General features: G+C 42.3%; 2 protein-coding genes across 2 annotated transcripts in view; one reads left to right on the top strand and one right to left on the bottom strand.

The window, feature by feature from the left end:
• Positions 1-23,619: 23,619 nt before the first annotated feature.
• Positions 23,620-57,975, bottom strand: PFKFB2 (6-phosphofructo-2-kinase/fructose-2,6-biphosphatase 2). Its single transcript, XM_075264164.1, has 17 exons — positions 57,926-57,975; positions 56,630-56,780; positions 56,222-56,347; positions 52,364-52,460; positions 48,516-48,582; positions 44,521-44,595; positions 44,294-44,350; positions 43,773-43,897; positions 40,215-40,422; positions 39,856-40,002; positions 35,953-36,057; positions 34,602-34,731; positions 34,213-34,275; positions 34,007-34,071; positions 32,513-32,692; positions 28,212-28,234; positions 23,620-26,926 (listed from the first exon to the last, which is right to left on the bottom strand). The coding sequence occupies exons 2-17, from the start codon at positions 56,712-56,714 to the stop codon at positions 26,869-26,871; spliced, it is 1,611 nt and encodes a 536-aa protein (XP_075120265.1). The 5' UTR covers positions 56,715-56,780; positions 57,926-57,975; the 3' UTR covers positions 23,620-26,868.
• Positions 57,976-68,785: 10,810 nt separating this feature from the next.
• Positions 68,786-72,089, top strand: part of YOD1 (YOD1 deubiquitinase) — a 4,266-nt gene continuing 962 nt past the window's right edge. The window contains exons 1-2 of the mRNA XM_075262685.1: positions 68,786-69,020; positions 71,294-72,089. The exon at positions 71,294-72,089 is cut by the window's right edge and continues 962 nt beyond it. Coding sequence (XP_075118786.1) covers positions 68,813-69,020; positions 71,294-71,988 — 903 coding nt within the window. The 5' untranslated portion in view covers positions 68,786-68,812 and the 3' untranslated portion in view covers positions 71,989-72,089. The remainder of the gene's footprint in view (positions 69,021-71,293) is intronic.

Below are 72,089 nucleotides of genomic sequence, written 5' to 3'. Positions count from 1 at the left end.
GTGTGGAACTGTGTGTAGACGCGTGTATCTAATCCTACAGCACGTGGTACTGTGTGCAGACACGCGTATCTAATCCTATGGCATGTGGTACTGTGTGTAGACGCGCGTATCTAATCCTACGGCATGTGAGACTGTGTGCAGACGCGTGTATCTAATCCTCTGGAGTGTGGAACTGTGTGTAGACGCATGTATCTAATCCTACGGCATGTGGTACTCTGTGCAGACGTGTGTATCTAATCCTATGGCGTGTACAAATGTGTGCAGACGCGCGTATCTAATCCTCTGGAGTGTGGAACTGTGTGTAGATGCACGTATCTAATCCTACGGCATGTGGTACTGTGTGCAGACACACGTATCTAATCCTACGGCATATGGTACTGTGTGTAGACGCGCGTATCTAATCCTACGGCATGTGGTACTATGTGCAGACGCGTGTATCTAATCCTATGGCATGTACAACTGTGTGAAGACACGTGTATCTAATCCTCCCCTGTGTGGTATTGTGTGAAGAGGCGCGTATCTAATCCTATGGTGTGTGGAACTATGTGTAGACACGCGTATCTAATCCTATGGCATGTGGTACTGTGTGCAGACGCGCGTATCTAATCCTCCCCTGTGTGATACTGTGTGCGGAGACGCGTATCTAATTCTCTGGTTTGTGGTACTGTGTGCAGAGTCATGTATCTAATCCTCCAAAGTGTGGTACTGTGTGCACACACACGTATCTAATCCTCCCCTGTGTGGTATTGTGTGAAGAGGCGTGTATCTAATCCTTCGGCGTGTGGAACTATGTGTAGATGTGCGTATCTAATCCTACTGCATGTGGTACTGTGTGCAGACACGTTTATCTAATCCTATGGCATGTACAACTGTGTGCAGATGCGCGTATCTAATCCTCTGGAGTGTGGAACTGTGTGTAGACGCCTGTATCTAATCCTTCGGCATGTGGTACTCTGTACAGACGCACGTATCAAATCCTTCAGTGTGTGGAACTGTGTGCAGAAGTGCGTATTTAATCCTCTGGTGTGTGGGACTGTGTGCAGACCCGTGTATCTAATCCTGTGGCGTGTGATACTGTGTGCTGATCTGTGTATCTAATCCTCTGATGCGTGTATCTCAGTTTGGATTTCAGTGTTGTATTGTGCATGTGGAGTAACCGTGTGTATTGCAGTTGGAATATGAGTGAAAGTCTTGCAGGTTTGTATTGGCTACGGGGGGGGGGGGGGGGGGGGCACTGTGTTTGGAATGCTGTATCTCAGCAATGGTACGTCTGAGCGAGTTGGAGTCTCATCTTAAACCTTCCCAGATATCTGAAGTATCTCTGTACCAAACTTGGTGAAGATCGGTCCAGTCGTTTGGTTCGCATTAGAGAACAGACAGACAGACAGACAGACAGACAGACGGACAGACAAGAATTCATTTTTATAAGATACTAGAGGGAGGACCCGGCTTCGCACAGGTATATTACATTTTATGTTTGTGTAGTGGCCCCATAAGAATTGTCCAATTTTGCTCTGGTGTATTTTGCATGTTGTTTGTGTGTATGTCCATAAGCGTCATGTGATTATGTGTATCTCATTTTGGATGTCAGTGAAAAACCTGTGATCAGTTGTTATGGATACCTGGAGTAAAGCTGTATTTAATCCTTCCCCGTGTAGGACTGTGTTTAGATGCACGTGTCTAATTCTTGTTGGTGTGGTACTTTGTGCAGATGCACATATCTAATCCTCCCCATGTGATATTGTGTGAAGAGGCGTGTATCTAATCCTCCAGTAAGTGAAACTGTGTGCAGACGCGCGTATCTAATGACTCTGGCGTGTGGTACTGTGTGCAGATGCGCGTATCTAATCCTCCCCCATGTGGAACTGTGTGCTGAGACGCGTATCTAATTCTCTGGCATGTGGTACTGTATGCTAATCCTCCCCTGTGTGGTATTGTGTGAAGAGGCGCATATCTAATCCTCCCCCGTGTGATACTGTGTGCTGAGACGCGTATCTAATTCTCTGGCTTGTGGTACTGTGTGCAGAGGCATGTATCTAATCCTCCAAAGTGTGATACTGTGTGCACACACGTATCTAATCCTCCCCTGTGTGGTACTGTGTGAAGAGTCACGTATCTAATCCTACTGCATGTGGTACTGTGTGCAGACGCGTGTATCTAATTCTATGGCGTGTACAACTGTGTGCAGACGCGCGTATCTAATCCTCTGGAGTGTGGAACTGTGTGTAGACGTGTGTATCTAATCCTACGGCATGTGGTACTCTGTGCAGACGTGTGTATCTAATCCTATGGCGTGTACAACTGTGTGAAGACACGTGTATCTAATCCTCCCCTGTGTGGTATTATGTGAAGAGGTGCGTATCTAATCCTACAGTGTGTGGAACTGTGTGTAGAAGCATGTATCCAATCCCCCGGCATGTGGTACTGTGTGCAGACGTGCGTATATAATCCTATGGCATGTAGTACTGTGTGTAGATGAGCGTATCTAATCCTCCCCCGTGTGATACTGTGTGCTGAGACGCGTATCTAATTCTCTGGCTTGTGGTACTGTGTGCAGAGGCATGTATCTAATCCTCCAAAGTGTGGTACTGTGTGCACACACACATATCTAATCCTCCCCTGTGTGGTATTGTGTGAAGAGGCGCGTATCTAATCCTTCGGCGTGTGGAACTGTGTGTAGACGCACGTATCTAATCCTACTGCATGTGGTACTGTGTGAAGACGCGTGTATCTAATCCTATGGCGTGTACAACTGTGTGCAGACGTGCATATCTAATCCTCTGGTGTGTGGAACTGTGTGAAGACGCGTGTATCTAATCCTATGGCGTGTACAAATGTGTGCAGACGCGCGTATCTAATCCTCTGGAGTGTGGAACTGTGTGTAGACGCGTGTATCAAATCCTTCAGTGTGTGGAACTGTGTGCAGAAGTGCGTATTTAATTCTCTGGTTTGTGGGACTGTGTGCAGACCCGTGTATCTAATCCTCTGGTGTGTGATACTGTGTGCTGATCTGTGTATCTAATCCTCTGATGCGTGTATCTCAGTTTGGATATCAGTGTTGTATTGTGCATGTGGAGTGACCGTGTGTATTGCAGTTGGAATATGAGTGAAAGTCTTGCAGGTTTGTATTGGCTAAGGGGGGGGGCACTGTGTTTGAAATGCTGTATCTCAGCAACGGTACGTCCGAGCGAGTTGGAGTCTCGTCTTAAACCTTCCCGGATATCTGAAGTATCTCTGTACCAAATTTGGTGAAGATCGGTCCAGTCGTTTGGTTTGCATTAGAGCACAGACAGACAGACAGACAGACAGAAATTCATTTTTATAATATAGGGAGACTAGAGGGAGGACCCGGCTTCGCACGGGTATATTACATTTTATGTTTGTGTAGTGGCCCCATAAGAATTGTCCCATTTTGCACTGGTGTATTTTGTATGTGGTTTGTATGTATGTCCATAAGCGTCATGTGATTATGTGTATCTCATTTTGGATGTCAGTGAAAAACCTGTGATCAGTTGTTATGGATACCTGGAGTAAAGCTGTATCTAATCCTTCCCCGTGTAGTACTGTGTTTAGATGCAAGTATCCAATCCTTGTTGGTGTGGTACTGTGTGCAGATGCACATATCTAATACTCCCCGTGTGGTATTGTGTGAAGAGGCGCGTATCTAATCCTCCAGTAAGTGAAACTGTGTGCAGACACGCATATCTAATGACTCTGGCGTGCGGTACTGTGTGCAGATGCGCGTATCTAATACTCTGGCATGTGGTACTGTGTGCAGATGCACGTATCTAATCCTCCCCTGTGTGGTATTGTGTGAATAGGCGCGTATCTAATCCTACGGCATGTGGAACTGTGTGTAGACGTGGGTATCTAATCCTACGGCATGTGGTACTGTGTGCAGACGTGCGTATCTACTCCTACGGAATTTGGTACTGTATGCAGACGCGCTTATCTTATCCTCTGGCGTGTGGTACTGTGTGCAGACGCACGTATTTAATCCTCCCCTGTGTGGTATTGTGTGAAGAGGCGCGTATCTAATCCTACGGCGTGTGGAACTGTGTGTAGAGACAACTTTTTGTATGCTTCCCCTGAACAACTATGTTGAACAATCTTTGTTTTCAGATCATTTGAGAGTTGTTTTGAGTAGCCCATGATGCCACTCTTCAGAGGAGATTCAAATAGGAGAACAACTTGTAATTGGCCACCTTAAATACCTTTTCTTATGATTGGATACATCTGGTTATGAAGGTCAAAGCTCACTGAGGTTACAAAACCAATTTTGTGCTTCAGTAAGTCAGTAAAAAGTAGTTAGGGGAATTCAAATCAATAAAATGATAAGGGTGCCCATACTTTTGCACCGGTCAAATTTTGGTTTAATGCATATTGCACATTTTCTGTTAGTACAATAAACCTCATTTCAATCCTGAAATATTACTGTGTCCATCAGTTATTAGATATATCAAACTGAAATGGCTGTTGCAAACACCAAAATATTTAGAACAAAAAATGATTAAGATTAATAGGGGTGCCCAAACTTTTTCATAGGACTGTATCTAATCCTCCAAAGTGTGGTACTGTGTGAAGAGGCGCGTATCTAATCCTACAGCGTGTGGAACTGTGTGTAGACACGCGTATCTAATCCTACAGCATGTGGTACTGTATGCAGACGCGTGTATCTAAACCTATAGCGTGTACAACTGTGTGAAGACGTACATAGCTCATCGTCTGGCATGTGGAACTGTAAGCAGACGCGTGTATCTAATCCTACGGCATGTAGTACTGAGTGCAGACGTGCTTATCTAATCCTCTGGTGTGTGGAACTGTGTGCAGATGTGCGTATCTAATCCTCCCTTGTGTGGTATTGTGTGAAAAGGCGCGTATCTAACCCTACGGCGTGTGTAACTGTGTGTAGACGCGTGTATCTAATCCTACGGCATGTGGTACTGTGTGCAGATGCGCGTATCTAATCCTCTGGCGTGTGGTACTGAGTGCTGAGACGCGTATCTAATTCTCCCCGTGTTGTACTGTGTGCTTAGACACGTATCTAATTCTCTGGCTTGTGGTACTGTGTGCAGACACACGTATCTAATCCTCACCTGTGTGGTATTGTGTTAAGAGGCACGTATCTAATCCTGCGGCGTGTGGAACTGTGTGTAGACGCGCATATCTAATCCTACGGCATGTGTTACTGTGTGCAGACGCGTATATCTAATCCTCTGGCGTGGGGTACTGTGTGCAGACGCACGTATCTAATCCTCCCTGTGTGGTACTGTGTGCTGAGACGCGTATCTAATTCTCTGGCTTGTGGTACTGTGTGCAGAGGCATGTATCTAATCCTCCAAAGTGTGGTAGTGTATTCAGGCACACGTATCTAATCCTCCCCTGTGTGGTATTGTGTGAAGAGGCGCGTATCTAATCCTACGGCGTGGGGAACTGTGTGTAGACACACATATCTAATCCTGCGGCATGTGGTACTGTGTGCAGATGTGCATATCTTATGCTCTGGTGTGTGGAACTGTGTGTAGACACGTGTATCTAATCCTATGGCGTGTACAACTGTCTGCAGACGCGCGTATCTAATCCTCTGGAGTGTGGAACTGTGTGTAGACGCGCGTATCTAATCCGACGACATGTGGTACTGTGTGCAGACGTGCATATCTTATGCTCTGGTGTGTGGAACTGTGTGCAGATGCATGTATCCAATCCCCAGGGGTGTGGTACTTTGTGCAGACGCGTGTATCTAATCCTTCGGCATGTGGAACTGTGTGCAGACGCACGTATCAAATCCTTCAGTGTGTGGAACTGTGTGCAGAAGTGCGTATTTAATCCTCTGGTTTGTGGGACTGTGTGCAGACGCGTGTATCTAATCTTCTGGAGTGTGACACTGTGTGCTGATCTGTGTATCTAATCCTCTGATGCGTGTATCTCAGTTTGGATATCAGTGTTGTATTGTGCATGTGGAGTGACCATGTGTATTGCAGTTGGAATATAAGTGAAAGACTTGCAGGTTTGTATTGGCTAAGGGGGGGGGGCACTGTGTTTGGAATGCTGTATCTCAGCAACGGTACGTCCGAGTGAGTTGGAGTCTCGTCTTAAACCTTCCCGGATACCTGAAGTATCTCTGTACCAAATTTGGTGAAGATCGGTCCAGCCGTTTGGTTCGCATTAGAGCACAGACAGACAGACAGAAATTCATTTTTATAATATAGGGAGATATATATATATATATATATATATATATATATATATATATATATATATATATATATACACATACTGTGTGTATATATATATATATATATATATATATATATATAGACGCTCTTACAGTCCTATGAAAAAGTTTGGGCACCCCTATTAATCTTAATCATTTTTAGTTCTAAATATTTTGGTATTTGCAACAGCCATTTCAGTTTGATATATCTAATAACTGATGGACACAGTAATATTTCAGGATTGAAATGAGGTTTATTGTACTAACAGAAAATGTGCAATATGCATTAGACCAAAATTTGACCGGTGCAAAAGTATGGGCACCTCAACAGAAAAGTGACATTAATATTTAGTAGATCCTCCTTTTGCAAAGATAACAGCCTCTAGTCGCTTCCTGTAGCTTTTAATCAGTTCCTGGATCCTGGATAAAGGTATTTTGGACAAACAATTCAAGTTCAGTTAAGTTAGATGGTCGCCGAGCATGGACAGCCCGCTTCAAATCATCCCACAGATGTTCAATGATATTCAGGTCTGGGGACTGGGATGGCCATTCCAGAACATTGTAATTGTTCCTCTGCATGAATGCCTGAGTCGATTTGGAGCGGTGTTTTGGATCATTGTCTTGCTGAAATATCCATCCCCGGCGTAACTTCAACTTCGTCACTGATTCTTGAACATTATTCTCAAGAATCTGCTGATACTGAGTGGAATCCATGCGACTCTCAACTTTAACAAGATTCCCGATGCCGGCATTGGCCACACAGCCCCAAAGCATGATGGAACCTCCACCAAATTTTACAGTGGGTAGCAAGTGTTTTTCTTGGAATGCTGTTTCTTTTTGGACGCCATGCATAACGCCTTTTTTTTTTTTTTTATAACCAAACAACTCAATTTTTGTTTCCAAAATGAAGCTGCCTTGTCCAAATGTGCTTTTTCATACCTCAGGCAACTCTATTTGTGGCGTACGTGCAGAAACGGCTTCTTTCTCATCACTCTCCCATACAGCTTCTCCTTGTGCAAAGTGCGCTGTATAGTTGACCGATGCACAGTGACACCATCTGCAGCAAGATGATGCTACAGCTCTTTGGAGGTCATCTGTGGATTGTCCTTGACTGTTCTCACCATTCTTCTTCTCTGCCTTTCTGATATTTTTCTTGGCCTGCCACTTCTGGGCTTAACAAGAACTGTCCCTGTGATCTTCCATTTCCTTACTATGTTCCTCACAGTGGAAACTGACAGGTTAAATCTCTGAGACAACGTTTTGTATCCTTCCCCTGAACAACTATGTTGAACAATCTTTGTTTTCAGATCATTTGAGAGCGGGCTGTCCATGTTCGGCGACCATCAAACTTAACTGAACTTGAATTGTTTTGTAGAAAGAAATGGTCCAAAATACCTTCATCCAGGATCCAGGAACTGATTAAAAGCTACAGGAAGCGACTAGAGGATGTTATCTTTGCAAAAGGAGGATGTACTAAATATTAATGTCACTTTTCTGTTGAGGTGCCCATATTTTTGCACCGGTCAAATTTTGGTTTAATGCATATTGCGCATTTTCTGTTAGTACAATAAACCTCATTTCAATCCTGAAATATTACTGTGTCCATCAGTTATTAGATATATCAAACTGAAATGGCTGTTGCAAACACCAAAATATTTAGAACTAAAAATGATTAAGATTAATAGGGGTGCCCAAACTTTTTCATAGGACTGTATATCTCTACCTCTTGATCGATCCACCCCAGGCTTTGGCTCTAAAAAATTCAAAAAAATCTGCAACAAAAAGCTGTGTTTCTGCAACATGGGGCTTTAGCCTAAAAAAAGAACAAATAAACCCCCAGAGGAAGCGAACAAGCCCCTGGTCATCAGGGTCCCTGGTGACTGACTTTGTTTTGTATACCCATTATGATGTTAGTACTATTTTCTAAAACATCGGATATAAAATATTGGTAGTAATCCAGAGAATAAAGTGAATGATATATAGTATGGGTAACAATAAAGGTATGCCATTTTTACTGCAAGGTGCATGTTGTAGAAGCAAAAGCCCAAAACAATGGCAGTTTTTCATTTTTTTCCCAATCCACCTCACAAACACTTTTTTTTTTTACCCTTTTGCTTTAAAATGAAAAATTGGTGAATGTTGCCAATAGAAAATATAATGTATCCTAAATAATACCCTCATACAGCTTTGTTGACTGAAAGAAAAATGTTATAGATTTTGAAAAATGGGAAAACCGAAAATTACTCTTTGCTCAAGGGATTAAGAATTTCTTTTTATGAATTCATGATATTTCACCAGTCATTAGTTACAAAGCGGTTGTCTTGTCTGGGGTCTGTAATTTATTGTCTCATCAGGGGTGTGTATTTGGCATTGTTCTGGGGGCATTTATTTTAGATCTGGTCAAAGAACTGTATTAACTGGACAGGTGCCTTCATGAATTTGGCTCTTCATGTGGGTTCTGTATTAAAGGCGTTGTCCCGCCATGTAATAAAAAAAAAAAAAAAAAAAAAAAACTGCTTAGAATTTTATCAAATTATAGAAAAATACTTACCTTACTGACTCACCACCACTTTACTTACTCTCACGTTGTCTCTGGGCCTCCTGGTACCACTAAAAAAACAGACTTCTGATCACAGCAACCAGTCACTGGCTACAGCAGTGACCACATTATGTTGAAAGACTGCAGTTAAGGATTGTCCGGATTAAAGACAACCGGGACTTGAGTGGGGATTAGGTTGTCTTCTTTCATTGTCTTATAACATTCTAAACAGCTAGACATCCCCATAGCTGGACACCCCATTCATTTTGAGCTCTGATTTTATTTTAGAGTCTTGGGTTTGATTTCTACCCTGTCCTGTCTTGTTTTTTGTAAAAGTTCACGTTGCTTTGGAGCCAAGCGTTTTCTAGTTGTACCTCTGTATATGTGTCTGGGCACTTTAAATATTAGCATTATAGAGCACTTTAGGCACAGTATTGGGTTCACATGGCCAAAATTCCGAGGTGTCACCCGAATTTAATATTTTTTTTTAAAAAAACAAATATTATACTGTCATGTGTGGCTTTATTTTTTATTAGGCGTTTAATGTTTTGCTCACTTTTTATTATTTATTTATGGAACACTTATTCAGCAATTTGGACATTTTATTTTTTAACACTACAACATTCAAGATATGGGGTTAAATGTTTTGATAATTTGTGCATTTTCAGATGAAGGAGTGACTAATGTGTATATTTTTATTTTGTTTACTTATTAATTTTTACATGTAATTTAGGAAAAGGGGGTGATTTCAGATTTATATAATTTGAAATGTATTAAAGATTTTTCACTCATTACTTTCAGAGTGAATTCCCACCCATGAACCCATAAACTTAAACAGTATGCTGTTAAAAGGATTTTCAAACTAAAGAAACTCCGCCATAAGTGACTGATCAGTGGGGGTCCAACTGCTGGGAACCGCACCAATCTCGAGAACTGTGTCTTTGAGTGTGCATGCTCCATTCGCTACTATGAAAATCCTGCACCGAGAAATGGAGACAGACATGCGCATCATTCACTCTTTTCTTCCAGAATAAGAAGACCCCTTTCACCTAAACTCCATTGGATTAGTCTCCACTATAGGGACTTCTTTAGATAGCTAGAATTTTATTGTACTCAGTGTGAGACATATGGAGCTTCTATCATTATAAAAGTATTTAATGTAATGCCTCAGGTTAAACTCTTATACCTAAAATAGCGTTAAATGGTGGAAATTTATTTTAGCCTATTTTTGACTCATTTGGTAACATACTTCTATGAGAAAAGCATACAACACGTACTTACTGATATATGAAGAATCCACTGGTTGGAATTGTTCTTACCTCTGCTTACCTCTTGTGTAGCTGGAACCTGAAATGGAAGGATGTAAAAACTCTTACCTATTTAGTAGATAACAACCCCGCCTCACCAGCTGGCATGATAACATTTTATTGTTGATTCAAACACCTATAAAGTAAAAACCTGTTGCACATATATACCAGTATGACGCTAGTTCTTATTTCAACCAAACACTATTAACGCTTCACATTTCGAGTTTTACCTAATCTGCTTTGCCTTTAGTTTAGTCCAATAACCATATTTAACAGCCTTTTAACCTTGAGATTTTTGGAAAATAGACCACTATTAATATAGGGGGTAAACGGAAAAAAGGGGTAGAAAATGCTAAATTGAAACAAACAATTTTTATTAAATATACAAAACACAATAACAAGTTAAAAAGGGTGACAATACCACATCTACCAGCAGTAGGTGTGGGGGATAAATTCAGCAAAATGAGTATAAATAGGGTAATTATTGTTCCCAGTATTTGAAATAAATGGATTTGTACAAAATCAAGTTGTAAGCTTATAGTAATCGCCCAAATGTAAGGGTGATACAAACCCAGGAACCTATCAAGGTATATATGAAATTTCAACATCAATGACATTCATACATCTCTGACACAATTCACACAGTGAACTAGTAAGTGCATGTCAGTTAATACAAATGGAGACGTAATGTTACAGAGAAAGCCTATCCAGGTGAATACACTTCATGTTATAAATAGGTAGTGCACACATCAATGAGGTGGAGGTAGTAGTTATAACATGCTAGGTAAAGATGTAGACAAAAAACAATAGGTAACTGAGGTCACAAGTATAATATACCCATAGATGAATTGTAAAAATATTTGCTAGTTTAGCCCACACACCAGGCCCCAACGCACGTTTCGGCTATGAGCCTTCTTCCGGGGGAAGCCTTCTACAATACAAATGTGTTCTCTGAGCAACCCGGGCGTACATCTCTAAACAAACATGATATTGTTACTGAGCCCCATGTGAAAGTGAGGCCGTACCGGGTCCCCAAGGCTCGCCGACAAGCCATTTCAGGGGAGGTGCAGAAAATGCTGAAATTGAGAGTCATTGAGGAGTCCAAAAGTGAATGGGCCAGTCCCATTGTTCTAATTCCCAAACCAGATGGGACATTGTGTTTCTGCAATGACTACAGGAAGCTGAACAAGGTTTTTTAAGTTTGACGCCTACCCCATGCTTCGGGTAGACAAACTTATTGAGAGGCTGTGAGGGGCCCGGTACTTCTCTGCGCTTGATCTCACTAAGGGATAATGGCAGGTACCTCTGACAGATAGCGCCAAAGAAAAGACAGCCTTTATCACCCCTGAGGGACTTTTTCACTATATCGTGTTACCATTCGGGCTCCAGCTACATTCCAACGGTTAATGGACATAGTGTTGAAACCTCATAGAAAATATGCCTCAACGTATCTGGATGACATCATCATTTTCAGCAATGACTGGGAGAGTCATTTGGCCAAGGTACAAGCGGTAGTGGATTCTTTGAGAACAGCCGGCCTGACTGCCAACCCCAAAAAGTGTGCTTTGGGGATGGAGGAGACACGCTATTTGGGGTATGTGATCGGCCGTGGTATAATCAAACCCCAGGTCAACAAGGTTGACGCTATCAGGGAATGGCCTCGACCTCTGAGCACCAAACAAGTTAGGTCATTCCTGTGCATAGCCAGGCGGTTTATACCCAACTTTGCCACGGTATCTGCTCCCCTGATGGACCTTCTAAAGGGTAAAAGGTCCGTTATGGTGCAGTGGAATGACCAGGCTGAAAGTGCTTTTCAGGCGGCCCATCGTGGATCTCCTGTCCTCATTATGCCTAACTTTAGGAGGGAGTTTGTGGTCCAGACGGATGCATCAGATGTAGGGCTGGGAGCTGTCCTGTCTCAGGAGGTGAATGGAGAAGAACATCCGGTCACCTGACTGAGCAGGAAAATCACGTCAACAGAAAAGAATTACAGCATAGTGGAGAAAGAGTGCCGAGCCATAAAATCGGCATTAGAGGCCCTGAGGTACTACTTGCTGGGGAGGCAGTTCCACCTAGTGACCGACCACTCACCCCTCACTTGGATGAGCAGGACCAAGGACAAGAATGCCAGGGTAATTAGGTGGTTCTTGTCACTTCAGAATTTTAAGTTCACAGTAGAGCACAAAGCCGGGAAACTGCAAGGCAATGCGGATGCCTTGTCCCGGGCTTATTGTTTGGTGTCTGGAGTTCACCCCGAGGGGTCAGAACTGAGGGGGGTGGTATGTGAGAGAGTGAAGGGTGTGGTCTGGGAAGACAGGTATGTCCCAGCCAGGCAGCTAAAGGGTGTTTGGTAAAAGCCCACACCAGGGAGGTCAGCTGACTAATCAAGGCCTGATAATAGTCTGTGTGTAGGACTAGGAGTGTGGCACCACACTGACAGAGTTGAACTGTCCAGACTGGACCTCCAAAGCAGGTACTGTGCCACCCGTTGTTGTTGCCAAGGTAGGAGACTGGTAGCCAGTCTCCTGTATAGTCAGTGAAAAGTTTCCTTACGTTTAAGTTAGTTTCTCAGTCGAGAAAGGTTTTGTTTTGTTTATCCTGTGGCTTTGCAAAAGCAGTGTATGCATTACATGTGAATAAAGCCTGAACTCATGTGCAATGCAGTGTCTGTGTCCCTGTTTCCTGCACTGGTACAAGTAACTATCTGAGCAGTTCCCCACAATATATATATATATATATATATATATATATATATATATATATATATATATATATATATATATAGCATGAAATGGCTTGTGTATGTCTCACTGCACTTTTGTCCGCATCCGAAGCACCATATGTGGGGAAGGAACCACTCAGGTAGATGCTTGTAGCAGTGCAGGAAACAGGGACACAGACACTGGATTGCACACGAGTTCAGGCTTTATTCACATGTAGCGCATACACTGCTTTGGCAAAGCCACAGGATAAACAAAACAAAACCTTTCTCGGCTGAGAAACTAACTTAAACGTAAGGAAGCATTCCCCTGACTATACAGGAGACTGGCTACCAGTCTCCCACTTTGGCAACAACAACGGGTGGCACAGTACCTGCTTTGGAAGTCTGGTCTGGACAGTTCTACTCTGTCAGTGTGGTGCCACCCTGCTAGTCTTACATACAGATTATTATCAGGCCTTGATTAGTCAGCTGACCTCCCTGGTGTGGGCTTTTACCAAACACCCTTTAGCTGCCTGGCTGTAGCCTTTAGCTACCTATCTTCCCAGACCACACCCTTCACTCTCTCACAATATATATATATATATATATATATATATATATACACACAGTGCCTACAAGTAGTATTCAACCCCCTGCATTGTGACATTTGGACTGTAGATCAGCCTGGAAGTGTGAAATGCACTGCAGCAAAAAAGAATGTTATTTCTTTGTTTAATTTTTTTTTTTAAATTGTGAAAAGTTTATTCAGAGGGTCATTTATTATTCAACCCCTCAAACCACCAGAATTCTGTTTGGTTCCCCTAAAGTATTAAGAAGTAGTTCAGGCACAAAGAACAATGAGCTTCACATGTTTGGATTAACTATCTCTTTTTCCAGCCTTTTCTGACTATTTAAGACCCTCCCCAAACTTGTGAACAGCACTCATACATGGTCAACATGGGAAAGACAAAGGAGCATTCCAAGGCCATCAGAGACAAGATCGTGGAGGGTCACAAGGCTGGCAAGGGGTACAAAACCCTTTCCAAGGAGTTGGGCCTACCTGTCTCCACTGTTGGGAGCATCATCCGGAAGTGGAAGGCTTATGGAACTACTGTTGCCTTTTAGCCTGGACAGCCTTTGAAAGTTTCCTCCCGTGCCGAGGCCAGGCTTGTCCGAAGAGTCAAGGCTAACCAAAGGACAACAAGGAAGGAGCTCCGGGAAGATCTCATGGCAGTGGGAACATTGGTTTCAGTCAATACCATAAGTAACGTACTCCACCACAATGGTCTCCGTTCCAGACGAGCCCGTAAAGTACCTTTACTTTCAAAGCGTCATGTCAAGGCTCGTCTACAGTTTGCTCATGATCACTTGGAGGACTCTGAGACAGACTGGTTCAAGGTTCTCTGGTCTGATGAGACCAAGATCGAGATCTTTGGTGCCAACCACACACGTGACGTTTGGAGACTGGATGGCACTGCATACAACCCCAAGAATACCATCCCTACAGTCAAGCATGGTGGTGGCAGCATCATGCTGTGGGGCTGCTTCTCAGCCAAGGGGCCTGGCCATTGGTCCGCATCCATGGGAAGATGGATAGCACGGCCTACTTGGAGATTTTGGCCAAGAACCTCCGCTCCTCCATCAAGGATCTTAAGATGGGTCGTCACTTCATCTTCCAACAAGACAACGACCCAAAGCACACAGCCAAGAAAACCAAGGCCTGGTTCAAGAGGGAAAAAATCAAGGTGTTGCAGTGGCCTAGTCAGTCTCCTGACCTTAACCCAATTGAAAACTTGTGGAAGGAGCTCAAGATTAAAGTCCACATGAGACACCCAAAGAACCTAGATAACTTGGAGAAGATCTGCATGGAGGAGTGGGCCAAGATAACTCCAGAGACCTGTGCCGGCCTGATCAGGTCTTATAAAAGACGATTATTAGCTGTAATTGCAAACAAGGGTTATTCCACAAAATATTAAACCTAGGGGTTGAATAATAATTGACCCACACTTTTATGTTTAAAATTTATTAAAATTTAACTGAGCAACATAACTTTTTGGTTTGTAAGATTTATGCATCTGTTAATAAATCCTGCTCTTGTTTGAAGTTTGAAGGCTCTAACTTATTTGCATCTTATCAAACCTGCTAAATCTGCAGGGGGTTGAATACTACTTGTAGGCACTGTATATATATTTGGATATACTTTATTTTTTAGACTCCCTGGCAGTCTTGAAACCCAGGGGGTCTGATCCCTAATACAATGCATTACAGTGCTAATTACAGCCTGGCATACAAATAAATGCCAGACAAGCCTGGGAGCCTTCAATAGGCCCATGGCTGTCATGGCAATGGAACAATTGCCCCGGATCTCGTACCTGGTGCTGGTGATTCTAACCCAAAATGGTGGTAACCATGCACCACCGGGAAAATGGCACCTTGGTCATTGCGGGTACTTTTTCGGACATTAGCACTGATTGGCCACCATATTTAAATACCCAACATCTGCCGTACTATTATGGATGTCGGGAAGGGGTTAAAATAACAGAATGCTAAAAGGAAAGCTGGTCAGATACAAAGAGATGTTACAATGCAAAAACAAGGGACTTTTACAAGTAATATAGGAAAAAAGTTTAAACCATAGTAATAAAGTTTAACCTCTTGGGGCACCTTAAGTACATAGAACATCATGTAATCTATGAGCACCATGGTCATGGAATCTGATCAACTGCGGAATCCTGGATGATTAACAGAGGGGCTCTCGCTATAATGGGAAACGTCTGATGATGACTGGTAACGACTCAGATGTTCAATGAATAGTGTTCACAGAATGTAAAGTTTTGCTAGAAGTGGGAGGTTCCATCTATTAGCCAATCGGTGCCCTGTGACACAGTCTCAGGGTGACAATGGGTTACCATGGAAACTTAGAGCCTAATAAAGGCTTCCAGTCCTCCATTTGGTAATTATCTGTTAGGTCATGCAACCCTCAGAGGCAATAATGCTTTAGAGTACTATGTATTCTATATCACTATGTAGGTGGTCAAGAGATGACTGCAGGGGATAGGACAGGGAATAAGTGTCCGACTGCATGGAGCATGATCGGCAATTCCGCTCCTTTGCCCCCCCTTATAGTCCACATTCGGATTATGAGACACACCGCCATTTTCCTCCAAAATTTTTTGGGAAAAAGTGCATCTTATACAGTCATGGCCAAAAGTTTTGAGAATGACACAAATCTTATATTTTCACATGATCTGCTGCCCTCTGGTTTTTATGTGCGTTTGTCAGATGTTTTTATCACATACAGAAATATAATTGCAATCATATTATGAGTAACAAAAGCTTATATTGACAGTTAGAATGAGTTAATGCAGCAAGTCAATATTTGCAGTGTTGACCCTTCTTCTTCAGGACCTCTGCAATTCTCCCTGGCATGCTCTCAATCAACTTCTGGACCAAATCCTGACTGATAGCAGTCCATTCTTGCACAATCAATGCTTGCATTTTGTCAGAATTTGTAGGTTTTTGTTTGTCCACCCGTCTCTTGATGATTGACCACAAGTTCTCAATGGGATTAAGATCTGGGGAGTTTCCAGGCCATGGACCCAAAATCTCTATGTTTTGTTCCGAGTCATTTAGTTATCACCCTTGCTTTATGGCAAGGTGCTCCATCATGCTGGAAAAGGCATTGTTGATCGCCAAACTGCTCTTGGACGGTTGGGAGAAGTTGATCTTGGAGGACATTCTGGTACCATTCTTTATTCATGGCTGTGTTTTTAGGCAAGACTGTGAGAGAGCCGATTCCCTTGGCTGAGAAGCAACCCCACACATGAATGGTTTCAGGATGCTTTACAGTTGGCATGAGACAAGACTGGTGGTAGCGCTCACCTCGTCTTCTCCGAATAAGCTGTTTTCCAGATGTCCCAAACAATCAAAAAGGGGATTCATCAGAGAAAATGACTTTACCCCAGTCCTCAGCAGTCCACTCCCTGTACCATTTGCAGAATATCAGTCTGTCCCTGATGTTTTTTCTGGAGAGAAGTGGCTTCTTTGCTGCCCTCCTTCAGACCAGGCCTTGCTCCAAGAGTCTCCGCCTCACAGTGCGTGTAGATGCACTCACACCTGCCTGCTGCCATTCCTGAGCAAGCTCTGCACTGCTGGTAGCCAGATCCCGCAGTTGAAACACTTTTAAGAGACGGTCCTGTTGCTTGCTGGTCTTTCTTGGGCGCCCTGGAGCCTTTTTGCCAACAATGGAACCTCTCTCCTTGAAGCTCTTGATGACGCGATAGATTGTTGACTGAGGTGCAATCTTTCTAGTTGCGATACTCTTCCCTGTTAGGCCATTTTTGTGCAGTGCAATGATGACTGAACGTGTTTCTTTAGAGAGAACCATGGTTAACAGAAGAGAAACAATGATGCCAAGCACCAGCCTCCTTTTAAAGTGCCCAGTGGTGTCATTCTAACTTAATCATGACAGATTGATCTCCAGCCCTGTCCTCATCAACACCCACACCTGTGTTAATGGAGCAATCACTGAAACGATGTTAGTTGGTCCTTTTAAGGCAGGGCTGCAATGATGTTGAAATGTGTTTTGGGGGATAAAGTTCATTTTCTAGGTAAATATTGACTGCAAGTAATTGCTGTTAAGCTGATCACTAGAGATGAGCGAGTACTGTTCGGATCGGCTGATAGCACGCTCGCATAGAAATGAATGGACGTAGCCGGCCACCGTCAAAGCGGAAGTACCAGGTGCATCCATTCATTTCTATGGAGCGTGCTGTTCGCATCGGCTGATCCGAACAGTACTCGCTCATCTCTACTGATCACTCTTTATAACATTCTGGAGTATATGCAAATTGCCATTAGAAAAACTGAAGCAGTAGACTTTGTAAAAATTTATATTTGTATCATTTTCAAAACTTTTGGCCATGACTGTAGTCCGAAAAATACAGCAGTGAATAAACTTGTGCATTATAAGTGGAAGTATGCTTTAAAACCTGGAATCCCTATAGTTCCCATATTTTATGACTACATTCCTTCAGTGCTTGTTTGATGGTAAATTTTATTCTTCCCTTTGTTTGTTGCATATACTTGTTTGTTTTATAAACTTCATGTTTACATATTATGTGTAAAGGTTAGTTTTCTCACATAAGAAAAAGGTCATATCTGTCACAAGACAAATACTATTGGTTCCTGACTGACCCAGTGACTTATAATCAGGATAATATTTCTTGCCATCAAAGCAAAAAATATCCCTGATAGAGTTACAGAACGGAGCATCTAATACAGATGTTGACTGTTAACATTAAAAAAATAAAAAAAAAATAGCAAAGTTACTAGAGATGAGTGAACACTGTTCGGAACAGCCGTTCCGAACAGCACGCTCACAGCACGCTCTCATAGAAATGAATGGCCGTAGCCGGCACGCGGGGGGTTAAGCGGCCGGCCGCCGGCAAAGTCTGCGTGCCAGGTGCTTCCATTCATTTCTATGGGAGCGTGCTGTTCGGATCGGCTGATCCGAACAGTGTTCGCTCATCTCTAAAAGTTACCTTATTCTTTGGTTTCTGACCTTTGTATTAGTGCCAGTGTTTGAATACCAGTCACAATATCCTGGGTGTGCTATTTTGATAATCCAAGAATACTACTGTTATCATACCAGCAATCTAATAAAATAGTTACTCAAAAGTCATAAAACTAACCTGACATGTGCGTGCAATAAAAAAAACCTGTTGATTCCCACTCAGACTGATCTGTGTGAACTTTCTAAGATCATTTGCTTGCTATTACCTTAAAGGGGTTTTCCAAGCAAAAATTTTTTTTTCAAAAAAGGTCTGTTAGTGCTATTAATAGGTTAATAAGTTCAACCAAGTACCTTTAGCAGTGTTTTGAGTAATTTCTGGGTTTCTCTAGATGCTCCTGGGCTCTTCAATTTTTTACATGGGTAGCTTCCTGTTCTGTTTGCCTTTAATTAGTATAATGCCTTGCATGCAGAGCTGTCCCCCTCCCCCTTCCTCTCTCACCCCCTCCCAGTTTCCCTAGCTAGCTCACCCACTTCTAGCCTTTCAATCCATATTATACTGTGCAAGGGCCACTGTGGAGCATATTATACTGTGCAGGGGCCTCCTTTGCTTTTGTTTACATGGGTAGCTTCCTGTTTTTTTGATCCTACAACTACCATAATGCATTGCTCTTCACTCAGAGCTGACTCACACAATCTCCCTCTCTGTTTCCCTAGCTAGCTTTCCCATTACTAGCACTTCCTAGCTAACTCAGCACAGTATTGGTGACAATCCATGACGTTCCGTTTCTGAAAACAGGGAAATGGAATCTCATCAGAAAATCTGTATACCTCGGCGATCTGGGTATACATTTTTTGTAAAGTAAGTTAGTTAGAAGTTAGCCAGGGGGAAGGTGTTTAGATTAGTGTAGAAGTATTATTTTATCCTGAACAACCCCTTAAGCCACTTCAGTAGTGGGCCAATTTCTGGTTCAGGACCAGACACTTGTTCAGGTTTTTTGTATATGTGGTTTTGAGTGCTGTAACGTTTTTATTAGAGATGAGCAAGTAAAATTCGATCAAATACTATGGTATTCGAAATATTCGTACTCGATCGAATACTACTAGCTATTCACAGTAAATATTCGATTCAGAGCCAGCGTTGATTGGCCGAATGCTATACAGTGTATAGCTTTCGGCACATCAACGCTGGTTCTGCAGCAGGCTCGTCCTTGCCAGTCAGGAGAGCTGGCAGCTTGCTGTTACGAGCGAGCATACTTTTTCCTCATAGGATTGAATTGACCAGCGTTGATTGGCCAGTGTACAGCATTTGGCCAATCAACGCTGGTTCTGCTGGAGGCCTATCAACGCTGATCAATTCATTCCTATGAGAAAAAGTAAGCTCCCTCGTAACAGCAAGCTGCCAGCTCTCCTGACTAGCAAGGACGAACCTGCTGCAGAACCAGCGTTGATTTGCCGCAGGCTAATCTTTGCTAGCCGGGAGAGCTGGCAGCTTGCTGTTATGAGGGAGCTGACTCTCTTTCTCATAGGAATGAATTGACCAGCATTGATTGGCCAGTGTACAGCATTTGGCCAATCAACGCTGGTCCTGCCGCAGGCTCATCTGTGAGGAGGCGGAGTCTAAGATCGGACAACAGCAGTCTCCATTGTGGTCCGATTCTAGACTCTGCCTCCTCACAGACGAGCCTCCGGCAGGACCAGCGTTGGTTGGCCGAATGCTGTACACTGCGCAATCAACGCTGGTCAATTTATTCCTATGAGGAAAAAGTCAGCTCCCTCATAACAGCAAGCTGCCAGCTCTCCTGACTAGCAAGGACGAGCGTGCGGCAAATCAACGCTGGTTCTGCAGCAGGCTCGTCCTTGCTAGTCAGGAGAGCTGTCAGCTTGCTGTTATGAGGGAACTGACTTTTTATCAGCGCAACTGCAAGCACCGTGCAGTTAAAGCACACAGACCCCATAGACTATAATGGGGTCCATGCTCTTTAACTGCACAGCGCTCCTCCTAAACACTCTCCTCCTGCTATTCGTGGACTTGGGGACTCTCCTTTAGTCGAATAGTGGTTTCCCCTGAAACGAGCATTTTTTTCCCATAGACTATAATGGGATTCAATATTCGATCGAGTAGTCGAATATTGAGGCTCTACTCGAAACGAATATCGAATATTTCACTGTTCGCTCATCTCCAGTTTTTATCATTTGCATTATCCAACTAATTTCTGTATCTTTTTCCGGATACACATAGGGTTTTATTTTTATGTTTTGTTTTTTTTTAAATTTTTGCATGTATTTTATTTCTCTTTTAATATATAAACAAAAGAGAAGGGAAAACATATGTTTTTCACTTTAATTTTTTTCTTATTTAATAACAAAGTGCTACTAAAAAAACAACTTTTAAAATAGTTTTACCTCTCAGTTACTCTTATTTTGTATGGCACTGTCGGTGGTGTGGCTATAACCTTTAATAAGGGTGTGTTATTGACATATTTTTTATTATTATTTTATTTACTTTTTTTTTTCCCTGTAACTGGGGCTGGTACATTTAGCCCCAGTTGAAGGAGGAATACAGCCTCCTGCATGTTACTATAGAGCTGATATGGGTTCTATAGGACCCAGCAGCTCTAAGGGTGCCTTCACACGGAGTAACGCTCCGCGCATTTTGCTACATTTTACACACATTGAGTTCAATGGTTTTTTTACGTATAACGCGCAAAAAGATGCGCGTTAAAAAAAAAAAAAAAAAGCCATTGAACTCAATGGCTAACTATTTTTACACATGTAAAATGTAGCAAAATGCGCGGAGCGTAACTCCGTGTGAAGGCACCCTAACACATGGTGATCCCGGTGGATTACATGACTACGAGGTCAGGTAATAAATCTTCCCTGCCATCTCTCTGGGAGTTCCGGCTGAAGTTACAGCCGGCTCCCATTGAAAGCAGCTGCACGATCTCCGTGCAGCTGCTGTGTTCTGACTGGACGTGTAGGTACGTCCTGTCAGAACTAGGCAACCACTTCCCAGACATATATAGTCTATGGGCGGTCCGGAAGTGGTTAAACTTACCAGGAGTGCCATTATATTCAATGTCCAATAGAAGTGAATAGTTTTTGTGATCCTCGCTAGTTCCTAACAAAGACAGGCTCCCAGTGATCAATTAGAAAAAAGTAGAACAACTTGGTGAAGTGTTTTTCCAATTACTTTTCCCCCACTGCTTGGAATCTGTATCAGGACATCTACCTTTTACGGTTATAAACACTGCCCGATGATGGCTGCTTTTTCTTAGAAACAGAAACACTATATGTAGTCTAAATGATATCCTTCTTTTACTGGGGATCCAGCAGAAGCTGTACTGTATACTAGGAATGCATGACTAAAAAAGCCACATTAGAAGGACATGCATACCTCTACATTTTGAACTACATGGGTGCTATTACAAGCAGATAATTTTCTGTGACAACATTTTTATTTATTATTTTGTAAAGAAAAATACTTTACAAAGTTACTCTAAAATATTGTTCACTTTTTGGCCCAAGTGCAATTAAAGGAGTTGGGATAAAATTATATTTCTACAATAAGCTAAACACCCTCCCTTAGCCTAACTTTTAACTTTAATTACTTATGTTACAAGAAATGTATATTTACCTAGATTCCAAGGCCTAGGCAGATTTTCCATTAACTTTCCTTTTCTCCATTTCCAGAAGTGGATCACCAATACTAATTCCCCATACCCCATCATACTTACCTGTCTTCCAGTCCGAATCTTCTGGGCAAGGAACATCACTAGCTTCTGGGGGGCTGGCTCCTCCTCTTCTTGACATCTGCCAACACCACCTGCGCAATAGTCGTTGTGCTGTCATGCTGGCTCTATTGCACAGACCCGACCTCACTAAGGGAAGTGATCTCCCATGCCCGGAAGATTTAAACAAGAAGCAAGTAGTGAGAGTGGGAGGTGATGTGAGTCAGCTCTTAGTGAAGCGCAGTGCATCATGATAGTTGTAGAAAATAAGAACAGGAAACTACCCATGTGAACAAATACAGAAGATACCAGGAGCTCCCAGAATTCACGCAAAACACTGCTAAAGGTATTTGGGTGCACCTATAATAGCACTAACGGATATATATATATATATATATATATATATATATATATATATATATATATATATATATATATAATTGCCTGGAAATTGCCTTAAATCTTCAGAAATGAACTGAACTGAAGCACTAGGACTGCTTGGTCTGAATGATCTTAAAGGTTTTAGTGCTTTTTGTAGCATGATATAGGTAAAATAATTTTGGTTTGAGTCCACTCACTTCTTATTTGTGCAGTTTCTATCCTTTGATAATTTCTAATATATTTTTAAATTGTCTGCATCACTAAAGTTATGTTGCTTTATATTTAAGGGTCAGGACCTACAGAGATGCAGATAAGGCACTAGGGCATGTAAAACGCCTGTAGACCATGTTCTTTCTCATCCTTGGACTTGCATTACTGGTGAATGCTTATTCTTTTGTAAATGCCATCATCTGGTCACATACTGTGTACACATAGCGCACGAACTGAATGTCATATGAAAAAAAGAAGTAGCAACCGATTGAGCTACACATTGTTTATTAGGTTACATTGCAATGATTACTACTAGATGGATACAAAGAGGACTTTCACAAATGTGTTAACTCCTTCAATAATGAAAACATTTTAAGAAACGGTCATAGATTCTGTTATCTAGTCTGATACGAGATCAAAAAGCTAGAGTTTACTAGCTATAAACTGAGGAGGAAAAGAAAAACCTTTTCGCAAGTTTAACCTTTTGTTCATGTTGGTGTACGTTATACCAGTTATTTCTTAAATAAGCAATATTAAACAAGTTTCAGAAACCATAATTTTCATTAATGAAAGGGTTAATCCCACAAATTCACAAGAAATTGTGCGAATCCAGCTTTAAAATACATACAAGTTTTGCATTCTTTTGTCTTTACCTGCACCTTGCAATAGGGTGCAGCCTTTGATGCGGTTTTCACTCATAACCAGGAGAGAATGCTAAACACAAGAAAGTAAAAAGGAAAGAACCATAGGTGTATTCACACAGGTATTTGCAGTTTTATCACTTTTTGCTGCAATTCCCAGGAATCACAATGAAACCATTTTATTTTTTTTTTTAGAAACTCAAAAACTGTTTAAAAAAAAAAAAAAAAAGTCGACTCATCTAAATACACCCAATCTCTTAAGGTTGAGGCCCAAGTCTTGTAGCTTTATTTGACCAAAGGCCAAGAGTGGCTACAAATGGGATAAATCAGGAAGTACTTATGCTTCTACCTTCTGCTCCACTCCTGGTTTTGGCTCAAAAAAAAAAAAAAAAAAAAAAATGCAGTAAAATCTGCAACACAACAAAACAAAAAAAAAAAAAAAAAAAAAAAGGGGGGGCCTCAGCCTTAGAGAGTTATTGACTGTAAAATTATATGGTTTTGACTGTAATGATATGTTTATCGTTTTAATGACATCTGACGCTATTTTTTATAGGATGGATAATCCCTTTAAATGCAGTCAAGATTCACTTAACAGATATGACAAATGGACAGCAAGCATTAGACAAATGTGTAAAACAGCTGTATAGCGCTGAACTGTATAGATTACTGAATGAAAGGGGCAGCTTTCTGTCTTCTACATAATGTTTGACAGTAAGAAATACATTGCTGTGATTTGTGGGCAAGAACACGTGCTTCTAAAGCAAGCAGGTGGAGGCAGCACATTAACAACTTTTCTCTAAATACAACTATTCTGACCCTCTGTTGCCATTAATAAATACTGTCAAATATTGCTTACAAGGTCATTTTGGGGTTCTTGAATAAATAGTGCTGTGATTAATGCTTAAGCAATTCTACATACTTAACCACTCTCCTCCGGATCCTCTACCAACTCCAACTCTGCATTCTTTATTATTAGGTACTACTCCTCTGATTGCAGTTGGAATTTTCTCTTTAGCTCTTAACATCCCTGAGGAATAATTTCTGTTATTTTTAGCACAATTATGCTTTCTGCCTGATACTGCCCACATGATAGTACAAAACATAACTGTACTGAAGCTAAATGCACAGATTATGAGCTAGAGAAAAAACTCCAACTATTCCACAATCAGCGGAGTGGCAGCTATTGGAGGATCCAACGAATTGTACTTGGTTTGGATGGTTAAGGCTGGGTTCACATGGGGATTTTTGGACTGGATTTTGACGCGGAGGCCGCCACAGAATCTGGTCCAAAAAAAACAGCTAGCCGCGACTGGATGCCGATGCAGTGCACCGGCATCCAGCTGCAGCATTCCGCTCCGGATTAAGCTCAAATGAACGGGCCTAGTCAGGAGGTGTTGCGCTGAGAAATCCCCGTCAAGACAGGGCAGGTCGTTTTTTTTTTTCCGTGAGCGGCACAAAGCCGCTAGCAGAAAAAAAAAAAAAAAAAAAGTTTACGGCTCCCATTGAGGTCATTGGATTCCGCATCAAAATCCGGTCCAAAAATCCCCGTGTGAACCCAGCCTAAAGGTCCCCTTTAAAGTGACTTAATCACAGTTATTGTAAAAAGGAGTATTCCATAATGAGTTAATTCATGGTCTGAAACCTTGGTTTTCTGTCCAGAAAGTTGCTCTTTCCATTAATAGTAGTTATGAGACATAGTAATAGAGTAAATCAGTGTAACTCAACAGTGAACACAACAATTACAGTATATTAGATTTTATCATCATCACTGACATTTTTACAAAACAAGTATCTTCAGACCAGTGGCATGATATTTAGTACAAATATTATAAATACCCAACAATACACTCACCTTCCGTACTTGGATTTCACCTGCAATCATAAATTCATCCATACATACAGGGTACATGTACAGAGTATGTCTTTTATCCTTCTTAAGCACACAAACCCTATGGGAATCGCATGCCACTGGTCCATATCAAATAGGTACAAGGGAAACTAGAAAGACTTCACCGTTACTGTAGCAATCGATAATCTAGTGTTTAAAGCAAATTCATTAAAATGTGCGTATCTGTATTAAACATATACAGTAATTCAAATATTTGACATTATGAGGTTGTAATGGTCTATTCCAATAACATTTTCCACAGTCTAAAATTAATAAATACATTCTAAAAAAAGAATCAGAATGGCACATGTTGAATTAAGGCCACACAAGTACATTTAGATAATATGAAAGTGGGCAAATGACAAGAGACAAAAATCTACAGGAATCAGCAACATATGGCACAGGGAAAGCGTATTTTGTGTAGCAATAACTACAAAGTAAGGAACGTATACAAAAAAAAAAAAAAAAAAATGACATAAAAAAATAAAAGTGTATAATCTGGTTTAGCATGCAATTTGTGGAATGACTACCCAAGAAAACTAGATGACCATCTTCCTAAATGTGCACATATATAGCAGAAACCAGCAAATTTACATGGCCAAAATTTTTTTTATATATTTAATTATATTAAATATATTGGCCAACAGGTCCCATAAAATTTGGAAACGTCCTGACTAACACTATAGCTAATGGTCAGGGAAGAAATTGTTTATATATCACTCCAGCTGTATGGTAATGTAGATCTACACTAACTCAAGACATTTCTGAATATATCCTTATGATCTTTTTAGTACTCAGAAGTCTTTATAAACCGTTTATTCTGTATTGGATTTGTAGTATATATCACTGCCAATAATCTAGCACAGCCATGCAAAATCAGGCAGTAGTATGTGCAACATTCCCACACCCAACTTTTATTTTTTTTTTAAATACCATAGTGAATTTTTAATTCTAACCTACTAACAGCAGCTGAAGTTTTCGATATTTAGCCATACCAGCAATTGGCACTAGAATTTAGTTTCTACTTGTCTCAAGGGAATTTGTTTGGATTTTTGTAGGCTCACAGCCCTAGAGAACTGTTTAAGCATACGGATGTGGGTGAACGTAGCATCAGCATTATAACCTGGCCCTGTTTCAGCCAGTGCCTTGAAGGCACTTCCTCACATTGAAGAGCTCGGCTCTCTGCAGTGAATTGTAAAATCGATGTTAACCCATCTGCAGAGTCTGATATGTTCTATGAAGGCTTACCTCTCCTACCTCAAGCAAAGATCAACAGCTTACATCACGGTTTTCAATAGTTGGGCGGTAGGACAAGAAAGCCTTGAGATTGTATTTTTTAGACAAAATAACCATGGTCTCCAGAGCACCTATACTGATGATAGACTAACAGCATGTATAGTGCTTTGTTTGACATATGCAACTACATATAGCATAGAGCGTTTTCTGTCAGAATGAAAAGAAAAACAAGATATTATACAATGCCACATATTAACAGCTTCCAGAGATTTTACGAATTCTATATCAGCATCTGTTCTTCACAAGTTGTTCTTCAGTCTTCACACACTGCCAGAGAAGTACAACAGAGCGACAACAGGGACAACACACAAATAGATCCCTTTTAAGCTTCTAAGAGGAAAGCTGTGCGTACGAGACACCTCTTCAATGGGAAGAGATATATGCAGCAGCTACAGCTATGAACCACGGAACAGATAAAATGGATGAATATTCTGTAGACTCCAGCTATTTACACAGCAGCAGAGAGAGAATGAAAGGCATCACATCCATTAGTATCCGTTGTTCCCCTGTGGAAGAAGAAATACAACTTTTACCCATTTCTGTTAGTCATCATAAAATCAAATGCAATGCAAGAAAACAGATTCATCCAGTAAACATTAACTCATTCCTAGAATAAGGTTGGAGAAGTTTATAGTGTTTTTTAATGCAAGAATAGCAGTGCAGATTATGCTATTCTTACCACAAAGTTGGAACCTCGAGGAATGGAAAAAATATGACAAATCACTAGGAGCATGTTCTGCACCAAGATTTATTAACCTATTAGTGACTAATGTGCCTTATTCCAACTCAATCGACTATCTATGCACTTTTGGTGGAATAACGCGGAGTTTGAAACACAGGCATAAGAAAATGGCTGTCAGAAAATGACAGGCAGTATAATGCAATGCACTAGATCAGGGGTCCTCAAACTTTTTAAATAGTGGGCCGGAGGCAAAGCAAATTGCACAGACATCAGGAGCGGTGCCCTCCAATAGGTAAAGTGAAGTGCGCTCCATGGCCTGGCCCGAGCTCCCCAGGAACTTCATTATAAATGCACGCCTGCCAGCGTTGTCAGCGGGGCCAGAAAGAAGTGCTTGGCGGGCCGCATGTGGCCCTTGGGCCGTAGTTTGAGGATCCCTGCACTAGATAGTGCAATGAATCATAAAAGGGAACAGAAGATTGCAAGATAAAATAGTATTTTAAAAAAGTGAAATAATGTTTAAAAAAAAAAAAACAACCAAAAAACACCAGTTAAAATCACATCATTATATTTGGGATAGTGTAATTAATGATAAAAGATAAAAAATAAAAACATAAAAAAAAATAAAAATTAAACAGGAATTGCTATTTGTTGGCCACCGTTTGTTAGCCAATGAAAAAGCGTTACAAAAAGTAATCAAAAACGTTGTGTTCTCAAAAATGACATCAATAAAAATGTCAAAGTATCCCTACAAATAATCCCTCACACAATTCTGTTAACAAAAAATAAACATTTGTCTTGGAAAGTGATTATAGAAATAAATAAATAAATGTTAATCAATGAGATAGATGTACCACAAAATAGTGCCATTAAACACTAAAAACTACCACTTGTTCTGTAAAAAATAGATGGCCTCATACGATTATATTGATAGAAAAAAGCTTGGTATGGGACAGTGGAAAAATGCAAAAAAAAAATTGTTTGGTCAACAAGCCCCTGAATATGCCAATCACTAAAGGGTTAAACGTTCATATCAGATTTCAGAAGAAATATATTCAATGTGATATAATCTTAGGAGTAAAATTAAACTATAATAATTGGATGATACTCACATGCAAGCAGCTTCCAGAGAACGCTGTAAGGTTTACAAAGAACAAAACACAACATTAGATGAATGTTAGATATGAATCGGTGCTTTATACAGCCTTCTCTAACCTCTGTGTAGAAAGGATATGAAATTTGCCATTTCAAATGGTTTAGATGAGGATCTCATTTCTGGCCCAGTTCTCATGGCAAAAAGTGAAGGGACTTTAGACTCAAATTCCTCTCCACTTTCTGGACAGATTAATCTTAGATGAATGGGGCCAAGAAGTAGAGTATCTTACATATCAACTTCTGTGGCTAAGTCAGCCGTGGAATCTGCAGACAGTGCAGGCTGCTTATTTTGGCATCCTGTTTTTGTCTCTGCCTCCCATTGAATAGAACGAAAGGCAGATTTAGGATAGAATTTGGCACATCTTTTGAGGTAAGCATTAACAAACCCTTAGGGTCCATTCACACAGAGGAAAATGGCGCTGAATTTGGCACTGAAATTCTGCTAGCAGAAAAACGAACCCATTAACGGAGGCTTTTTTATTCAGCACTGAAACTCCACACCAAATTCCTCATCATTTTTCTCCATGTCAATGCACTCTTTACACTAAACACTTGAGTTCACCTTTTTTTAAAATATTTTTTAAATGTTGCTTGTTCTGCTTGAAAAACCTCTTTAGATTATGGCCCCATGCACTGCAAAAAAAAAAAAAAATGCTGCAAAAAGACGCAAACACACAGCAGTTTTTTTTCACAGGGATATTCAGAAAAATCTGCATACTTTTCCTCTGTAGAGATGAGCGAACACTAAAATGTTCGAGGTTCGAAATTCGATTCGAACAGCCGCTCACTGTTCGAGTGTTCGAATGGGTTTCGAACCCCATTATAGTCTATGGGGAACATAAACTCGTTAAGGGGCAAACCCAAATTCGTGTCTGGAGGGTCACCAAGTCCACTATGACACCCCAGGAAATGATACCAACACCCTGGAATGACACTGGGACAGCAGGGGAAGCATGTCTGGGGGCATAAAAGTCACTTTATTTCATGGAAATCCCTGTCAGTTTGCGATTTTCGCAAGCTAACTTTTCCCCATAGAAATGCATTGGCCAGTGCTGATTGGCCAGAGTACGGAACTCGACCAATCAGCGCTGGCTCTGCTGGAGGAGGCGGAGTCTAAGATCGCTCCACACCAGTCTCCATTCAGGTCCGACCTTAGACTCCGCCTCCTCCAGCAGAGCCAGCGCTGATTGGCCGAATTCCGTACTCTGGCCAATCAGCGCTGGCCAATGCATTCCATTAGCCCGATGAAGTAGAGCTGAATGTGTGTGCTAAGCACACACATTCAGCACTGCTTCATTGCGCCAATACAATGCATTAGCCAGTGCTGATTGGCCAGAGTACGGAATTCGGCCAATCAGCGCTGGCTCTGCTGGAGGAGGCGGAGTCTAAGGTCGGACCTGAATGGAGACTGGTGTGGAGCGATCTTAGACTCCGCCTCCTCCAGCAGAGCCAGCGCTGATTGGCCGAATTCCGTACTCTGGCCAATCAGCGCTGGCCAATGCATTCTATTAGCCCGATGAAGTAGAGCTGAATGTGTGTGCTAAGCACACACATTCAGCACTGCTTCATCACGCCAATACAATGCATTAGCCAGTGCTGATTGGCCAGAGTACGGAATTCGGCCAATCAGCGCTGGCTCTGCTGGAGGAGGCGGAGTCTAAGGTCGGACCTGAATGGAGACTGGTGTGGAGCGATCTTAGACTCCGCCTCCTCCAGCAGAGCCAGCGCTGATTGGCCGAATTCCGTACTCTGGCCAATCAGCACTGGCTAATGCATTGTATTGGCGTGATGAAGCAGTGCTGAATGTGTGTGCTTAGCACACACATTCAGCTCTACTTCATCGGGCTAATAGAATGCATTGGCCAGCGCTGATTGGCCGAATTCCGTACTCTGGCCAATCAGCACTGGCTAATGCATTGTATTGGCGTGATGAAGCAGTGCTGAATGTGTGTGCTTAGCACACACATTCAGCTCTACTTCATCGGGCTAATAGAATGCATTGGCCAATCAGCGCTGGCCAATGCATTCTATTAGCGTGAACTGAGTTTGCACAGGGGTTCTAGTGCACCCTCGGCTCTGCTACATCAGATTGCTACATCTGATGTAGCAGTGCCGAGTCTGCATCAGATGTGTAGTTGAGCAAAACTGACTCAGCACTGCTAAGTCTCTGCATTCGCATAGGAATGCATTGGCCAGCCTTCGGCCAATCAGCGCTGGCTCTGCCGGAGGAGGCGGAGTCTAAGGTCAGACCTGAATGGAGACTGGTGTGGAGCGATCTTAGACTCCGCCTCCTCCAGCAGAGCCAGCGCTGATTGGTCGAGTTCCGTACTCTGGCCAATCAGCGCTGGCCAATGCATTCTATTAGCCCGATGAAGTAGAGCTGAATGTGTGTGCTTAGCACACACATTCAGCTCTACTTCATCAGGCTAATAGAATACATTGGCCAATCAGCGCTGGCCAATGCATTCTATTAGCTTGATGAAGCAGAGTGTGCACAAGGGTTCAAGCGCACCCTCGGCTCTGATGTAGCAGAGCTGAGGGTGCACAAGGGTTCAAGTGCACCCTCGGCTCTCCTACATCAGAGCCGAGGGTGCGCTTGAACCCTTGTGCAGCCTCGGCTCTGCTACATCAGAGCCGAGGGTGCGCTTGAACCCTTGTGCACACTCTGCTTCATCAAGCTAATAGAATGCATTGGCCAGCACTGATTGGCCAGAGTACGGAATTCGGCCAATCAGCGCTGGCCAATGCATCCCTATGGGAAAAAGTTTATCTCACAAAAATCACAATTACACACTCGATAGAGCCCCAAAAAGTTATTTTTAATAACATTCCCCCCTAAATAAAGGTTATCCCTAGCTATCCCTGCCTGTACAGCTATCCCTGTCTCATAGTCACAAAGTTCACATTCTCATATGACCCGGATTTGAAATCCACTATTCGTCTAAAATGGAGGTCACCTGATTTCGGCAGCCAATGACTTTTTCCAATTTTTTTCAATGCCCCCGGTGTCGTAGTTCCTGTCCCACCTCCCCTGTGCTGTTATTGGTGCAAAAAAGGCGCCAGGGAAGGTGGGAGGGGAATCGAATTTTGGCGCACTTTACCACGCGGTGTTCGATTCGATTCGAACATGGCGAACACCCTGATATCCGATCGAACATGTGTTCGATAGAACACTGTTCGCTCATCTCTATTCCTCTGCAGACTTTCTGCCTCTATTATGCCTATATACCGGAAACGCCAGTGTTTTCACAGGTGTAATTGAAAGGCTACAGTTTACAAAAACAGAGGCGCTTTAAGTCACAGCATATTTTTAAACCATGGCATTTCTGGTGCAGATTTTTTTCTGCAATGTTTAGATAGGATTAGCCAGAATCTCAGCCACTTTGCAGGTATGTACTATGCAGCTTTTTTTTGCCATGCGTTTTTTTTGACGGCCAAGTCATTGCATTTTTGCAATGTGGTGCCCCAGGCCTCAAAGTTCCTACCAGCAGTTTCCTACCAATTTGGTGTTCACTTCCTGCTCCATCTTAGAAACCAACGTGCTCAAGAAATGAACACAGTTAGTGGAGGGCTGGTCTCTCTTTGCACAGTGAATGGAGGGGAATAGTGGGTCTCTCATCACAACCTCTGCACTTTTACAAGTTTCCACACAGCTTTCCCTGCCTCTACACTGCTCAAACTATGTGTATTTACTTCTGACTAGCTGTTTGTGTTATTGCGAATGGGATGTTAGTCTGAGACCACAACATCTTTTTAGCTGCACCATAACTTGCATTTGCAGTCCACTGTTCTTTGAACTACTACGTTTATTGGGCTGGCTGTGTGAAGCCCTATTTTTAATCTAATAAACTAAATTTTAGTTTTCTTGTTCCAGGCATGTACTTTTGGTAGTTGTTATTCTGAGAACGCAAACGTGAATTATATTATATATTATATATATATATATATATATATTTTTTATTTTATTTTTTTTTTTGTGCAGAATGGATCCCCTCACCAAAGTGTAACAGCACAGAAATGGAAATAAGGGGTTTTCAGAATTTTCACATGAATAGCCCATCCCAAGTATCATTGTCCAACCCCAAGCGCATCTTCAACTGGCATAGCTTTCACTCAGTTTTACACAATTTATAGTTTCTCACCAAAGAAAATTAATTTCATTCCTAAAGTAACACACAATTTAAATTAGTTATACAGTAATCCAAAGTATCTAGAAATGATGAGGGAAGCATGAAGTAACATGAGAACGGACACTGACTTGTTTCAGAGGGCGATCAGATCCATCTGGAGCCATTCTGAATCTTTCCACCCCTACTGGATCAAGTGGGCGGCTCCCAACACTGTAGTTTCGAGGTCGTCTGACTGTGTCTGAACTGGACAGAGGAGTAAAACTGTTTCGTCTCATTCGCATAGGTGCATGGCTCACATCAAAATTGCCCTGTAAGAATTTTGAAATAGACATATTAAATGTATAAGTTTACTTTTATATAACATACGAATTATGAAAAGAATCTCCACAAATGGTGCTATAGTAAACATTATATCAAACAACCATGTTATCAGCAAATCTATAAAGTGAGAATAAATGAGATAAGGGATTAAGGAGCCAAGTTTTGGATTATCCGTGTACCAGATCAGTCTTACAGATGCAAAAAATGGATTCTACAAATTGATGAAAAGGGATGCAAAAAGATGTCTGATTACATAGTAATGTCCATGTAAAAAAAAAATTACAAAAGGAGATTTATTTTTATGTAACATTGAAGCTATAATAAAATCAATGACCATCCGTTTGTGTACATTTTCAGCAACTGTTTTCTGCATCCAGATATGTTAACAGATCAACTGTGATATGAACTGTCCCTTATCTGCATATGCAGAGAGAGGTTCGTTGTTAGTCACATAATACATCGATTCACAAAAACATCTTAGCTTTATATTTATGCATGCAATGATGATATATGGAAGAGATTTTATAAAATTAGAACAAAAGTATAAATTTATTGTAGGAAAAGAGTTCAATTGACAGGATGCCTGTTGATCCCGCACACTTGCAGGTTGCTGAAGCTGGCATCTGAGCTGGTCTTATAAATGCTTGTTTGGCTCTAAGTCTGGGGACTTTGCAGGCCAAGTAAGTTTTACAATTTTGCGGAGACGCACACCCTTCCTCCTGAAAAATGCCCGCTGGAAGTCCTGCCATGAGAAGCAACATGTGTGGCCGCAGGATGTCCTGCACATACTGCTGAGCTGTTAGTGTCCCTCATATCACTTACTAATGGTGACCAACTGTGGTATGCACTGTCTTCCCAGATCATAACACCAACAGTTGGAGAAGTTTGTTGCGTCACAGGAAAGGCAAGAATGAATCATAGAGACATGTCTAGCAGTCAAAAACCTCCTACCAAGGAGGTAAACTACCAAAAAGTAGCTTCTGATAGTTTTTTTTTTTTAAAAGGGCAGTGGGTGAAGCACTTATGCCTTGTGGCAAGAACCAGTGCCTAATCAGACCACATCTATAATCATTTACATTATAATTACATTATTATTGACAATTAGTGTAGTTGATTCTTCAAGTTTTTTTTGTTAAGACAGGTAGCAGTTACAATAAAAAAAAATGCACAGAACTATGTTTTCTTTGCATCTCTCCTACTATATTGCACATCTAGAAAGCTTGCGTACACTCTTGTATATATATTCTCAATTGTATTTTCTAACAATAGACCTGATCAACTTTCAAAAGTTTACAACTTACTGCTGGCTTTTCTCTATGTGTTTCCACTGCATCCACATTTAGCTTTATCATTTCAACTTTACAGCCTTTGGAGAAAAAAATAATAATCAGTAACTGAATCAATCTAAAGTTGATATTTTACCATGAGACTTGAAATAGTTGGCCAAAATATTGCAAATAAAAATAAATTGTACTTCGTTAATGATCCCTAATGAGCGACTACTCACCATAAGCCACTGGTGTCAACTTCAACACTGTGTGCAAAGGACAACGAAGATATGGCAGGTCATCTGGAACAAAAGAAAAGGTTGGTTGAAGGAAAATTGTTTTGGGTGTTGGAACAAGTTTTGTATCAAAAGAACCACTTCACTCCAGAAATGGGCGCAATTACTTTGAATCTAACCAATAACAGGCTAGTACTGTAAAAGTATTGTAGGTCTCCTGGCTATAGGCTTTAGTCCCATGCCATTGTACATGTAATTCGGGTGAAAGCTCCTGCAATCTAGCATTTGCAGGTTGAGCACTCATCTATCAGAGACAACAAGAGACCCTGAGGTGAAAATAAAAGTGGTTTTATAATATGAAGATCAAGAGTAGGGTAATAATAGCTTGTTACCTGCACTTTTATCCAGAAAGTAAGCCAAAAGGCATCTCAAGACAGCCTGGTGACAAATAACAAGGATGTTCCCCTGACGTTCCAATTCCATTATGACAGGTTCCAGACGCTGCACAAGATCTTGATAAGACTAGACATAATATTATAATGTATTAGTAAGCTGCCAACATAAGATGAATATGTAAAGGAACTCTTCTCAAATAAAGGGCCTCTTAAAAGGAACCCGTCATGTTATACTGCAGGAGGAGCTGAACAGATTGATATATAGCTTTGTGGAAAAAGATTTAGCATGACTAGTATTTTAAGTCCTACCCTGGTCTAGGAGTCCAGTGGGGAGTCCGAGTAACTGACTAGCTTTTCTGTGAGTGTGCATATATACAGTTAAGACTGCCCACTTTACTTCTGAGCATAGAAACAGCAGGAACTTAAATTAATAAAATACCCACAAAGCTATATTTTGCAATAGACTAGCAGAGGCCCATGACTGTGACAATAGATCTGTGAGCATGTGAACTGAAACGCTCTGAAAATAACACTTAATGGGGTTGTCTCATCTCAAGGATCCTATCTATACCGATATCTTATTTAAAATGAAGACTTTACCTAAATATATTGCTTTAGAAATGCTGCTTTGTTTGCCTATGTGAACTTATTCCATGGTTTTCACACTATTACCATAACCATGGACCTGTAGGACAAGTGACATCACTCACTGCTCTCACTGTTATCTACAGCACTATCATGATCGCCATTTGCCACCATACACAATATCATGGTCTTTGATGAGTGGTTGCAACCAAGTAAGCTTTTCAATGGCCCCTACACATAATAACAATCCTAATAAAGCAAGCAGTGCTGCACTTGCAGACTGACTGTTCACTTAAATGACCATATCCTCCTGCAGGTAATGAAGTGAATACTATGGAAGCTGAGAAGAATGACAGGGCTAGAATGGGCAGGAACCGGACCCAAAGCACTGCCTGCAGCAAAACTCTAATAAAGAAAGGGCACAGCGCTGGCAGCATGGGCAGAGTAAACTAGTTTAAGATAGCAGCCTAAAGATCTGGACGCTGGGCCACTTTCTATTTGAGTTGAGACCCTTCCCTTGAAAGTAGTACTGCACTAATAGCGGTCCTGGTGCCCCCTTATGATATTGGTACCAATCAGTAGAAGAACAACCCTTTAAATGCCACGGTCGCAATCATCCCCACCTAAAGGGTGAACAGCTGCAATTGGTACCAGCTCCAATTTGCAGCTGTTAATGGCGGGTGTCAGTAGTACAACACAGTCAGTTCCCGAGTAATATGGCCTGTCGATTTAAAAAATAAATAAAAATATTTATAAAGCTCACCTCTCCTCCAGGGTAACGATAGAGATATTTATCCTGATCTCTCAGTGAAAACTCTTCTGGGTATTTGTCTTCAATCTCCTTGTAAGTCATCTCCTCACAGACTCCCTAATAGAAAACATGCTATTAGTACTGTAATAATTTTGTATCAGGATAATACAACTGCATATTGTAAGCAACGTTAGAACATAACACTGAAAGTTGTGACATGTCATATCCGCAAACTAGTGGACTGAAACTGAGACTAGCTTATTCTTTCAGCACATTTTTTTTTTTTTTTTTTTGCTGTTTAGGCTACTAGTACAGACATACTGTGTATACTCGAGTATAAGCCGACTTTTTCAGCACATTTTTCATGTTGAAAAAACTCTCCTCGTCTTATACACGAGTCAGGGTCCACGGAGCACAGAAAACTAGAAGGACCTGCATAAATTAAACAAAGGGGGAGGTCATTTAGTGCTACTGCTCTGTGATTGGCTTATCATTAGGTCACATGACTGTGATGTCATCAAAAGTCCTGTAGCCACTGGTATGTAACATCTGCAGATAAGGTTGAGTCTAAATCCTAGTAGCTCCGCCCACATCAGAGTCTGATCACATGATCACGGCGTCATCAGAGGTCCTGTAGCCACTAGAATGTAACATCTTTAGATAAGTCAGTGGCCATTATGTGCATTCATTGTGTCTTATAGAAGATGTCTGTTGTATGGAGGAGAGGAAGCTACAGTAAGCACAAAAGTGAAACACACAGGTACCTGCTGGTGTTACTCTGCCTATTAATGTCAGGCATTTGGGGTTATTAATTTAGTTTTATTAACTCCATGTGCCTCACATTAATAACTGTTAACCCCCATCATGTCCCTCATATTAACCCCTGTGTGCCCCATATAAGAGTTACTAATATGTGAGATACATGAGGGTACTAATAAAGGACCTTAATTATGAAGATACCTAATTATTACCTCCATATGTCCCATATATCAGTAACTCTTATGTGAGGCACACAGGGGGTTAATGTGAGGGACATGATGGTGTTAACTGCTATTACTATGAGGCACATGGAGTTACTGAGCTGCAATGCACATGACCAGACTTTTTATCTGCAATGGTGGATTTTCCCCCCTCGGCTTATACTCGAGTCAATAAGTTTTCCCGTTTTTTTGTAGTAAAATTAGGGGCCTTGGCTTATATTCGGGTCCGCTTATACACGAGTATATACGGTAAGTGGTAATCTGAGCAGCCAAAATTGCATAAAAAGAGAAAAAAATACTGCGGTGTTTATCTACTAAGCGAATCAAAGTATTTATGCGAAGAGCATCCCACACCCCCCTTCTACAGCGACCGACAGGGTAATTCAAAAGAAACTTCAATAAGGACATAAGACAAGATCGAATATCTTGGGAAATGTAAATAAACTAGCAACTATGTAAAAAATAACTTTTATTAATCCTATTAAAATCGGCAGTAATGTAAAAACTACCCCTGAATGAGAGACACAAGCTGGGACAGCTCAGAGTAATGAAGGATGTATGTATCTAGGTCCAAATTAAGGGGACCCAAACACTAGCGCAGCATTTCCCAGCATAAATAAAGGTTTAAGAGGTATATAGCAGCTTGTATATACCTTAGGAGGAGACAAGACCAGGCATTAGATAACCAGTCCGGTAACTCTTGTGGTGTCCCTCTAAGTTTAAGGACAAAGGAAAGAGATAAAGCATCGTCATCATTGAAGTACTGGCGTCCACCACCAGGGTGCCAGGAACTACGGTTGAAACCGCAAGCTAGGGTATATCAGGATTGCAGATTTTTCATCTTACTAATTTACTTCCTGATGATTTATAAAAACGCATCAAGAGTTTCTTTACTGCCGAGGGTCCCATGTTAAATTGCCGAACTGGCCTTAGGGAATACCTCATTCATGTCTAATAACTAGAGATGAGCGAACAGTGAAATATTTGAGATTTGATATTCGTTTTCGAATAGCCCCTCAATATTCGACTATTCGAACGAATATGGAACCCCATTATACTCTATGGGGAAAAATTCTTTGTTTCAGGGGAAGCCACACTTGGACTCAGGAGAGTCACCAAGTCCACTATGACACCCCAGGAAATGATGCCAACACCCTGGAATGCAACTGGGACAGCAGGGGCAGCATGCCTGGGAGCATCTAACATGCCCAAGTACCTGTAATACACCACTATCTCGTCGGAATTCCTATCAGCTTGTGATATGCGGGAGCAGATTTTTTCCCATAGGAATGCATTGACCAGAGTTGATTGGCCGAATGCCATACAGAGTACAGCATTCGGCCAATCAACGCTGGTTCTGCCCGAGGAGGCGTAGTCTAAGATCGGTCCACAGTAGTCTCCATTGTGGTCTGATCTCAGATGTAGCAATGTTGAGCGCACAGCTCTTCTACACCTGAAATGTAGCAGAGCTGGCCGTGCGCTGAGCGCAGATGCATCTCTGGTGTAGCAGAGCTCAGCGCACACTCAGCTCTGCTACATCTCTGGTGTAGCAGAGCTCAGAGCACGGCCAGCTCTGCTACATCTCAAGTGTAGAAGAGCTGTGCGCTCAACACTGCTACATCTGAGATCGGACCACAATGGAGACTGCTGTGGACCGATCTTAGACTCCGCCTCCTCCGGCAGAACTAGCGTTGATTGGCCGAATGCTGTACTCTGTATGGCATTCGGCCAATCAACTCTGGTCAATGCAATACAGGGATCCCGATGAGATAGAGCCCCAAAGAGCTGTTTGAGTAACATTCCCACCTAAATAAAGGTAATCCCTAACTAATCCTGCCAGTACATCTATCCCTGTCTCACAGTCACATAGTTCTCAGAGTCACATGACCCGGATCTTAAATCCACTATTCGTATAAATTGGAGGTCACCTGGCTTAGCCAGCCAATTACTTTTTCCGATTTTTTGTCGATGCCTCCGTTGTCGTAGTTCCTGTCCCACCTCCCCTGCATAGTTATTGATGCAAAAAAAGCGCCAGGGAAGGTGGGAGGGGATACAAATTTTTAGTGTGTTTTCCTTGTGGTATTCGATTGGATTCGAATACCTCGAACAGACCGATATTTGATCGAATATCAATTTGATCGAACGCCGTTCGCTCATCTCTACTAATAACATCACCTCCCTTTCCCCCCTAGAGCATCAGGGTTACAGTGAGAGTGTAAGCGGTACCGGCATTGAGTTGGTTAATTTACCGGTCTCCCTGACTTCATTGTTGAATGACGGGAGTTGCTTTATCTCTTTCCTTTGTCCCTACACCTAGAGGGACACCACAGGAGTTACCGGACTGGTTATCTAATGCCTGGTCTTGTCTCCTCCTAAGGTGTATACAAGCTGTTATATACCTCTTAACCCTTTATTTATGCTGGGAAATGCTTGGCTAGTGTTTGGACCCCTTAATTTTGACCTAGATACATACACCCTTCATTATTCTGAGCTGTCCCAGCTTGTGTCTCTCATTCGGGGTAGTTTTTACATTACTGTCGATTTTAATAGGATTAATAAAAGTTATTTTTTACATAGTTGCTAGTTTATTTACATTTCCCTTGATTGTAGCAATTTATACCCCTAGTTCTGTTCTAAGATCGAATATCTTATATCAAAATCTCCCACAATGAAGAATGCTGTTGGTAAGAAAACCCTGAGGTAAGTATTGCATTCACTAAATAACAGATCATCAAAAGTCTAGACCCACATTGGAGCAGTGGGCTATATCTAATAGTCCAAGGGTACATGCTGTGGAGTAGGACTAAGGGTTATCTAAGAAAGAAAAGAAAACTTTACTAATACTAACATGATTTTAAATATGACCCATTAATATGAAGGCTGAACCAAGTCAGGTTATACAAATCCACATACAGTATACCAAACAATGACTCACAGCATCAATTTCATTGAGAATTTTCCACTGTTCATAAGCCACACCAAGTGCCTCTGCTGTCTGAATTGTTCTCTTCAGCTGACTGGTCCAAACTTTTAGGTCCACAATTTTCTGCTCTCCAATAAACTTCCTCAGTTCCTGGGCAAACTACATGGATAAAATTCACTTTAGTAAGATGCAAATGGTTAACATGTCTCCACTTGTTTTTTCATTCTGATCAAAACTAGTGCAACTGCAAACTCATAAGATATTTTCACACATTAGACCATTTCATAGATTTCCTATTTGTAGACTGATAAATAACAAAAATTCTTTCCTTCAACATCTAAGTTATACAAGTATATTGTAAATGAACGTACTTGTTTGCCTCGTGAAGAGAGGCCAGAGTCTCCTCCAATCCTTCCAGCTAGATTACATTCACTTTCGCCATGTCGGCACAGATAGATGGTGCGAGGCTGGACATGAATGTTCATGAGGTAGTAGACAATTTTACTCTGTATATAGTCCTGCACCTTGTTTACCAGGAATCTCTGGCCAACATTGATAACTTTAATAAGAGAATGGTCCCTATAGAGGGAAAAATAAATAGGTCAGACGCGTTAAAAGCGTCGGTACAAAAAGCTGACAGATGGGAAGGTGCCTGACAGGTTGTGTGCCAGACACACACATATAATATAAATATAATATTTACACGCACAATCCTCTACGACCAGTTACAGCTATTCACTTTCACAAAACAATGTGAATGTTGAAAGGATTATTTCATATACTCACAGATTTATATTAGTCCGAACTCCAATTAATAAAATGTGTAAAACAAACAAGACACTTAGTGCCGATTTTATTTAGAAATAAACTGATGTTACAATGGCATGGGAATTATAGGCCCAGGATGGCCTTTTAGGGTTTAACCCCTTAGCGACCCTTGACGTAACTGTACGTCATGGGTCGCATGAGGATGTATGGAGCGAGCTCACACGCTGAGCTCGCTCCATACACGGCAGATGCCGGCTGTATAATACAGCCAGGACCTGCCAATAACAGCAGCGGTCAGTGCCCGAGCCGATCGCTGCTGTTAACCCTTTACACACTGCGGTCAAACGTGACCGCAGTGTGTAAACGGCGCCGGCGGCATGGGCGCCGCCATGTTTCGCCGATCGCCGCCCTCCTGAACGTCACATGAGGGCGGTGATCGGTTGCTATGACAGCCGGAAGCCTATTGAAGGCTTCCAGGCTTGTCTCTGCATGAGATCTATTAGACGATGCCAGAGGCATCGTCTAATAGAAGTGCTGCGATTTTCCTATTCACTGCAATACTGTAGTATTGCAGTGAATAGTATGAGCGATCAGACCCCCTAGGTTTCAAGGTACCTAAGGGGTCTGATCATAAATGTAACAGAAGAAAAAAAAAAGTTTTTAAAAGTATTAAAAAAATAAAAAAAAATATAAAAGTTCAAATCACCCCCCTTTCCCTAGATCAGCTATAAAAGTAATTAAAGAACATTAAACATAAACATATTAGGTATCCCCGCGCTCCAAAATGCCCGAACTATTAGAATATTAAAACATTTATCCCGCACTGCGAACGGCGTAGCGGCAAAAAAAATAAAAACAGCCAAAAAGCGTTTTTTTCAACACTTTGCCTCCTATAAAAAATTGAATAAAAAGTGATCAAACCATCAGATCTTTCCCCAAATGGTATGAATAGAAACGTCATCTTGTCCCGCATAAAAAGACGCCACAACTAGCTCCATAAATGGAAATATGAAAAAGTTACAGGTGTTAGAACATGATGACACAAATTTTTTTTTCTATTTTGCAAAGTTTATCATTTTTTTAAAAGTATCAAAACATTTCAAATACTATATAAATTTGGTATCACCGCGTTCGTACTGACACGTAGAACACAGGTAACATGTCATTTGTACCAAACAGTGAACGCTGTAAAAATTAAACCCATAAGAAAATGGCGCAAATGCATTCTTTCTCCAATTGCACCTCATTCTGAATTTTTTTCCAGCTTCCCAGTACATTGCACAGCATATTGAATGATGCCATTACAAAGTACAATTTGTCCCGCAAACAATAAGCCATCATGTGACTCTGTGAACTGAAAAATGAAAAAGTTATGGCTCTTGAAATGTGAGGAGGGAAAAACGAAAATGCGAAACCAAAAAACGGCCTGGTCCTTAAGGGGTTAAGCTTCATGCACGTATTTTCTTGGGGAAAAAAAACCCCCCACACACATATTAAACATGGATTAAAGTCTATTTTTAACATCTGTTGTCCAACAGGGTGTCACAAATTTTTCATCCATTTTCTGTTGTCATTTTTAATTTTTTTTAATGCATGTTATTCATAATCCGCTAAGAAAAACAATAGACCAACCATCACTGTGTGTAGACAGAACAAGCAGGACTCTTACAGTCTCTTCTAGAAGTCACATCAGGCTTTCGTTCATATAAATAGATCTTAGCTTATATCTCTAGATCATGTGCTACTCTTAGATAGAGCAGCAGACATTGTCTTGCAAAATCTTTTTTTTATAGGGAGTCTACAACCATCGAAATCACTTCCAAATAACTGTAAGGGGCACTTAGTGAGACAGTAAACATACCGGTTTGTGTGAAAGTGTAGTCTTGCTGTCCAGTAAATGAATATTTAATCCATACGCAAATGAGCATTATGGTGCACCAGTTTTCACATATGGACATGATCAAAGTGCTATATCACAACATGCAGGTTTAAAGTTGATTTTATTGTCAACAAGATTGCACTTTGAGACAAAAAAATATGTTCACTGCACATACTACCTCTAACTGCGGAGTCTACAGCAATATACAAGTCATATAGAAGTAATTTTGTTGTTGGAAGGTTTCCTTTAAAATAAGCCTTGCTGCATTTCAGATTGGTTTTGTTTATAGTCCTTCTCATCCTAACCTTGTTACCTTGTGCAGTGAAGAAAAATAGCTATAAAGGAAATTTTTGGCATATAGGTGATCCATTATAGACTATTGACATGTTAAGCATATATGCCAAATACTTTTCTTCAAGGCAGTTTAGTTTTCAACCATTGAATGCATACAAAAATGTTTTCATCCCATAGCAGCAAACAAATCTTAAAAATCCAAAAAGTGTATTTAAAAGGGATTTCCCAGAATTTAATATAGCTAATCATTATGGTGGTGGTTGGGGTCCAATTGTCAACATCACTATCAGCCGAATGAAAAACTGCCATGCCAGCTCTTGACTGTGCCTGGACTTGCAATTCAGTCTCATTTAAAAAAAAATAAAAAATAAAAAAATAGAACCAACTTGTAGCAACAGGTACAGCCAGAACAAAATGTATAGACCAGTGCCTGAAAAAAAAAAAAAAAAAAACCTCAGCTGATCAGAAGTGATGCCAGGAGTTGGAACAACACGGATATTGTTGGCAAGGAGAACCAGTTTAATGTCAAATGGAAATGGTAGTTAAAGCTTTTTAAAGGGTTACATGGTCTAAAATAGACCATTTGTGAAAACTTATGTGCAAATAAGATTATCAGTTCTTGTGTGTATGTAAGTGCTTGAGAAGCAGTAATTATGGCCGGCAGATGTTTTGTTTTACTGGACTCGGCTGTTCCTTTTAATAATGTTTTTGTTGTTGCAGAATTTCCTGCTTACGGCAAGAGATCACCGGTTCAGTGTCCGTCTTTATACTAATATTTAACTTTGTATTACCCTTGTACCTGTTTCCACGCAACCTACAAGTTATTTCAGTAGAACAGAAGCTTTTCTGCTTATCACACCTTAGTACCTAGTAGTACCGGTATATGCAGTATGGCTGCATGCTATAGCTCATTTTTGAGATCCTATACAAAGTAGCCATTTGAATTAAACACACAGTAAGACCTAGACCATATATATCTTTCACTTACTTATCATAAGAATCTGGGTCCAGTGGTTCATAGGTAACCTTATAGCATTCAATTCTCTTAAGGAAGTCATCCATGACGTTTTCTCTGTCTCTTTCAGGATAATCAGGGCTAGACACTTTCACCTCCTGAAATTAAACAAATATTCCAATTAATAGATTAATGTTTTCTTGCTATAACACATTTTTCCCCATGTGGTATAAAGGAAAATCCTAAGTAGAGAACTAGTCATGAAAACACTGCACCAATAGTGCAGATTCTGAGCTGGGCCTAAGGCATATTTGGCTACATTAATAGGTTCTGTGCACAGTAATTGTTGGGAGTCAGCTTGCTGACTTGGCTACTAACTGCCCTGCCTGGCACGTACTTGCATATTTTACATGCTGGTCTCAGCTTTGTTAGACTTCCTCAGCTCTTGGAGGAAAGGTGACCTTCAGTGATAGCTTTATGCCAACACAAAGCAATATCCCTAATGGCTATTTATATTAATTTTACATTCTAATAAACCTGTGTTCTATACTTACCATGATATTAGCAGCTATTACTTCTGGATCATCACACTCAGACTCCACAAAAAAAACCTTATGAGCAGAAATGAAAGAAAGTGAGACATTCACAACTGATCGCATATAATAGCTGACAGAACTGTATAGAAGTAGAGTTACTACCATAAAATAATCTTATATTAAAATATTAGATTATTTATCATCTCATAATACAGTAAAAAAAAAAAAAAAAGGAAATAAGTTACCTTGTAAGCATTTTCTTTAGCAAAGTCTAAAATAAGGTCTCTTCTTTCCCGTGTAGTATTTGTAGCATCAAACACCTGTGTACAGATAATGAAAAATTTTCTATATTTTTCTATACTACATTATCAGATAGTGTAAAGCTAATCTTTCAGGGACACAACTTTTTTTTGGTCACTTAGACATAGAAGGCAAATAAGCCCCATTGCTTATCCAAATATACAACAGACCCATGCATCCTAGTATAGTAATCACAAATTTGGGAAACGGGGAGTGTTTAATATGCACTTACATTCAAATGAAAGTCATTTTTAAACACCATGGAGGGTTTAGGGAGGATGGGTTTCAACATTTGTATAATGCCTTAGATCTTCTACCTCAAAATAGTCTCCAATGACATCTGTGTGAGTTGTGGGTTGATCACCAGATCACACAAGACTCTATAGGGTCATTTAAAGGGGTTGTCCAGGCAAAATTGGATGACCCTTTTAACTTTTTAATTAGCCGGGGGCATTGAAAAATGTTAAAGGGGTTGTCCAGTTTTGCCTGGACAATCCCTTTAAAATAAATGGATTTTTGTACTCGCTGTAAAACCCTTTTCTCGTTGTATTCATTGAGGACACAGCACCATGGTTATAGACCTGGCCGCTAAGAGGCTGACACTAAGAATAGCAAAAGATGATGGCTCTGCTTCTGGGCTATACCATCTCTACAGACGCTATGCTAAGCCAGATTGCACCACAGCAGTAGGAGATACAACTAAACAAAACACGGAACCACCAACATGTCCTGAACCTGAAAACTAACCAAAAATAGCCCAGGGTGTGGGATCTGTGTCCCCAAATGAATACAAAGAGAAAAGGATTTTACAGAGAGTACAAAAATCTATTTTTCTCACTTATTTCATTAAAGGAAACCGCACCATGTGATAGCCTAAATCAGTCCCAGAAGGTGCCAGTTACACAGCCGTGCGAACAACCTAGCAAACAGTCACTTGCAGAACCTTACGACCCAAGATGGCATTGGCAAAGGTAACAGAGTGGATCTGGTAGAACTTGGTGAAAGTGTGGACAGAGGCCCAGGTGGCAAACTTTCAGACTTGGGTGGCAGAAGCCTGATACCAAGAAGCCCAGGAGGCTCTAACAGCTCTTGTGGAATGAGCTAATAGGCCTCCCTGATAGCAGACCGAATAGCGATAGAAGTATTGGAAGCCACCAGACCCTTGCGAGGGCCCTCAGGGAGAACGAACAAGGCATCTGAACGACAGAAGTGGTGAGAGACAAATATAATCCATCGCCTGGACCTAATCCAGGCAATGAAGTGAGCTCTCATGCGGTTTTTGGGGTCTGGGCACATAAACAGTAAGATTATGTCCTTGTTGATGTGGAAAGAAGAAACCACCTTAGGCAGAAAAGACGATGATGGATGAAGAACAACCTTGTGGAGAAAGGGAGGCTTCCAGGACAGGGGAGCCAGTTCAGAAACCTTGCAGATTGAAATAATGGCCAGCAGGTAGACAACTTTCCAGGTATAGAGCCTTGCACAAAGGCGTAAAAAGGGAGAGTCTGAAGCACCTCAAGGACGAGATTAAAGGTGCTCAGAGGGGCGGTAGGAAGGAGCACAATGGATCACTCCCTGCAGGAAGGTCTTCACCTGAGGTCAGAAGGTCAGGGTCTTCTGAAAAAAACAATGGGAAGGGCAGAAACTCACCAATCTCCAGGGAAGTCATCACAGACCGCAAGGACTCCATACGGAATCAGCAGACATGGACACACCTGTTGAGCCCCTACATGACGGGGCGAAGGGAACCGTCCTTCTTTGGGATGGTGAACAGGTTGGAATAAAATCCCTGAACACGCTCGAGCAGGGAGAGAAGGCAAAGTGGACAGATAAAAATTTTCAGTGAGTAAGGGAGGAGAAATTGATGGAGCAGCAGGTCGACACCACCTCTTGATCCCAGGTGTTGTTAACGCTGGCAAACCAGATCTTCTGGAAGAAGAACAGTTGTGGAGAAGTGGAGCGATAAAAGGAGCGAAAACAGTGAGAACAGCTGGAGGAGAGCGGTTGGTGTTTAGGGCTCTTCTGAGGGATGAGAGAGCCTTTTCCCTCTATAGCTTCATTCCACAAACAGATCCAAACAGTATGGCGGATTGCCACTGCATTGGCAGCCGTCCTAGAAGAATGCGGAGCTGCTTCCAGAGAAGCATCACACAGGTACTTAGAAGCATTCAGGAATTAAGATAAGAGCAGTTGGTTGTCCTGGAGGGGGCTTTCATTGGAGAGGCTCCTCTGGAGCAGCTTGGCCCAGGAAATGCAGGTCTTGCTGACCCAAGATGCAGCAAAGGAAGGGATTGCTGAGGGATGTGGAGTCTAGCAAAGGTAGAATAGTAGCCTGGGATAGCGAGGAAAAGGAAAATGGGCATCCGACTTTCTAGTGGACCTTCCGGGTGAATCCATTCTTCCTTCAAAATACGGTAAACCCCCACCCCCGAGATATGGAGAGTATCTTTGATCTTCAGTATCTCTGAAGCTTCTTATACATCTCCCTTCTGCTCAATCCACTTCTGACTTTGGCTCAGAAAAACGCAGCAAAATCTGCAACAAAAAAAAGCTGCATTTCTGCAACTTGGGGTCTCAGCCTTAGGGTATGTTCACACAGAGTTTTTTGGAGCGGATTTTGACACAGAATCCACCTCAAAAAATATATCCCATTGACTTCAATGGGAGCCACTCACTTCTTTTTTCCACTAGCTAGTAGCAGAAAAAAGAAGCGAACTGCCCTATCTTGCCGTGGATTCCACAGCTAACTTAGCTGTGGTGTCTGCGGCACGAGGCTCCCTCCAGATTAGGCTCACTCTTCGGGCCCAATCCGGAGCGGAATGACGCGACGGGATGCTGGTGCATTGCAAATAACGATAAATGCATGTGACTGGGAGCACAGTATGACAGCACCCCTATGTTACGGTTTGTGCTATAGGACTTTGAAGTAGATGTCGTCAGCTTTACAATTATTACGCGGCACTCTGAGGACCTCATCATGATTTATTTAAATCGGCACGCCAAACAAAAGAGGTTGCCTACCATTGCCCTACAGCTACGCATCTGCAAACTATCAGTTCAGTAGAAGTGAATGAAACGGTAGACATCCATGCACCCCACCACGCCACTCACATGGAGCTCTCAGGAAAGCTTGCAGATTATCTTGATTACTTGAACTCATACTTATTTATTTCTTTCCCCTTGACATCCTAGTAGCTGGAATATCTGTGTTGGCTACTATACCCCCAATCAGACCTATGCGACTATCTGTAGTCTAGCTATCCTACATTGTGATAGGTGATGGTGGTTCACTTGTGGGGGAGCAATTTTATAGTAAATGTTTTAGCGGGTATTAATAAAAGCTTTTGAGTTTTAATTTGCTACCCTATATTTTTTGGATACTCACTTTATCCCCTTTTTTTTTCTAAAAATATTAATTTATAGGGAAACTCTCATTAAATATTTCTTGTTATACTGATTACTTCAACTCCCAGCAGTTGAACCCTAAGCAATCAAACACTTATCCCTACTCTGTGGACACTATATACCTTATCCAGAAGAAAGAATGTGATATAGATAGATGGATGTGTCTATAGTAAGACAAACCCTTTCAAGGGCATATGGGAAGATATGCAACAGACTACGTGTACAAGAAACCACTAAAACTGAAAATCTGGAAGAAAAAAAAAAAAAATCTACATGAAATTCTCTCCTAGTTCACAGTCAGTCATTGGAAGACAATTCTTAGAAATGCCTGATAAGAAAGTATTCCAATATTAAATAGACCAAAAAGTGATGACATCTAAGGTTTTTGCTTAATAAATGCTTACAAGCTCATTGCATTGTTTTTGTTCACTTACATCACCTTATCCTAATATTGTGTTTGTACACGGTGATAAAATACTGAGTCTGATAGGCCCATGTATGTTATACACACACAACACATCTTTGCATAGCTTACCGCAATCTGGCCTCCTTCCTCTGTTAGATAAAGATTCACATCTTCCAAGGCGATCAGGGCACACTGCCTACAAAACAAGGGATAGCAGATTAGTGAACAGCACATACTGCTCAACAATATCAGGCTGTAAGCTCCAATAAAATACTTTTCAATATCACAACAAATCATTACACACACACACACACACACACACACACACACACACACTTCTAATGGAAAGACTAGAGCAGCAGGAAGGCAAAATAAGAATTTGTCAAGACCCTATTGTAAGCCAAGAGGTAAATGTTGGATGCTATTCAGATCACATAAGATATCTGATAAAATACAAAAAAAAAATTTTTTTTAAAGTAGTTGTCTGGGATAAAATCAATACTGACTGGTATAAAGAAAGGGAAAAAAAAAAAAAAAAGCAATGTTCAATTACTTCAAACGTGCAGACTGCCTGGGTCGGGTGACCGTTGTCAGCCAATGCCTCAGCACGTCACCAATACCCAACATGTGCCCATGAGTCCAGTAATTAGTCAGAATGGTCACCTAAGCCTCTGTACTTGTGGACCTGGCATTTGATATATTGAAGGAGGCTGTTCCATCTGAACCAGGGGCCAAGGGTAGGGCCATAAGTCCCTCTGTTTCCGTCGATGCACAGACTACAAAAGGCTGCAAGTACAGAGGTTCGATGACCACTTTAGCCAGTCACTGGCTTTAGAAGTTGCATGTTGGGTGCCTGCAACGCATCATTAGTGACATCACTGTTACCCAACATGTGATCTTAGACAGAACGGGAAACACAGTGACTGAACCAAGGCCAGGCAAATTTTTTCTTTCATTTTACACCACCATTAGCTCTAAATGATTTTTTTTTTTTTTTAAATTTATCATAAAACCCATTTATCAACATCATTTGAGAATACTCCTTATCAGCAGCAGTCCAGAAATAACACACATATACATATAAACTTAAAGGGGGCAGAGGAAATCCATCAACCTAGAAACTATCTACATTCACTGTCAACAACATTCCAGGCCAGCAAACCATATTATGTACAGAGTTGGAAGGCGTAGGAAGGTTATATACCATATATATATATATATATATATATATATATATATATATATATATATATATATATATCTACACGTTTCCCGCAGATACAGTGAAAGCAACAAGCTAGGGTTGAACAATTAATTATTCAGACTAAATTGATTATTTTGCCATTTTAAAGAATTGTCATTCTGATTTTCATCCGAATTGTGAAATTATTGTTAGTTCTGATATATTCAATGCAGGGTTTGTCTTCCTATTGCAAATTAAAATCAACAGTTTCTTCTTGACAGTTGTCACTTTTCAAACTCATTCACTTGAATGGGTTTGTAAAGATGACCGCCCGTGTGCGTCTTCTGCCTATCCATGGGGAAACCGGTTATTTTAGCTGGACACAAAGTCGGACATGCAGGACTTTGTGTCTGGTTAAAAAGCTTAAAGGGGTTATCTGGTTTCTAACATTGCTGGCCTATATGGGTGTTGGACCCCCACAGGTCACCAGTACCATACTGTATCGTTAACATACCACGAGCTGCGCTGCTCACTCACCATACAAACTGTAGTAGCCAGTGTAAGTACTGCAGCACAGCCATATATTTCTAAGGATAGGCCGTCAAAGTTAGAAAGAAGTTAACCCCATTAAGTAAACTTATATTTATTTTTCTCTTAAATCTCTTTGCAATATAGTTTTTAAAGGAAAATGTTTCTCACTTATTTGTCTCTTTCTGCCACTGATTAATTCTGAATAATAGAAGTCTATGGAGAATGGTTGGGGAGAGAAAAGGAGAGTTCCTCAAAGCAGAGACACATCTGCACTATAGATTGACAGTTCTCTTTGACACATAGCTAGGCTATCAGTAAGTATTTTCCAGTCTCCTCCTGACAGAATCAACTCAATCTCCTCCTCTCTCCATAGAGTTCATTGTAAACTAAATTGCTTGTGGACCAAACTACTCAGATATGAAGATAGAAGTTCTTAAAGGGGTTTTCCAGGCAAAATTATTATTATTATATTTTATTAAAAGGTCTGTTAGTGTTATTAATGGGTTAAATGTGCACCCATATACTTTTAGCAGTGCATTTGTTTACAGGTGTAGCTTCCTACTATGTAACTTCCTGTGTACCTGTCACGCTACCTCCCTGTCACTGCTCCCCCCCTCCTGTCTCACTTTGTTACACCCCTCTCCTTGTCTCCCTAGCTAAACTGCACTAAGCTATCTTGACCACTACTAGTCCCCTACCTCCCTAGCTATGCTAAGCTAGGCTACCCTGTCCACTGAAAGCCCTTTTTCTTCCCCTGTCCCCTAGCATCATACTTACCTAGATTCCAATGTGGGAGCCGGCTCGTCTTCTCCTGTTCACTGTCTGCACCTTGGAGACGTTGCGCACAGACTGAAGTGAACTGTGAGGCATGCACAGTAGAGATGGATTGCTATCTCTACGGCGCATGTCTTGAACTCACCTTCAGACTGCGCAGGCGCTTCAAGAGAAGAGTTGAGGAGGACCCGTTCCGGACATAGGAAGACACATAAGTATTGTTGGGGATGGGGGAAAAAGTACTGGTGATGTTCTGTTTTGGAAGCGGTGAAACAGAACATGACCGTCCCAGGGATATAGGTAATTATACATTTTTTTAAATTGATGTAGAAGTTAAGTGGGGGGAGGGAGTTTATAGGTAGAATTTGCTTTTATCCCGGACAACCCCTTTAGTCACTTTTCTTTAGTGAAGTATATAGAAAAGTTTGTTCCCTATTGTTCCTTATGAAAAGAAAAAAATAAAAGTATTCAAACACTTTAAAGAATTAGTTTTTTATTGCATAGTTCAGTCAATCACCAAACATGGATTAGCAAAATTATCATAATGATACAGGTAAAGCTGGATAAAGAGACAGCAAGCTTTTCTGGTGACATGATGCTTTTCAATCACACAGCTGTTGGTAGCACAAAGAAAGCCCGGGGTTTGTGGGATTGACTGATACATATAACTAGAAACTAATACTTTAATTTCAATAAGAGCGAAGTGAAGTCAGGCACATTAACCGAGTGTGCATCCGATGTGGGGGGGGGGGGGGGGATTTTTGCAGTGGAATGCACTGGGATGACAGAGTGCATTCCATTATGAATTCATTCCTCCAAATCTTTTTGTTGCCATAACATGGACCAGAATAGGACCTGTTCAATAATTATCCGTGTCATTGGAACGGAATAGATCAGAAGCCCCCTTAGACGTGAATGCATAATGGAATCCACTTAGATGTCACTCAGAGTGTCATCCAAGTGCATACCATGCAAACTCAGCACCACATCAGACGAACACTTGATTATGTATGGGGCCTTCTCTTGTTAGAAAGCAGACGTGTCCTTCACGAGCATGGAATCCAAATAGTGCAACAAGAGAAAGGAAGTCATGAACTCATAGCCACATCTCCAGCTAAAATGTGTGACTGGTGATAGAAAATATAACATCAGACAGGGACATCTGGCTGACAAGGCAATAGTATGATGCCCAATGCCACACCTAAGCCTCAGCCTGATGAAGCAAGTTTCTGCAGGAGAAGCATGAAGGAGTTTCCAATTGTTGGTACCTATTACAGCGAAACCTAATGTTCTTTTCAATGACAAATACAGTTTGCTGCTTGCCAAGACATATTATGGTTACAAAGACGGAACTTGCCAGTGTAAGAAAACCGCCACCAGAAGCCGAAAAGTGCCTGTATAGACAGCTGCTAGATGTAAGATTGGCAATACTACAAAAACTCCACACAGGCATGAAAGCTAGAAAAAGCAGAAATACATTTCTACTCACTTGCGAATTCTCATTGCCTCTGCATTGTCATGACGAAAAAACTCATAAGACTTGTAAGATCGAACAGCCTCACGACGATATGCTCCTAAATTAAACACTAGAAAAAAATAAACATGATTGTAGGAGTGTTAAATATTATATATTTACAATATTCTCTAGCAGACATGGGGTTAACACTCTACTGACATCATAGTCTTATATTCTTGGAACATGGGTGCGGTTAGAGTACACTATTTTAGAAATCTCCTTACATAGCTACAAGATGGAAGGTAACACCCACTCTCATGAATATAAATGAGTAAGAAATACACATGTCTGGGTCTGTCTTTGGGAAGACCAGGGGAAGACCAGGAGGTCTGTCTTTGGGAACACCAGGGTGGGTGGTCCAGGCAGATGGACATCCATGGACGTCGTAACCAGCCCAAGTCCACCAACCAGATGACAAGCATGAACCAAGCTGTAACTACAAGATATCCAGATGATTTAACTTCTCTGAAGATGTAAGCTATTGACAATTGACTGATATTTGTGTTATTTGGACATTTTCCCTGTTCCTGTGTTTTCCTTCAAGATATTAATAAACCTCTACACTGATTTATAACAAGCTGACTTCTTCCTATCGTGGATAAGGCCTACAACACGTGACACAAGTCTATCCCACAATTTCAAGGTCAGGTACAGATATTTAAGGGTCAGTTCACACGTGAAAACCGCCTAGCTTATTTGTGCGAGGTAAAAAACCTCGAGGAGTTTTTTTGACGCTGTTTTTTGCATTCCACGCGGTTTTTGACGAGGTTTTTGACGCGGTTTTCGCTAGCGGTTTTCGCTAGGGTTTTTTTTTCCTATATGTGCTATAGAAACTGCAGGCGAAAACCGCGTGGTTTTTTGCAAAAAACCGCGCGGTTTTTTACCGCGCGGTTTTCGCCTCCCATTCACTTCTATGCAATTCTTCAGGCGTTTTCCGCCTGAAGAAAGGTCATGTCGCTTCTTCAGGCGGAAAACGCTAGGAGGAAAAAAAAAGCTAGTGGTCTACATAGACCACCATGTTAAAGGAGAGGTTTTTGAAGCGAATTCCGCTGTCAAAAACCTCCCCTTTGCCCACGTGTGAACTAGCCCTAACAGTGGACACAAGTCTCACCGGCGAATACAAGATATTTAACAAGGAGCAATATTAGAGGTCCAACAATGGGGCAATACTGAGGCTTCATCTCAACAGGGGTAAACGGAAATATTAAAACACAAACACTTAGGAGCAACATTAAGGAAAAAAAGTTGTACAATATATTTTATATATTACAGTAAAACATCCCTAAAACACAGACCAAATATTTTGTGACAGATTTTTAGTTTTCCATAGTAGCCATCTCCTTGAGCAGGTCAACTCTCCAGAAGATCACTTTCATGGAATTTTGGTTGTTCGGTATATATGTTGTACTTATCTAATATATTTTTACACAAAATCAGACTGTCTTATTGATGTGATATGACAAGGTTAATATCTTACTGACCAGTCTGTATGTATTTCTTGACGTCGATCTATGGATAATAATGTCTGTTACTGAACAGTTGCTATACATTCCTTCAATTTTGACATCTCCCATTGATGGCCATTTTATGGCCATACATATACAGCCCTGGAAGCCTCTTCACCCACCCAGCAACCAAAAGTAAAATAAGACTATGGTATGCTACATCCCGTTGGCTTCAGTTTCACAACCTTTGGTCACCATCGGTCATTTTAACCCCTTGTAAAATTAGGATTGGAGACCTTATTTCACGTGAATCTTCTAACATAAAAAGCATCAGAAAAAAGAATGATTTAGTTTTTGTTCTAAGTTCTAAAACTTAGCCAACTTAAACCAGAGAAACTACCAAACTTTTTCTGAATGTTATGTCTGAGCAGGAGTTTGTTTATGGTTTGTAGTTGTCTGGCACCTAAATGTGAGCATTGCTAGTACTATACACAAACATTCTAGGTCACTACAATGTAGCCTTCTAGGAGAAACACAAGGTCAGAAACTAAGGAAAAGCAGCTTTCTTGCTCGTGCAATGTACAGTGCCTTATATGGTGCAGGTTGTGCAACCAAAGGTTAAATGGCCACCAGTTACACTAGGTTCACACGTTTTGTTTTTTTAAGGTTTCACCTTCCCCGGCTTCCTGCACCAAAATATCTTGGACAACCCCTTTAATTCTAGAAGTCTGTCAGAAGAAAAAATAAATAAATAATATCGGTATCAATAATGGCAGTACTGTATAGTGCTTTTTCCAAAATGCCTTTCTTACTCTGCACTTGAGCATCATTATCAGGAAAATTAGAATTTTATTCTTATGCAAATTAGATGAAAAGTACTTTAGGGGCATTTCTTCTCCTGCAAGGGCTTAATTTTCCTCTTGCTTTATGCAGCCTGTTATGCAAATGCTGATATTTTGTAATTAATTGCAATGTATTAGCATTGTAACACACTGCATTAGAGATCAGACCCATAGGGGTTTGCTCGCCATTTTGCCTAGAATAGAAATTCCCCAAAATGTTGTAACTAAAAAGTAACCCTGATCCTACAAAAAAGACACCCTATGAATCCTCGTATAGGGAAATATAAAAAAGGTTACGGGTGTCAGAGTATTGCAACTTTTAGAAAAAAAAAAATATTTTTTTGCAAAGTTTTAGATTTTTGTTAAGCGGCTAAAATGAAAATAAAACTATATAACATTTGTTATCCCCAGAATTGTACCGAAGCTTAAAAAACAGACTCCCATTGATTTCAATGTGTACCGCGCAGAAAAAGGAATCCATTGAAGTCAGTGGGAGTCTGTTTTTCAGCACTGATTCTTACGCGAGTTATTGTGCCAGGATCAGTGCCACTTTACTCTGTGTGAATGAACCCTAAGGCTCTGTGAATTGAAAAGTAAAAAAAAAAAAAAAAAAAAAGAAAAAAAAAAGTCATGGGGTTTGGAAGGAGGGGAGTCAAGAAGGAAAAATCTAAAAATTCCTCCGTCGGGAAGGGGTTAAATAAAACACACAAAACGTTATGATACTCTACATCTTCTTAAAAGAAACAATGAACTCATTGAAATATACTCAGCATGCAATTATACAGTTATGTCTCAGGCAGATATGGGAAGAATATGCAAATCTGACTTCCATGATGTAATTAGGATGCCAGTCAGATTTGCATATTCTTCCCATGTTCCTTTGCACAGTGGAGCGCTCATGGCTTAATAAGACTCCACACACCCAAATGGTGGTTCTCTCCCTATGGAGTGACGATATCCCCTCAACTCAGGCATATATGTAAAGGATTACAGGTTTGGTCCAATTACACACTGGGTCCTTTGACACGACAGCATATAAATGCTTTCCCTGCTGCTACTCAAAGGCATTTTGCTTAGCTCACACACTTTGAGAGGGGATGCATCAGTAGATAATATATAGCTACAGTAGTTTTTGCTAATTTTCTCACAAAAGTGCTCTGGGTGCAGTAACCAAAATGTATCTAAAGTGCAAAAAATGAAAGACAGATGCAAGGTTGCAAAATCATAGCTAAGCAATTACAAGCCATTGTCTCAATTCTGTTACCCTTCCCCCGACAGGTTTTTAAGTATTAAGGCACGCTCACACGTAGTAAATGCGTGTGTATTTTGGCAAAATATACATGTAAAAATAAGACTCCCATTGACTTCAATGACATTTTTTACACGTGTAAAAAAACACGGCAAAATACACACGTAAAATGTCACTGAAGTCAAAGAGAGTCTTATTTTTACACGTGTATTTTGCCAAAATACATGTGAGTTTACTCCGTGTGAATGGGCCCTTAGAAGGATACAATGACAAAGAGTGTCTTTACAAGACCTACCTTTTGTGGGCACACCGATCCAGTTGAGGTATCGTGTTAACTTCTTAGACATGTAGGTCTTGCCTCTAGCAGGCAAGCCAATCATAACAATCAGGGTCGGAGAGTTTGTCATATAGGATGCCCAAGCTGTAAAATTAATAAAAAAGTTACTAAGAACAATCCTCTGAATACAAAATGACTATTACATAAAGAGACCAATATACAGTATTTGTGGATATGTCTATAGTCCATGAGATGTGGAGATGGCAGAGTGGAAACATGCATGTTAATAAGGAGCTCAGGATAGTGTTACAAAGAGACAACGCCTGCCTCATGTGCATACATAGGAAGTGGGCAAAGGAAGACCCACCTCCGGACTGCAAAAGGATCCTTCAAGAATTGCAGCAAAGCAACACAGACAGTACTTACAGCATTTTTTCTCTGTGCTTCTAGCTGGCACTTTGCCACTTCCACTGTTGAACTGTCCGGGGTCCTGATTCTTCCCCTCTGACATGTCAGCAACTGCCAGCCACTTGTTATGAGAGAAGTACTCGGCTACCAACCGAGCTGTTTCCACGCACTGCAAAAAGTAAAGCACAGATACAAGCTTGTACATTTCTAGATCCAGCTGGATAGGACTAGAACTCTCCCTGCCTTAACCTCCCTGTCTGAAGAGGTGGCATGTAATATACTGTATATTCTAGATACATGTGGCTATAATGACCTGTAAAATCACAAAGTACATTCTGAGGAGTGATAGAGGAGTACAGAACATCAAGATACAAAGACTGCAACACAATTCCCATAGACTGTATGTTATAAACTCTGGCCTCTTCATACAAACCCTAGATCTAAGGTAGTGAGGTGATACGGATAGTGTCCCTATAAAGCTATCCACACATTGTAACTAACTGCACGTAATCACCCAGAATTTCTCTTAATCTCATATATATATATATATATATATATATATATATATATATATATATACACACACACACACACAGGGCACATATAGTTAAAATTATATATATATATAAATCATTGTTCACCTTACAAATGTGCCCACATCCAGCACTGGCAACCCTTTCCCTGCCAGGCATCCTGTTTGTGGTCATCCAATGGTCTGAACAGAGACCAGTCCACAAATGGCACATGACTGCTGCGGCCAGTCAGTCACATACTGTTAGTGGACAGGTCATGGAGCATCAGGACTTCTGATCAGGCTGCCGGCACTGTTCACATATCAATGGTGAACAGTTTCTCCCCCCCCCCCCCATTTCCTGCTTTTATGCACATTCAAATCTAATATGTTTTTTTAGCGCACCCCTTTAACATGGCTTGTGGGGGTAGAAACATGGTGACAAAGTCACTTAATTCAGAATAGCAGACCAAAGTGATCTACATCAGGGTTGTTCTCTTCTCTACACAAAGTGGACCAAGCTGGACCACCAGTATATACCTCAGATACACCATTAGAGGCCACTTGGCTACTAAGTCATCAGAGAGGATCTGATAGGGGTCTGATGAATGGAGTATTTCCCAAGAACATGACAATACAAAGTATATGGATATGAGACATTACAAGGACATAATACATCACACGCCGGCTGCAGGATGTCACAGAGCCAGGAATTGTCTACGTATACGACACTAGCCGGTACCTGGACATACAGTCACACATAGCAGACGGCGTGTATAGATGATCCAGAACAAAGCTCTCACCTCACCGGCTCCTTGTCTCGGTCACACAGCTGCCGGTCAGACAGGTGGGGGCTCAGCTGAAGGAGAAGGACGCGGCACCGGCTCCTTAGTGACGTCAGCGAGGGCGGGAAGAGCCTGTGGAGACGCCTTGTTTGATAAGGGAAACTCCGTGCCACATAGACTTGTATAGCTGCCTGCACTGCATAGAAGTGAGCCGGGTCTGAGGCGTTAGGAGCCCAGTGCATTAGCTTCCCCCAGGCACTAGGGTTAGCCACTCTGGCGGTCATCTAACTATGACTACATGACTTATTTATTTCCGAATTACTCCTTTTACATACAGTCGCTATTTACGGGACGGTCGTATTACCATCAGACAAGTTTCTCAGCAAGTTGTCACATAAACCGATGAAGCAGTGGCCATCTGCCCACACTAAACATGTCTGCCAAGGTAGCGCACAATGCCTCAAGGCTGCCAGTAATAAAGTTTGCAGTTGTGAAATAGGGCCCGCCTCTGGAATTTGATTGGTTCGCTCAGGTGGTGTTGCCGGAGAGGTGTGTCCACAACTGCCCAATTGGAGGAAAATAGGCGTTCTCAGGACAGCGCCACCATGGAAACGGGCTGTGGTGAATGCCGGGTTGGCATGTGATGTATGTTCAAAAGTAACCCTAAGCGATTATGTCAAGTGATGTATGACTGCTGTCTTCAAGGAAAACTCAGGGCAGGGTCACACTGCCATCATCTTACTCCGTTACAAGAGAAGTGGTGTGAGTAATAATGAACATGCTGCGCCCCCTTTCACACAGTGGCGTAGAGGTATTATGACTGGCGCTTCCTGTACCAGTGTTAAAGGGGTTTTCCAGGCAAAATATATATATATATATATATATATATATATATATATATATATATATATATATATATATATATTTTTAGAACAGGTCTGTTGGTGCTATTAATGGGTTAACTTATTAACTCATTAATAGCCAGTGACTTCTGGCTTTCTCTGGAAGCTCCTGCCATCTTCTGCATTTGTTTAGAAGATGTAGCTTCCTGTGCTTCTATCCTACAACTACCATAATGCTTTACTCCCTTATACCCCAGAGTATAATGATTGGAGACCTGGAAGAGGTGATAAACATAAAACCGCTGTTACTTACCTCACCTGGGCGCTGGTGCACTTCCTGCTGTTTTCGGCCTTCTTCAATAACGGCACAGATGTCACATGGACCAGGCTGACGTCATAACGCATAATGATGCCGACCTGGCCCACGTGATGTCTGGTATGTCACCAAAGATACCTGAAGACAGCTGGGAGTCGCATCGCAGGAGAAGTGAGTAATAATGGTTTATTTATGTTTTCTCTCCTCCCCTGGACCTCCGATCATTATACTCTGGGGTCTTACCGATTCCTGCTCTTGTTCACAGCATCCACTTCCCCTTCTGCCTTCCAGGGCGCCCCTGCAACATGATATGGAATACAGAAGGGGAAGCGGAGGCGGCCAGGAACAGGGATAGGTAAGTAAATGGGACCTGTTACCTCCTGGGGTTACTCCAGCAGATAACGGCCTTTTTTTTTTTTGTTAAAATAAAAAAGCATCAGGCGCATAAGGTCCCAATATAGCCAAAAAAAAAAGCAGATGATAATCCCCTATGAGTTGTCTTTATGCTATCCACTTTTCACACACCCAGACATTAAAGGGGTTGGCCACTTTCAGGCCAATATTGACAAACAAATGTACAATAAAAAGATATACAATTTTCCAATATACTTTCTGTATCAATTCCTCACGGTTTTCTAGATTTCAGCTTGCTGTCAATCATTCTGTTACTTCTAGAGGATAAAACTCTGACCATGGTCATGTGATTTACGGTCCATGGTCAGGCCCTTTTTTGAGCTAAAGTCAAGAATGGCTACAAAAGAAAATATATAGGAAGTTCTTATACTTTTACCTTCTGCCCAGTGCACTGATGGCTTTGGCTCAGAAAACCTGCAGCAAAACATGCAACAAAACAGCTGCGTTTCTGTAAAGTGGAGCCTCAGCCTTAGGATAAGACCCCACGTAGCAGGCCTCAGCAAAAAAGTGCTGCAGGAAAAACCGTAGTGGCAACGCATCATGGTTTTTTCCACACCGCTTTTCGCAGAAAGTCTGCAGAGGTTTTATTGCAGGCACAGTCCATAAGGACCTGTGGCTGGTTTAGTGTCCTAAATCACACTGACATTCCCTTTTAGGCTGGTCTTACACGACCGTAGTGTTTTTGCGGTCCGCAATTGATCCGCAACCGCAAAATTCACAAAAAAAAGACAAAAAAACTCATTCCACAGACGACCGTGCTCAACCGCAAAGTGTGCATCCGTGTGCGTCCGTTCTTTTGCGGATCCGCAAAAAAAAACACACCCCCTGCCAAAAAAAAAAAAAGGAAGTCACTGCATAGTTACCGCATAGTTACAACCCATGCTCAATTCTTCTGGGTTGCTATGTTCCAAGAATTTGGACATTTCCTGTTTGTAAAAAACATTCAGGACTCCTGGGTTTATCAAGTTTTTTATTAAACAAAAAAAGCCAACACAGTAAAAATACCCTGTTAAATAACTGTTACAAACTGTTATAAAATATTTTTAAAATATTATTTATATAAAATATTTTTTTGCAAAGATAAAAACTTTTTAGAAGTTTTTGACACGATAAGAACATTTCACAGGGTGAACAGCTCTTGGGTAATGGAGCCAGTTGTATGGCTAGTGGATGCCCGAGTGTCAGCTGGTTGTCTAGCATGCCCTTGCCCCTGAAGAGAAGGCTGCTACTGTACACCTTGCTGTGGATACTGACCCTGACTGCAGTACAACGCACCCTCCTGGGAATACTGGCGCTGTTGTTCAAATGGCCGAAACTGTTGTTGTGGTTGTTGTGCTGGCATTGGACCGGACTGTACAAGACTGGCAAGATATTTTGGATCCTGCTCACCCTGGAACTAGTTCAGAATGTTGATAATTGTCGACTGGCACAAGAACTGGCGTTCAGTAGGGATTTTCTCCGTGTGCCTTGCCACCATCATGCCGAAATGTTCATTAGCACTCCATTCTGAACGTTTTTGCATGAAAGACAGCACTTGTGCATCCAGCATGGAATGTGGATCCATGCCTGTCCCTTCTGGTTGTTTTCTTTTTTTCCCACGTCCGGCAATTCTTTTTGAGCAAGCTCGGTGATGAAGGGGTTTGGGAAGGAGATGACACGTGAGAACTTTCCAGTGTGCTTTGGTCCTCATGCTGCTCCTCAGGCTCACCTTCCAGGTTGTCAACAGTTCTGCAAAAACCCAAAAGAATGTTTCAGTTTTTTTTACTGGCAGACTGAACAATATCATTGTACACTATATTTCAAATATATACTCACTCTCCAATGTCCATCGTGTCTTTCAAAAACATCAGTTGTTGCGTGTACATGTACGGTTTCTTCGTTCGGCGGTCAGATCCACTCTTGCCCTTTTGCGCATTCAACTCGCGCCGAAATTGGTCTCTACATGTGTTCCACCGAGTTTTGATGTGATCAACTGAAAGAAAAATTAAAACAATTAATATTGAATCACCATGTATGAAAATGTGAACTGTTTGCTGATTTTGTAGTGTTTTCCCTTTCGTACTTACGTAATTTTTTGCGTTTCACAGTAGAGGCCGTATCCCATTCGTCAGGGTGCATTGTCTTGCATACATCCTTCCAGGCGCGGTCTTTTGCGATTTTATCGAGATAATTCTCACACCTTTTATCCCATAGTAATGGGCATTCCTGTAAAAATATTATAAATAATGTACATATTGTCATTTATGTTTGATTACGACCAATAAAACATTATGAAATATTACAGTATTGTGTTACCCTGTGGCTCATTCCCTAGTAGCCATAACTAACCCCCCCACCCCCACCTGGCAAGGGTCCCTAGTAGCCATAACTAACCCCCCCACCTGGCAAGGGTCCCTAGTAGCCATAACTAACCCCCCCCCCACCTGGCAAGGGTCCCTGGTAGCTATAACTAAACCCCCCCCCCCACACCTGGCAAGGGTCCCTAGTAGCCATAACTAACCCCCCCACCTGGCAAGGGTCCCTAGTAGCCATAACTAAACCCCCCCCCCACCTGTCAAGGGTTCCTAGTAGCCATAACTAACCCCCCCACCTGGCAAGGGTCCCTAGTAGCCATAACTAACCCCCCCCACTTGGCAAGGGTCCCTAGTAGCCATAACTAACCCCCCACTTGGCAAGGGTCCCTAGTAGCCATAACTAACCCCCCCCCCACCTGTCAAGGGTTCCTAGTAGCCATAACTAACCCCCCCACCTGGCAAGGGTCCCTAGTAGCCATAACTAACCCCCCCACCTGGCAAGGGTCCCTAGTAGCCATAACTAACCCCCCCACCTGGCAAGGGTCCCTAGTAGCCATAACTAACCCCCTCACACCTGGCAAGGGTCCCTAGTAGCCATAACTAACCCCCCCCCCCCAACCTGGCAAGGGTCCCTAGTAGTCATAACTAACCCCCCCACCTGGCAAGGGTCCCTAGTAGCCATAACTACCTCCCCCCACCTGGCAAGGGTCCCTAGTAACCATAACTAACCCCCCCCCTGGCAAGGGTCCCTAGTAGTCATAACTAACCCCCCCACCTGGCAAGGGTCCCTAGTAGCCATAACTACCTCCCCCCACCTGGCAAGGGTCCCTAGTAACCATAACTAAACCCACCCCCACCTGACAGGGGTCCATAGTAGCCATAACTAACCCCCCCACCTGGCAAGAGTCCCTAGTAGCCATAACTAACCCCCCCACACCTGGCAAGGGTCCCTAGTAGCCATAACTAACCCCCCCCCCCCACACCTGGCAAGGGTCCCTAGTAGCCATAGCTAACGCCCCCACCTGGCAAGGGTCCCTAGTAGCCATAGCTAACGCCCCCACCTGGCAAGGGTCCCTAGTAGCCATAACTAACCCCCCCACCTGGCAAGGGTCCCTAGTAGCCATAACTAAACCCCCCCCCCACCTGTCAAGGGTTCCTAGTAGCCATAACTAACCCCCCCACCTGGCAAGGGTCCCTAGTAGCCATAACTAACCCCCCCCACTTGGCAAGGGTCCCTAGTAGCCATAACTAACCCCCCACTTGGCAAGGGTCCCTAGTAGCCATAACTAACCCCCCCCCCCACCTGTCAAGGGTTCCTAGTAGCCATAACTAACCCCCCCACCTGGCAAGGGTCCCTAGTAGCCATAACTAACCCCCCCACCTGGCAAGGGTCCCTAGTAGCCATAACTAACCCCCCCACCTGGCAAGGGTCCCTAGTAGCCATAACTAACCCCCTCACACCTGGCAAGGGTCCCTAGTAGCCATAACTAACCCCCCCCCAACCTGGCAAGGGTCCCTAGTAGTCATAACTAACCCCCCCACCTGGCAAGGGTCCCTAGTAGCCATAACTACCTCCCCCCACCTGGCAAGGGTCCCTAGTAACCATAACTAACCCCCCCCCTGGCAAGGGTCCCTAGTAGTCATAACTAACCCCCCCACCTGGCAAGGGTCCCTAGTAGCCATAACTACCTCCCCCCACCTGGCAAGGGTCCCTAGTAACCATAACTAAACCCACCCCCACCTGACAGGGGTCCATAGTAGCCATAACTAACCCCCCCACCTGGCAAGAGTCCCTAGTAGCCATAACTAACCCCCCCACACCTGGCAAGGGTCCCTAGTAGCCATAACTAACCCCCCCCCCCCACACCTGGCAAGGGTCCCTAGTAGCCATAGCTAACGCCCCCACCTGGCAAGGGTCCCTAGTAGCCATAGCTAACGCCCCCACCTGGCAAGGGTCCCTAGTAGCCATAACTAACCCCTCCACACCCGGCAAGGGTCCCTAGTAGCCATAACTAACCCCCCCACCTGGCAAGGGTCCCTAGTAGTCATAACTAACCCCCCCACCTGGCAAGGGTCCCTAGTAGCCATAACTACCTCCCCCCACCTGGCAAGGGTCCCTAGTAACCATAACTAACCCCCCCCCAGGGGTGAGCCTGCTCCTTTCGCCGCCCGAGGCTAACTGCAGAAAGCCGCCCCCCCCCCCCCCGCTTCAGGTCGCCTCATGGGAGGTGCGGCACTGCCCCCCCCCCCCCCCACACACACACCTGGCAAGGGTCCCTAGTAGTCATAACTAACCCCCCCACCTGGCAAGGGTCCCTAGTAGCCATAACTACCTCCCCCCACCTGGCAAGGGTGGGGGGAGGCATTTCAATTATATCTACAGAAACATCGCCGACTTTCTGGTAACAGAAAGTCCGTTGTGGAAAACTCTGTGAACTTCCTGTTCAAAGCGCTGCGGGAAGAACCGCGTTGCGTTCCCGCTGTGATTTTTCCCGCAGCGCTTTAGAGCTGCAGAACGTCCCATGGGGCCTTAGCCTAAAGGAGCTGACCATGGCTATGCTTTGCATGAACAGAATTCACAAGCTGGGCGCCTGCTGATAACAGAGCATAGAGGCCACCTCATTTGAGGGGTTTGAAGGTGTTAGAACCTCTGTGAACAAGATCACAGGAGTCTGATGCATTTACACTGATGATCACAAGTTTTATAAAAAAAAAAAAAAGAAAGAAAAATCTAAAAAGAAATTTAGAAATGCAGTTTTTTTGGTTGTCTGCCGCTGAAAAAAGTTATAAAAAGTGTTATTTTCCCCAAAATGGCTTCAATTATAACATCATGCCTTCCTGCGAAAAAAATAAGCTCTTGTACAATTCAATTAACAAAAAGTATTAAAGGGGCTTTCTGGACAAAAAAAGTTTTTGATTTAAAAAAGTCTGTTAAATGGGTTAATAAATGCACCCATATACCTTTTTAGCGTGTTTTGAGTGATTTCTGTGAGCTGCTGGTGTCTCCTGCTTTTGTAAAATTTCTTCTGCTTCCTGCTATGGAAGTTCCTCACTAACCCCCCCCGCCCCCCCCCCCCCCACGTCTCTCTAGCTATCCTGCCCTTCCCTACCTACTCAGCCCAACCCGCCGACCCATATTACATACTTACCCTCCACACTTCTTCCGATGAGACGGCTCCTTCTTTTCTGCAGCGATGATCCACCTCTATCTACTGTGGATGTTCAGTAGAATTGAATTACTGGCGGTGGTGCGCACAGACAGACTCATTACAGAGGAAGGATTTGTCTCACTGGGAGAAGCGTGGAGGGTAAGTATAATGTGATGGATGGGGGAAAGTAGTAGTGATGATCATTTCCGGAAATGGATCCTCATCGGATAATCAGAAAATGTCCTGCAAGCAGCACTTTTCTCTCCTCATATTTTGTGTGAAAACCACACAGAACCCATTACAGTCTATGGGGTCCACGGGTTTCTTTAGGTAACCACTTTTTTATGCAGAGAGGTTTCTGTTCAGGAGGTTCAGGTTTCCCGAATGGAAACTCAAACGCATATGTGAATAGGGCCTAAGACACAGTCGTCTGCAAGGGGGCTTAGTACAAATACATGCCTACAATACACAAAACACCCGTGGGCGAGTCTATAGCCCATACACAAACTGTGGCTGTGACTAACTTTAGCTGTATGCATAGAACATGCATACACCTGCCAACCATTCTAAAGCTGACGCTTCAGCAGTCTAAAATATAATATACTAGAGGGAGGACCCGGCTTCGCACAGGTATATTACATTTTATGTTTGTGTAGTGGCCCCATAAGAAATGTCCAATTTTGCACTGGTGTATTCTGTATGTGGTTTGTGTGTATGTCCATAAGCGTCATGTGATTGTGTGTATCTCATTTTGGATATCAGTGAAAAACCTATGATCAGTTGTTATGGATACCTGGAGTAAAGCTGTATCTAATCCTTCCCCGTGTAGTACTGTGTTTAGATGCAAGTATCCAATCCTTGTTGGTGTGGTACTGTTTGCAGATGCACATATCTAATCCTCCGGCGTGTGGTACTGTGTGCAGATGTGTGTATCTAATCCTCCCCTGTGTGGCATTGTGTGAAGAGGCACGTATCTAATCCTCCGGTAAGTGAAACTGTGTGCAGATGTGCATATCTAATCTTACGGCATGTGGTACTATGTGCAGATGCGCGTATCTAATCTTCTGGCGTTGTGGTACCGTGTGCAGACAGGTGTATCTAATCCTCTGGCGTGAGGTACTTTGTGCAGATGCGCGTATCTAATCCTCCCCAGTGTGGTACTGTGTGCTGAGACGTGTATCTAATCTGGCAAGTGGTACTGTGTGCAGAGGCATGTATCTAATCCTCCAAAGTGTGGTACTGTGTGAAGAGGCGCGTATCTAATCCTACAGCGTGTGGAACTGTGTGTAGACACGCGTATCTAATCCTACAGCATGTGGCACTGTATGCAGACGCATGTATCTAATCCTATAGCGTGTACAACTGTGTGAAGACGTGCGTATCTCATCGTCTGGCATGTGAAACTGTAAGCAGACGTGTGTATCTAATCCTACGGCATGTAGTACTGTGTGCAGACGTGCTTATCTAATCCTCTGGTGTGTGGAACTGTGTGAAGATGTGCGTATCTAATCCTCCCTTGTGTGGTATTGTGTGAAAAGGCGCGTATCTAACCCTACGGCGTGTGTAACTGTGTGTAGATGCGTGTATCTAATCCTACGGCATGTGGTACTGTGTTCAGATGCGCGTATCTAATCCTCTGGCGTGTGGTACTGAGTGCTGAGACGCGTATCTAATTCTCTGGCTTGTGATACTGTGTGCAGAGGCATATATCTAATCCTCCAAAGTGTGGTACTGTGTGCAGACACACGTATCTAATCCTCCCCTGTGTGGTATTGTGTGAAGAGGCACATATCTAATCCTGAGGCATGTGGTACTTTGTGCAGACGCGCGTATCTAATCCTCCCCGTGTTGTACTGTGTGCTTAGACACGTATCTAATTCTCTGGCTTGTGGTACTGTGTGCAGACACACGTATCTAATCCTCACCTGTGTGGTATTGTGTTAAGAGGAACGTATCTAATCCTGCGGCATGTGGAACTGTGTGTAGACGCGCGTATCTAATCCTCTGGCGTGGGGTACTGTGTGCAGACGCACGTATCTAATCCTCCCTGTGTGGTACTGTGTGCTGAGACACGTATCTAATTCTCTGGCTTGTGGTACTGTGTGCAGAGGCATGTATCTAATCCTCCAAAGTGTGGTACTGTATTCAGGCACACGTATCTAATCCTCCCCTGTGTGGTATTGTGTGAAGAGGCGTGTATCTAATCCTATTGCGTGTGAAACTGTATGTAGACGCTCGTATCTAATCCTCTGGCGTGTGGTACTGTGTGCAGATGTGTGTATCTAATCCTCTGGCATGTGGTACTGTGTGCAGATGTGCATATCTAATCCTCTCCTGTGTGGTACTGTGTGCAGATGCACGTATCTAATCCTCTGGCATGTGGTACTATGTGCAGATGAGCGTATCTAATCCTCCCCCGTGTGGTACTGTGTGCTGAGACGCACATCTAATTCTCTGACTTGTGGTACTGTGTGCAGAGGCATGTATCTAATCCTCCAAAGTGTGGTACTGTGTGCACACACGTATCTAATCCACCCCTGTGTGGTATTGTGTGAAGAGGCGCGTATCTAATCCTACGGCGTGGGGAACTGTGTGTAGACACATATCTAATCCTGCGGCATGTGGTACTGTGTGCAGATGTGCATATCTTATGCTCTGGTGTGTGGAACTGTGTGCAGATGCGTGTATCCAATCCTTTGGCATGTGGTACTGTGTGCAGACGCATGTATCCAATCCCCGGGGTGTGGTACTTTGTGCAGACGCGTGTATCTAATCCTTCGGCATGTGGAACTGTGTGCAGACGCACGTATCAAATCCTTCAGTGTGTGGAACTGTGTGCAGAAGTGCGTATTTAATCCTCTGGTTTGTGGGACTGTGTGCAGACGCGTGTATCTAATCTTCCAGAGTGTGACACTGTGTGCTGATCTGTGTATCTAATCCTCTGATGCGCGTATCTCAGTTTGGATATCAGTGTTGTATTGTGCATGTGGAGTGACCATGTGTATTGAAGTTGGAATATGAGTGAAAGACTTGCAGGTTTGTATTGGCTAAGGGGGGGGGGGGCACTGTGTTTGGAATGCTGTATCTCAGCAACGGTACGTCCGAGTGAGTTGGAGTCTCGTCTTAAACCTTCCCGGATACCTGAAGTATCTCTGTACCAAATTTGGTGAAGATCGGTCCAGCCGTTTGGTTCGCATTAGAGCACAGACAGACAGACAGAAATTCATTTTTATAATATAGGGAGATATGGCCAAGTTAAGCCTATGTCCATTGCTCTGATTCGTCAAAATTCACTGTAATGCAACCCCCCCCCCAAAAAAAAAACAAAAACAAATATAAAAAAAAAAAAAGTCTTATTTGGTAATCAGATGGAAGAATGGCCAGACTGTGCTCCATCTGACTCCAGCACTAGCTTTCTGGACTTAATCTAATCCTATGATGGATAGAACAGACTGTTGTGAATTTAGCCTAAACTTGTTCATATTTCTGCCATTTTCTCACTTTTTCTCTTACATCAATATTTATATAAAGTCACGTAAAGATACACAATATGCATGATTAAAAAAAAACTAAAGTTTTATTGAATAAAGGTCACAAGGCATTGCTATCAATAGGTCTACCACACAGTCTGTCTAGTATATATAGGAATCCTGTGAGTTCTTAGCCCTCAGCAGACTCCAGCGACGTCCTTACTAATGGCGCCAGTTAGGTGCAGCGACCTGCCACAGAGCTGCTGACACAAACCTCACTAGTAACCGCCAGGATCCCGTCACGGGCGCAACCGTGAACTCTCGCGAGACTCCATGAGTCAGCGGGCCCAGCCGGCGTCCCCACCATTCCGGTGTTCTTCTTATCCTGTGTAGTAGTAGCGGTGACTACTAGGTGTGACAATGCTGCGGCTCCGTTGTAAAACCCGGGAGGGCACTCACTTGCTGCAGGGGCTGACTGACGTCTCCAGTGTCCGGGAGCTGCAGGAGCGCATAGCTGGGGTGACGGGGATCTCGGGGCCCACTCAGAGAGTTATGGTGGGGTACCCTCCCGCCAGCCTGGACCTCAGCGATGGGGACGCCACACTACGAGATCTACCGATCAAATCTGGTGAGAAGAGCTTCATGGTGACCATGGAGATGCTGGGAATGTTGTATGTAATGTGGCTGCATGGTAGTCATGTCATGTATAGTGTAGTCCTTATACTGCACATGTGTCAGCTGTCCTTCTCCCCTACAGAACATAATAGGTGACTTTTATAGGCTTTGTTCACATGTGTGTTAGAGGCACAGTTGCAGATTCTGTTAAAACTGACAGAATAGCTCTGTCTGATGAACTACGGAACGCCATGACGCCACGCCAGCGGTCACTATCGCAGTCACTGAAGTACATTGTCTAGCGGCATTTTATTCCTTATCCAACAGATCTGGCACTTACATTTTTCTTTGTTCTCCTGCAGTAATAGAGCAGAACAATGGAAATAACAATACATGTGAACAAAGCCTTATACAGTTAAGATACAAGGCACCTTGTCCCTCCAACACCACATATGTAAGTGATCTGCTCACCTATAGCCTCCACCATGGCAGCTTTATCATCAGTACCTATGGATGTGACATAGGGAGGCCATGCATGCCCTCTGTACTGAATTCTTATAATACCTGCATAGTGGACAGATGGTCACCATCTTGGAGATCCTATGGATGAGTCACTTACGTAAGTAGCCTCTGCACTAGTTTGTAGGGACTTCTTGCAGGCTAAGGTAAGTCGTGCAGTGGTTAATGGGCTATGTATGCCATAACATGGCGTTATATCAGTATTTTTGGAAAGTGGAAACCCCTTTATTGACATTGTTCATACCAGAGCATATATGGATGTAATGTAAGTGCAGGTAGTCTGCGAAAAAAAGCGCTCAGTCTGAATGGTTCCACATGATGGTCTGCCATTGACTTAAGGGGATGCAGTGTGAGTTGATAGCGACATTATAGTGTGATGGCGGCAAATTGATGGGGGTTCCAGCTGCTGTGCGCTAGTTCATTATTAGCAAAATGAGTACATAAAAGCTGTGATGTGGTGGTCATGAAAAACAAATGGTATTGCCTAGTCCTACTAAAATCAAAGGTCACTATACTTGTTAACTTTATCTTGTTGAAAAAGAAGTTGGTTGTAAGAAGGTCCCATGTCACTTTTTCCCATAGTACATTTTCTCTATGGCTACATGGCAGATTACAAAACAATAATGATTTTGATTGTTTCCACTACATGGAACGATCTCTGCTTATTTCCCAGTCCGTACTAAAGATGACAATGTCATCCAGGTAGGCTGAAGTGTACCCTTGTTGGAGCCTAGGTACTCTGTCCATCAACTCTGGAAGGTTGCTGGAGCCCCATGTAACCCAAATGGCGTAGCCACATATTGGAATAAGCTCTCTGGGGTGACAAATGCAGTTTTTTCTCTGGCCTCTTTAGTGAGCGGCACCTGCCGGTATCCTTTGGTTAAGTCGAGGGTGGAAAAATACCTGGCATGTCCAAACCTCTCGCTTAACTCATCGACTCTGGGCATCGGGTAGGCATCAAACTTTAACACTTCATTCAACTTACGGAAATCATTATAGAACCTTATGGAACCAACTAGGTAGGAATCAAAACAAAGTGATTGGACAAGTCACTCTTAGATTCTTCAATTCAATTAAGTGCCAACATATCTTTGACCTCTTCAGATAGGTCTTGTCTACGAGCTTCAGGTATCTTGTATGGTTTTAGATTAACATTGCTAGATTTACATTGTCACCGAGACATTGCGGCTCGGTGACAATGTCATGCTCTATCACATGGCTGCGTCCAGGCGACTCAGAAAACACATCCTTCTTTTTCTGTGCCAACTCTTTTGACTCCTATTTATGGGCCTTAGGCTGGTCTTACACGGCCGTAATGTAAGTCTGCAATTGAGGGTTTTCAATTGCGGACACATTATATTCAATGTGGCCTCTTACACCACCAGATATTTTATCTGCGGGCCGCAACCGTGGTCCGCAGTTTATAGGAGATGTCCGTAATGGCCATGAATAGAGCTCTTTGGGCGAGTGCGGCAGGACACGGACATCTGTGGAGCCTATGTTGCTGATCTGCATCTAGTGTTGCTGATCAGCAACTTGCGGACCGTACATTCAATACGGTCGTGTAAGACCTATTTGTACCTCGTGTGAAGCCTTACCAGGAGTATTTACCCCTTCAGTAGTAACCTTGCTAGGTGTACCTACTGATGTCAGTGTTTCCCAGCCCTTCCAGGGTTTTAGTAAATTTCTATGGTATATTTGTTTGGGCTTTTTTTTCCTACAGTTTATTATGTATGTTTAATGTTTATTTTTTATTTTCTTTAATAGGTGACACCCTTATTGTGGAGGAAGATAAAAGTAAACCTACACCTCCTTCAATACATAGTATAAATGATCGAACCATATCAAGAAGTCCACAGATTGTTCGAAGGGTAGTACCAGCTGACAATTCTTGCCTCTTCACAAGTGTCTATTATGTGGTAGAAGGTGGCGTGTATGACCCAGCTTGTGCGCCAGAAATGCGCAGTTTAATTGCGGAGATTGTGGCCAGTGATCCCACAAGTTACAGTGAAGCCGTGCTGGGTAAAAGCAATGAAGAATATTGTTCCTGGATTCGCCGAGAGGACACATGGGGAGGTGCCATAGAAGTATCAATACTGTCCAAATTCTATCAATGTGAAATCTGCGTTGTGGATACGCAAACAGTGAGAATTGACCGCTTTGGGGAAGATGCTGGCTACAGTAGAAGAGTTCTGCTGATTTATGATGGTATTCACTACGACCCCTTGCAGCGGCAGTTTTCAGATTCTGACATGCCACCCATGACCATATTTTCCACCTCTGATGATGAGGCGTTGGTGCAGGCTTTAGAGCTTGCCGATGATGCCAGACGAAAGAGGCAGTTTACAGATGTTAACAGATTTGCTCTTCGCTGTATGGTTTGTCAAAAGGGATTAACAGGACAGTCGGCAGCAAGGGATCACGCCAAGGAAACGGGGCATACCAACTTTGGGGAGGTGTAAGAACGCCTCTATTCGTACTAGAATTGGTGGAAGCTACCTCACCTCTCTGAACCCAGGTTACAGAAAAGCAAAATCGTGAATCAGATTTGCCCTTTTCTCAG

This window comes from Leptodactylus fuscus, chromosome 2 (assembly GCF_031893055.1).
Source record: "Leptodactylus fuscus isolate aLepFus1 chromosome 2, aLepFus1.hap2, whole genome shotgun sequence".
NCBI lineage: Eukaryota > Metazoa > Chordata > Amphibia > Anura > Leptodactylidae > Leptodactylus > Leptodactylus fuscus.
The sequence above is the reverse complement of the archived record's forward strand: the minus strand, read 5'-3'. Positions and strand labels throughout refer to the sequence as shown.

Bases quoted from the DNA above. Each gene is read 5' to 3' on its own strand.
- PFKFB2 (XM_075264164.1), bottom strand. From the start codon at position 56,714: ATGTCAGAGGGGAAGAATCAGGACCCCGGACAGTTCAACAGTGGAAGT. The intron at 56,348-56,629 runs GTAAGTACTGTC...TTAATTTTACAG, and splicing joins AAGCACAGAGAAAAAATGCT to CTTGGGCATCCTATATGACA. The intron at 40,003-40,214 runs GTACGTTCATTT...TTATCCATGTAG, and splicing joins TCTCTTCACGAGGCAAACAA to TTTGCCCAGGAACTGAGGAA.